Below are 72089 nucleotides of genomic sequence, written 5' to 3'. Positions count from 1 at the left end.
TTTCCTTTCCTTTAGTGTTTTTAGGTTAGCTCGGGGTTAGAGATTGTCAGAGGCAACATCATACTATCAAGTCGCTACCTTTGGAATAATGAAGTATATATTAGAAATTTCAAGTGAGTGGCATGTATAAGAAGCTAGTTGATTGACATGTATTATTTTTCTTTGGCCAAATATGTTGGCTTATATTGAGTTATATGTATATGACCATGAGATGTGGCTCATATTGTTTATGGCTCGTAAGCCTAGCTATTCATGTCATGTCTAATGTTTATAATGTGATTATGTTTGCTTGCCATGCATGGTTAGTAATATGACATGTGTGTTGGAGGTATGCTCTATGACCAGTTGAAGTGGTCATAGCCATGAAGTAATCGCACGTTATAAACACAACGTGATAATGATTGAACTTGAGTGCTTGATGGATAAGTTGGTAACCATAGTATAATGGTAAAAGTGGTCATCAAAATGACAAGTCTTATGAATGTGAAATAAGGATTCTAGACTTAGTATTGCATGAGTAGATGCATTACTTATAAGAGGACATGTTAATGTTAAGGATATGTCTTAATAAAGAGTGTTTAATCACTAAAATAATGCCATGATTTGTGATTTTGATGTGCATAAGGTTGTAAGAGATTATGGGTAACATGAAGGCTTGAAAAATAGCCTAAGTGTTGGCCATACAGGCTGAGACACGGCAGTGTGTCTCAACCGTGTGAGGAACACAGCCTAGAGACACGGGCGTGTGGCCCGACCGTGTGGTTTGATGTGCATGCTGACGTCATAAATAGAGAGTTACATAGCCTGAGGACACGAGGGTGTCTCTATGTCCACACGAGTGTGTGACCCTATTTCATAGGAAATTTTTTTAAGTTTTCCTGAAACTTCTCAAAGTTCTCGGTTTAGTCTCGAATCGATTTTAATGAATGTTTTGGGCTTCTAGACCCAAATAAGGGACGACATGCATGTGTTTGAAAGGTTTTGAATTAAAAGAGATTTTATTGCCTGGTTTTTGCATGAATGTGTATGTTTAAGTACGGTAATGCCTTGTACCCTATTCCGGCGTTGGACATGGGTAAGGGGTGTTACAGGGTATGTGAATATGTCCATGGTTGATGGGATTCTATCAATTGCCTTCTCGGATCGTATTAAGGACATCCTGTTCAAAGAGATTGAATTAACGATCATTCTCAAGTTGTTAGGACGTAACATTAGCTATAATGTGCTGCACAATCGTATCCTTAATCTCTGGAAACTTGCAAAATCTTTTCATCTAATGGATATTTTTTGGTTAAGTTTAAGGATATTGAGGATTATAACAAAGTCTTAACCCAGGGTCCATGGGTCATATTCGGGCAATACCTTACTGTGCAACCGTGGACGAAAACGTTTAATCCAGCATAATCTTACCCTAGTGTGGTGATAACTTGGATTCAATTGCTAGATCTTTCGGGCTACCTGTACAAACGAAAAATCATTGAGGCTATTGGATGAGTAATCAGGAAACTTGTCAAATTATATTTACAAACTGACAACAGAACTAGAGGACGATTTGCCCACTTGGCAGTGTTTATCACTCTGGATAAACCATTGGTCTCTCAGGTTTTGGTTGATGGTGTTGTTCAAAGGGTTGAGTATGAGGCACTCCCGACGGTATGCTTCTGTTGTGGAAAATATGGTCATGTTAAGGAGTTGTGCCTGTCAATGTTGGCGAATCCAGCTTTGGGATCTCTGTGGATGCGGCGGTGGCATCTTTCGGAGATGATTTCGGTGGAGGTGGTGAAGGAAAGAGAGTTAATTATGGGCCGTAGATGTTGGTTGAGGGGAGATCAAGGCATGGTCAACGAGATTCTCAGGTTAATGTGGTAGCAAAATTAGGGAAGAATACGTTGGGGTCTAGATTTTTGCCATTGATTATGGAAGATGTTTTAGGCAGTGATTTAGGAGGGTCTGTGGGGGTTTTTCGGGGGAGAAGGAAGCTGGTAGTGAGGCTATGGTAAGGGGTAATAAAGCTAGGGTTAGTTGTAAAAAGGATTTGGGCTATGCTGTTGGTGTGGATCGTGGAATTGAGGAGGGTTTTAGGTCTTCTGTTGGGCCTACTATGGGTCCAAGTACCAGCAGGCCAAGGGTTATTGAGATGGGCCAGGATAAGGATGCTGTTAGTCTTAAATCATTAGGAAAAAGGCCTGTGGGGTCAGATGGGTTTTTTCAAAATGATAAGGACTTGAGAAATAAATTAACCTTTTCTATTTTTATTTCTCTCATTCCGTCCGCAGGCTTGGCGCAATCAAAGGAAGATGATGCAAGGATGAACGGACCGTTGAATGAGAAGCTTGGTGGGCCAAAAGAGGATAAGCCTGGGTAGGCTGGTCCATTAGCATATGAAGGGTTAAGTTCTATTGGACTGGACAACATGGTTTTGAATGGAAAAAACATTTATTTGGATAAGCAACATTTTGTTGGGATTTCTCCTAATGATATATTGGGACAAGAATTAGTTGAAATGCAATCAGGTTCTTCAGAAAATGCAAGGACTAAGTGGTTCTTAATAATCCCATGTTCGAAGTCCCTAGTGAAACTGTGGTCAAATTAGATGCTAATCTTTTAGACCTAAATCATCATTCGGCTATTATTATTAATGAAAATAATGTATCAAAATCATTCAAAGGTAATAAGAAAAATATTTTGGTTAATACTAATAAATATTTTTCTATTTCCGAGGGCGTGGTACTGAGAATAAAGTTGGCAATAGTCGTGGTTGAGCTTCTTTTAATTGTACATTTAAGGAAAAGGAAGGTGGATTAAAAAATGCTGGAATTTCTCGAATTCCTTTGATAGAGGCTATAAGCTCTATGGCTAATCTCATCAATTCGCAAGTTGGGCTTGGTGCAGAAGAGATTGACGGCAGTCCTGATGGACAGATTGGTGGCCTTGGTTCCACACCAGCATAATATGGTGGTATTTTAATTTTGTTATTTTTAATTTATATTTGAAGTATGAATTTTACTATTTTCTGCTGGAATTTTCAAGTTTAGCTAGTTTGAAATTTCTTCGTGTTTTTTGGGAGTATAATAGAGAGCATAAGCCTGATTTGATTGGCCTTTTAGAAACAAGGGTAAGTGGTGTCAAAGCTGACCGATTTTGAATTTTCGCATCGTGTGGAGGTCGTGGGTTTCTCTGATGGAATTTGGATAGGGTGGAAAGATACAATTTCGATGGATATTTTGAGTAATCATTCCCAATTTATTTTACTTAGAATTTCTGGAAATTCTTATAGGCAATCAGTTTTGGTCATTTTTGTGTATGGTAGTCCTAATGGTCAAAAGCGGAAGCAGTTATGGGAAACTCTTAAGTGTATTGTGCCTGTGGATGGGACTCTATGGTTAGCAATTGGAGATTTCAACGCTATTCTTTCTTCTTGTGAAAAAAGAAGAGGTCGGGTCATTGGGAAAAGATGTGCTTTCTTTAGTGATTTCATAGATTCTAAAAGGCTTTACGATTTCGGGTTTAGTGGTCGAAACTTTACTTAGAATAGAGGGGGAGTTTTTGAGAGACTGGATAGAACAATTTATAATGATTTTTAGAGCCTTAAGTTTCCTTCATTAAGATTCGTGCAGTTACAAAAGCTTAAATCGGATTATAGACCTCTTAAATTAACTCTTATGCCCGCAGTCTAGCCTTCCACAAGGAGAGCTTTTCATTTTTTGGCTGGTTGGGTTGAGCATCCGAGGTTTTCGGATTTTGTTAAAAAGAATTGTGATTTTCTGGGGAATATGTCGATTACCAAAGCTACTTTCACTAATCAAGTGAAATTATGGAATAAAGAGGTATATGGTCACATTACACATCGGAAGAATCTTTTGAAGAAGAAGCTTGATAATGTTTAGAAGGTGATTGATTGAAGAAGCTTGACTTATTTGAATCAGGTTGAGCTAGAAATCCATGAAGAGTTGGAGTTAGTGTTGCATCATAAGGAACTTTTATGGTGGCAGAAGGCTAGATGTGATTGGTTAGTTTTTAGGGATCGTAATACAAGATTCTTCCATAGGTGAACTTTACAGAGAAGGAAGGATAGTCATATTGTTGCCCTAAAAAATCAAGCAGGGGAGTGGGTTATGGATGAGGATGATTTGAAGCAGGAAGCGGTTAATTTTTATAAGAACCTTTATGGTGAGCAACCAGGAAGAACGAGTAGTCTTGGGTGTGGTTCCTTTCCGTCTCTTGAACAGGAAGCGGTTCAATTCCTTAGTATGCCGGTATTTGATGAGGAGATTAAGAAGACCCTTTTTGATATGGAACCTTTAAAAGCACCTGACAGTGATGGCTTACACGGTATTTTCTATCAGAGTTAGTGAGAGCTTGTTGGTCGTTCAATTTGTGAGTGGGTTAAACGAATTTTCTCTTGGGAGAACATTGATCCAGACCTTAATAATTCACTTATTCTCCTTATATTAAAGTTCAACATCCGGAATGTTTCTCGCAGTTTCGCCCTTTTATTTTTTTTTCGATCTTATACAAGCTAATGATGAAGGTTTGATACGTGATATTAGCGACAGGTTTTAAATATTTATAATTAATCGTTCTTGAAACTAACTATTATCACGATGAAGGCAAGTGTACCTATCGAACAGTAGTATAGCTTTAGCAAGACCGGATAGTCGAACCCAAAGGAAACAAGAGTACTAGTAATTACTTTCTTTTTATTATCTAGCCTAAAAATTAAGGGATTTGTTTATCTAAACTAATTAACTAAACTAAGAATGCACAGAAAGAAAATTTGGGAAAATACTTTTTAGAAAATTCGATTGATTAAGACAATACTTAAGGAAAAATCCACCTAGACTTTACTTGTTATTTGACTCTGAATCAAACGATTTATTCATTTGACTTGATCCATAGAAATCCCTAAGTTATATTATTATCTCTCTCGAGACTAATAACGTCTAACCCTAGGTTGAATAATTGAAATCTCTTTCTAATTAACACCCTAGAATTGCATTAACTCGATCTATGGATTCCCCTATTAGGTTTCACCCTAATCCAGCAAAATCTTATCACCCTATCTTTAGGTGTGCAATCAACTCCGCTTAATTATGACAAATTTACTCTTAGATAGGGTCTATTCCTCCAATGAACAAGAGCTTAACTTGAATCAATATCCTGGAATATCAAAACAAGAATTAAGAATACATAATTAAGAACAAGTCAAATATTTATCATACAATTCAGATAATAATAAGAAGATCCGTCTTAGGTTTTATTCCTCTTAGGTATTTAGGGGGTTTAGTTCATATTTATGAAAGAAAACATCTCAAAAGTATAAAGATAACAAAACATAAGAAAACCCAAAACTCCTGAAGGAACTTGAAGGGAGATCTTAAGTTTTGATGATGAATCTAGCTTCTGAGATGGATCAATCGGCTTTCCTTGAGCAATTTCTTGCTTCCTACTCTCTGTCCCCCTTCTAAGTGCCTCCTCAGGTGTTTAAATAGGCTTTAGAATGCCTAAGAGCCCCCAAAATTGGCCTTTTTTTAATAGGGTTATACTTGGGCTCGGCAGGGACACGACAGTGTGACACGCCTGTGTGCGATTACTCCAGCCCATGGTCAAGGCTGTTGAACAGGCACAGGCGTGTAGTATACCCGTGTAAGTTGTGCTTTAATCCTGCTAAAGGGACACGACCGTGTGACACGCCCATGTGAAAGTCCAGGCCATGTTGATTTCCCATGTGGGTCCATTTTCTCCGTTTCCGGCCCGTTTCTCGCTCTTTTTACTCTCCTATGCTCACCTAAGTATAAAACATGAAATTAAAGGATTAGGAGCATCGAAATCACCAATTCTAAGGAGAAACCATCCATAAATGTGCTAAGCATGGGATAAAAATATGTAAAAATTATGGTTTATCAATTACCCCTAGATTTAAGCATTTGTTTGTCCTCAAGTAAAAATCCTCAACTCATAATCAAAATAAATTCTTCTCAATTTATAATCCCTATCAATAATATCTCAAAATAATCCATAAGTACTCATGCATTGAAAATTCAACTAAAAGTACATCAAAGTTTCAAACATTCCAAGTTGAGCATTTTATCACAAAAACATAGGAGTCTCCCCTCATCTAAGTGATTACCTTTGATCAAAATATCAAAGAGTTTAACATCCTCACTAAAGATTCACTCAAATCACTCAAGGTGTTTAAGGACATCAATAAAAGCACTCATTAGTCAATATGAAAAGTTATTACCATAGGCTTGCTTGAAAATCAAATCTCCACCACTATATATTGAGTTGATACATCAATCAAAAAGGTCTTTTTAGAGGGTTGTAATGTGGCTTTGGTTAGGGGGTGTGGTCACAAGCTGAAAGAAGATGTTATAATCGAGATTGAATTGAAAAATTACCTAGCTAGAAATATAACGAGTCATCAATTGAATACAAGTGAGCTTCTTCTCAGAATATGGAATTAACACTCAAGCTAAAAAATGACGAATTACTACTAATATGCATGTAAGTATTTTTTTTTAGAACAAGTCAAATATTTAGAAGCACAAAACATAACTAAGCAAATTATTCAAATCAAATCTTGACAAAAATATGGATTAAATTAGGGGATTTCAACAATAATGGGTTATGGGTTAATATTGAGGGTAAATCAATTAATGGCTTGTTAGGCTCAAAAGTGTTAATTATGGAGGTAGGCTTTTATGGAGTGAGTGGGTTAAACCTAAGTGCCTTTATCATCTTGACATATCAAATTAAATGGTGTGGTCTTGACATGCATAATTAAGTAAGTTCTAGAATAACAAATCAAAACTGACGCACTCATAATGAAAGTGAGCATAAAAGGAATAAAATATGCTCTAAAGGCTTAAGATCTCACAAAAATTATGGCTTTTTGATGTTCAAACTTGTTAATTTCAACTCAAGATAATACCTAAACTTAAGGAAACAACCTAAAAGTTTTTAATTCTTCAAAAATCAACTTATCATGCTTGATTCCCTAATGTCTTAAAGTTTAAACAATCAATGCATAAATACCTATGTTTTAATTCAAGACATATCAATAAAAATCATAAATTAATCAGAATTCATTCTAATAGTGATATGAGTGATTCACGTGAGAATAAAACAGAATTCAGGGATTTCTAATGATGATATAAAAGACCCCCCACACTTAAGGTGTACATTGCCCTCAATGTACAAAGAAAGATATATTGACAAAGATTGATTTATAATCATAAGATAGGGAGAGAAGTGAAACTTCCTAAATGATGAATGAACTCCTTGAATTGGAGTCATGGAGAATAAACGGCCACGACAATGATGAGAGTGGAGAAGGATACTCTGGTGGTGGTAGAGGTTCATTAGTCCATAAGTCCTGCGCCGTTGGAGTTTTTAGTTCCTGTTTAATGATGAGCTTTGGAGCTCTTTATGACTGTGATAAAATCAGGAACTCTTTAGGAAATATAATAAAGCATATTTACTCGTAATGAAATAGCCGAGAATAAAAATTGTAAAAACTCAAGATAAAATAGTATTAATAGGAAATAAAAAGTAATTTCAAAATATAACGATAAGGCTAAAATAGATAATAGGTGTTTATAGAGAAATTGGGGCACACGGCCATGGGGCAAGCCCGTGTGCCTTCGTTTCAGCCCGTGCATTTCGTGTTTTTCGAAATTGGATGCATTGTTGTATATGGCCATGTTGCACGGCCGTGTCAATCTTCGATCACTTCTCCTATGCCCGTGTATGCAGACACACGCCCGTGTTATTGTGACAGTGTCGACCACGGGGCTGGGAACAGACGTGTCGAACGCCCGTGCTAAATTGACCGGTTTGCCCACAGTTTCAAAACACGGGCGTGTCGCACGCTCTTGTTATTTTGGCGGTTTCACCCACGGCCATGTCGCACGGCCATGGCAACTTATCGCATCCTGTGTCGGGGAAAAAAGTTTTGCCCTGTTTTCACACGGCCGCAGCGCACGGCCGTGTTTCATCCTGTGGTATGTGCACGGTCTACGGCACGCCTGTGTGCCTGGCCGTGTGGTTTTGAAAATCCTGTGTTCAGTGACTCAGTTAGTGAATTTAATGTTAAAGACTAAAATTTAGAGAAGTTAGCACCGTTAGTGCTCGGGGTGCCTTCCGAGAAGCGCTTGTTTATAGTCTAAGGTTGACTTTACATTGTAGGTGTATTTAGGTAACTTCATGAAGCCGTAGCTCCTCTTTATCGTTTTTTGAAATTCTCACCGTTATACATTTTGAGACGATGTCTATTTACCTTAAAAGTGCCTTGTGATAGATGACTTACCTCTACTGTACCATATGGAAATACAGTTTGAACTACGAAAGGACCTGACCATCATGATTTAAGCTTTCCAGGAAACAATTTGAGCCTCGAGTTATATAACAGGACAAGATCTCCAACTTCAAATTGCCTTCGTTGCTTCAAACAGGCATCGTGGCGACACTTCATCGCTTCCTTATATAAGAGCGAATTTTCATATGCATTGGCTTGCCACTTATCTAACTCGTTCAACTGCATCAACCTGTTTTCACTTGCAAGTTTGGGGTCAAGGTTTAGAAATTTTATAGCCCAAAATGCCTTGTGTTCCAACTCAAACGATAGGTGACAACTTTTCCCATAAACAAGTCTTTAAGGTGATGTTCCTATGGGAGTCTTAAAAGCAGTACTATAAGCCCATAAAGCATCATCTACTTTCATCGCCCAATCCTTTCTGTTTAATTCTACTGTCTTTTCTAGGATACGTTTAAGCTCTCGGTTCACTACTTCGACTTGGCCACTAGTTTGAGGGTGATAAGAGGTAGCTGTTCTGTGATGAACTCCATATTTCTTGAGGGTCTTGTCAAATTGGGTGTTACAAAAATGAGTACCCCTATCATTGATAATTGCTCTAAGTGTACCAAATCGAGAGAAAAGTTTCTTGAGGAATCGTACTACTACTCTAGCATTATTAGTAGGTAAAGCTTGGGCTTCTACCCATTTGGACATATAATCAACAGCTACTAAGATGTATTTATTCCCGAATGAACTAGGGAATGGACCCATGAAGTCGATACCCCAAATTTTAAATATTTCACATGAGAGCATATATGTCTGAGGCATTTCATCACGTTTAGATATATTACCTGTCCTTTGACATTTGTCGCAAGAAGTAACATACCTGTTGGCGTCTTTGAATAGAGTGGGCCAATAAAAACCTGATTCGAGGACTTTATGTGCGGTCTTATTTCCACCGTAATGTCCTCCAGCCGGTCCTGAGTGGAAATGTTCCAAGATTTTCAATGCTTCTGTCCTTCTAACGCATCTCCTAATGATTTGATTTGCACATTTACGAAAAAGAAAAGGATCTTCCCAGAAGTAGTTTTTCACATCAGTGAAGAATCGCTTCTTTTGCTAATGTGTCAACCTTTTTAGGATAATGTTAGCGGTTAAAAAATTTGCAATATCTGCAAACCAAGGTACCTCAGAATCAGATATAGCAAAAAATTTGTTCTTTAGGGAATGAATCATTTATTTCAATGTCATTTGGTTCTTTGGTACTTGAGTTTTCAAGGCTGGAGAGATGGTCAACCGTAAGATTTTCAGCCCCTTTCTTATCCTTAATCTTCAAGTCAAATTCCTGTAATAATAAGATCCATCGAATAAGTCGAGGTTTTTGATAAACCGTAAATTATACAAATTTTTACCCCATATTTAATGCATTTTATGGATGATTCCTCATTAGAATTGGTGAATCCGATGCTCCTAATGCTTTAATTTCATGTTTTATACTTAGGAGAGTATAGGAGAGCGAAAGGAACGAGAAACGGGCCAAAAATAGAGAAAATGGGCCAAAGTACGAACTCAACACGGCCTGGACTTCCTCACACGGGTAGCCCACACAGCCGTGCCAACTTGGCAGAATCGAAGCACGATTCACATAGGCAGACCACACAGCCGTGTCAATTTGGCAGGCTCGAACACAGCCTAAAGTAATCGAACACAGGCGTGTGCTACGGGTGTGTCCCTACCGAGCCCAAGTTGAGTCCAATTCAGAAAAGGCTAATTTTGAGGGCCTCTAGGCATTCCAAAGCCTATAAATACACCCTAGAGGAGGAAGAAAAGGGAGACGGAGAATAGCGAGTAAGGAATTACTCCAAGGAAGCCGATTGATCCATCTCAGAAGCTGGATTCATCATCAAGACTGAAGATCTCTCCTCAATTTCCCTTTAGGAGTTCTGGGTTTTCTTTATATTTTGTATTCTATATTCTTCTGAGATATTTTCTTATTTAGTTATGAACTAAAACCCCTAAATACCTAAGGGAATGAAACCTATGACGAATCTTGTTATTATTTTCTGAATCGTATGATAAATATTTAACTTATTCTTAATTATGTGTTCTTAATTCTTGTTTTGATATCCCAGGATACTGATTCAAGATAAGCTCTTATTCAGAGGAGGAATAGACCCTGGCTAAGAGTACATTTATCATAATTAAGCGGAGTTGATTGCGCACCTAGAAATAGGGTGAAACCTAATAAGGGATCCATAGATCGAGTTAATGCAACCCTAGAGTGTTAATTAGAGAAAAGTCTCGGTTATTCAATCTAGGGATTAGATATTATTTGTCTTGAATAGGGATAATAACATAACTTAGGGATCTCTACGGAACAAGTTGAATGAATAAATCATCCGATTCGGAGTCAGAAGAACAAGTAAAGTCTAGGTGGATTTTTCATTAGGTATTGTCTTAAGTCAATCGATTTTCCCAAAAGCAATTCCCCAGTTCTTTTCTCTGTGCGTTCTTAGTTTAGATAATTAGTTAATTAAAAAAAACCTCATTATTCTTAGGCTAGATAATAAAAAAACAGTTATTACTAGTACTTTTAGTTCCTTTGGGTTCGACAATCCGGTCTAGCTAAACTATACTACTGTTCGATAGGCACACTTGCCTACATCACGATAATAGTTAGTTCAAGAATGAGTAATTATAAATATTTAAAACCTATAACAAAATCTCGCGATCAGTTTTGCATCAGTTTTAGTCAAAAGGTGGCGAAGAGCGGAATGGTCAGTGTAAACGACAACTTTAGACAATATTAAACATGAACTAAATTTATCGAATGCAAAAACCACAGCTAGCACCTCTTTCTTCGTGGTGGTGTAGTTTTCTTGTGCGGCTGTCAAAGTCCTGCTAGCATAATAGATAGGTTGAAAATGTTTATCTCTTCGCTGTCCCAAAACTGCACCTACTTCAAAATCACTCACATCACACATTAGTTCAAAAGGTGAATTCCAAGCAGGTGCAACTATAATTGGAGCTTTAGTCAGTTTATCCTTTAACGTATTAAATGCTTTTAAACACTCCTGATCGAAATTAAAAGGCACATCTTTTTCTAGTAATTTAGTCAAAGGCTTGGCTATTTTAGAAAAGTCTTTACTAAATCTTCTATAAAACCTAGCATGTCCTAAGAAGCTCCTAATAGCCTTAACCGAATTAGGGGGTAGTTTTTCAATAGTTTCAATTTTAGATTTATCAACCTCAATCCCTCTACTAGAAATTTTATGTCCTAACACAAAACCTTCTTGAACCATAAAGTGACATTTTTCCCAGTTAAGCACAAGGTTTGTTTCCTCACATCTTATTAACACTTGTTTTAAATTTTTTAGGCAAAGATGGAAAGAGTTACCGAAAACCGAAAAATCATCCATAAATACCTCCATGATATCTTCTACGAGTTCGTCAAAAATGGCTATCATGCAGTGCTGAAAAGTAGCAGGAGCATTACATAATCCAAAAGGCATTCTACGATAAGCAAACGTACTATATGAACATGTAAATGTCATCTTTTCTTGATCTTTAGGAGCTATTGGGATTTAGAAATAGCCAGAGAGTCCATCTAAAAAGCAGTAATACATGTGTCTTAACAATCTTTCAAACATTTGGTCAATGAATGGAAGGGGAAAGTGGTCTTTTCTCGTGGCATCATTTAGCATCTTATAATCAATGCACGCTCTCCAACTTGTGTCTGTCCTTGTTGGGATTAATTCATTCTTTTCATTGGCTATAACAGTCATGCCTCCTTTCTTAAGAACAACCTGCACTGGACTCACCCAAGAACTATCAAAAATAGGATAAATAATTCCAGCATCTAGGAGTTTAATTACCTTAGCTTTAACAACTTTCTTCATGTTGGGGTTCAGTCGTCTTTGGGCTTGCACGCATGGTTTATATTCATTTTCCATTAAAATTTTATGGGTGTAAAAAGAAGGGCTGGTCCCTTTAATGTCAGAAATTTTCCAAGCTATGGCCCTTTTATGCTCTTTCAAAACTTGGAGTATTTCCTCTTTCTCCTTGGGTTGTAAGTTGGATGCAATAATTACAGGTAATGTGGAATTATTTCCAGGGAATGCATATTCCAAGTGATTCGGCAATTGTTTAAGTTCCAGTTTGGGAGGTTCGTCAATAGAGGGTTTTTGCTTAAGTTCATCTTTTACCTTAATTCCCTCATATGCTGCTAGTTTTGGGGAGGTTTCATTGGAGTTTAGTTCAGTTCCTATTTCAGAACACAGTTCCATTGTGTCCTTGTGTGTGATTTCTTAAAAAGAATCTTGAGTAGCATGATCAATAGAGTTGATAAAATAATATGAGTTATCCTGTTCTCTAGAAAATCTGATGACATCATAAATTTTAAAAATAATCTCTTCGTCACCTGCTCTAAGTACCAATTTACCATCACCCACATCAATTACAGCTCTAGCAGTGGCTAAAATTGGCTGACTTAAAATTAAAGGCACCTAAACATCTTCATCCATGTCGAGCACAACGAAATCAACAGGGAATATAAATTTATCTACTTTTACAAGTACATCCTCTATAATTCCCCTAGGATATTTAACAAATTTATCAACTAATTGAATACTCATCCTAGTGGGTTTAGGTTCCCTAAGACCAAGTTGTTTAAACATTTTATATGGTATCAAATTAATGCTGGCACCTAAATCAGCTAGTGTTTTATCAACATTCAAACTACTAATTAAATAGGGAATAGTAAAACTTCCTGGGTCTTTCAGTTTGGTTGGCAGTTTGTTTTGGAGTATAACTGAGCACTCTTCATTAAGCTCCACTATAGATAAGTCTTCAAACTTTCTTTTGTTTGTTAGAAGCTCCTTTAAGAATTTTGCATATGTAGGCAGGCATCTGCGATATAGCTTCAACAAAAGGTAAGTTAATATGCAGTTGTTTAAAAAGTTTAAGAAATTTACCGAATTGTGCATTCATGCGGTCGTTCTTCAACTTTGCTGGGTATGGGATTGGTGGTTTATATTCTTTTGGCATCAAGTTGTCATTGTTTTCGGGTTCGGCCTCCTTTCTGTCAGCTTCTTGTGGTGGCTTCTTTTCAGATTCAGTTAACACTTTCCCACTCCTTAGTGTAACTGTTTCACGTGCTCTTTTGGGTTGGGTTCAGTGTTACTAGGTAGACTTCCTGATGGTATTTTAGATATCAATTTAGTGAGCTGTCCAATCTGAGTTTCAAACCCTTGGATTGATGCTTGTTTATTTTTGAGTGTCGTCTCGGTATTCTGAAAATGAGTTTCTAACACCGAGATGAATTTGTTAGCAGCTCCTCAAGGTTCAGCTTTTTCTCCTGCTAGTATGGTGGATGCTGAAAGCCTGGAGGGGGTGGTGGTCTCTGATTTCCTTGGCCTCCCCATGAAAAATTTGGGTGATTCATCCAACCTACATTGTAAGTATTGCTATAAGGATTGTTTTGAGATCGAGGATTGCTACCCATGTAATTTAACTGCTCGTTCTCCATGTTGTGGCCATAAGGTGGGTATTCTGAACTGCTTGATCCACCTCCACTTGCTTCGTACTGCATTACTGGGTGAACCTGTGAAGAGTTAAGAAAACCATCAATTTTCTTATTCAAGAGTTCTATCTGATTAGAGAGCATGGTGACCGAATCGACGTTATAAACACCGACTGTTTTCATTGTCTTTGTCCTCATGACTTGCCACTGATAGCTATTTAGTGATATCTCCTCTATAAATTCATAGGCATCTTTAGGTGTCTTATTATTGATGGTTCCGCCAGCAGCTGCGTCAACTATCTATCGAGTCGAAGGGTTCAGGCCATTGTGAAACGTTTGGACCTGTAGCCAGACTAGTAACCCATGGTGAAGGCATCTTCGCAAAAGGTCCTTGTATCTCTCTCATGCATCGTAGAGTGTTTCTAAATCCATCTGCACAAAAGAAGAGATATCATTACGTAATTTAGCCATTTTAGCCAACAGAAAATATTTTAATAAAAACTTTTCAGTCATTTGTTCCCAAGTAATATAAACCCTCGTGGTAATGAATTCAACCATTGTTCAGCTTTGTTTCTCAACGAACAGGGAAACAACCGAAGGTGAATGGCATCATCAGAAATGCCATTTATTTTAAAAGTTTTGCAAAATTCTAAGAAATTTGCCGAGTGAGCGTTGGGATATTCGTCCTACAAACCATCAAACTGAACAAATTGCTATATCATTTGAATTGTGTTAAGTTTCAGTTCAAAAGTATTTGCAGCTACAGCAGGTCTAACTATGCTCGATTCAATTCCTGTTAAAGAAGGTTTAGCATAATCATACATAGCGCGCGGAGTAGGATTCTGATTAACAGCAATCGCAGGAGGTAGTGGATTTTCTTGGTTTTCAGCCATCTCCTCGATTATGGTTGAAGTATCGTCCTCTTGCTCTTTTGTGTATTGTAAGCTTCGCCTTATTTCTCTTTGGTTTCTGCGAATTGTGCGATCGAGCTCACTATCAAACAGTAATGGTCCTGACGGGTTTCTTCTAGTCATAAACTAGAAAAACCTGTCAGAAGAGAATAAATGAAGAATTAGAAAAGAAAATAAAAATTTAAATTACAATAAAAGTACAATGACTAAAGTAATAAAAATCGAGTGTTCCTAATTCCTAGTTCCCCGGAAACGACACCAAAAACTTGATACGTGATATTCGCGATAGGTTTTAAATATTTATAGTTAATCGTTTTTGAAACTAACTATTATCACGATGAAGGCAAGTGTACCTATTGAACAGTAGTATAGCTTTAGCAAGACCGAATTGTCGAACCCAAAGCAACCAAGAGTACTAGTAATTACTTTCTTTTTATTATTTAGCCTAAAAATTAATAGATTTGTTTATCTAAACTAAAAATGAACAGAAAGAAAATTTAGGAAAATAATTTTTAGAAAATTCGATTGATGAAGACAACACCTAAGGAAAAATTCACCTAGACTTCACTTGTTATTTGACTTTGAATCAGACGATTTATTCATTTGACTTGATCCGTAGAAATCCCTAAGTTATATTATTACCTCTCTCGAGACTAGTAATGTCTAACCCTAGGTTGAATAATTGAAATCTCTTTCTAATTAACACCCTAAAATTGCATTAACTCAAACTATGGAATCCCTTATTAGGTTTCACCCTAATCTGGAAAAATCTTATCACCCTATCTCTAGGCGTGCAATCAACTCCACTTATTTATGACAAATTTACTCTTAGACAGGGTCTATTCCTCATCTGAATAAGAGCTTAACTTGAATCAATATCCTAGAATATCAAAACAAGAATTAAGAACACATAATTAAGAACAAGTCAAATATTTATCATACAATTCATAAATAATAACAAGATCTGTCTTAGGTTTTATTCCCCTTAGGTATTTAGGGGGTTTAGTTCATACTTATAAAAGAAAACATCTCAAAAGTATAAAGATAACAAAATATAAGAAAACCCAAAACTCCTGAAGGAACTTGAAGGGAGATCTTCAGTCTTGATGATGAATCTATCTTCTAAGATGGATTAATTGGCTTTCCTTGAGTAATTCCTTGCTTCCTACTCTCCGTCCCCCTTCTAAGTGCCTCATCAGGTGTTTAAATAGGCTTTAGAATGCCTAAGAGCCCCCAAAATTGGCCTTTTCTGAATAGGGTTATACTTGGGCTCGGTAGGGACACGGCCGTGTGACACGCTCGTGTGCGATTACTCTAGCCTGTGGTCAAGGCTGTTGAACAGGCACGGGCATGTAATATACCCGTGTAAATCGTACTTCAATCCTGCCGAAGGGACACGATAGTGTGACACGCCCGTGTGAAAGTCCAGGCCGTGTTGATTTCCCATGTGGGTCTATTTTTTCTGTTTTCAGCTTGTTTCTCGCTCTTTTTACTCTTCTATGCTCACCTAAGTATAAAACATGAAAATAAAGGATTAGGATCATCAAATTCACCAATTCTAAGGAGAAACCATCCATAAATGTGCTAAGCATGGGATAAAAATATGTATAAATTACGGTTGCTAAGCATGGGATAAAAATATGTATAAATTACGGTTTATCAAGGTTATTGCTAATAGATTTAAAGTGGTTTTTCTGAAGATCATTGGACCTGAACAAGTTGGATTTCTCACAAGAAGAAATATAAATGATAACATCATCAGTTTCCAGGAAGTTATACATTCTATAAAAAGTAAGCAAAAGAAAAAACGTTGGATGGCCATTAAAATTGATCTCGAGAAGGCTTATGGTCACATTCGTTGGGATTTCATAGATGCTTCTCTACAGGTAGCAGGCATTACTAACTTTCTTTGTAATGTCATTTTGTTGGCTATTTCTAGTTCAACTATGTAGGTGCTTTAGAGTGGAGTGCCATCCCAAAAATTCAAACCGGTAAAAGGAGTTCATCGAGGATGCTCGTTTTCACCTTACCTTTTCATTCTTTGTATGGAGTGGCTAGGGCATGTTATTCATAAGGCCATGGCAGATGGTAGATGGTCACCTATCCGATTGTCTAGATCAAGTCCGTCCCTTTCTCAACCTTTTTTTGCAAATGACTTGATTCTTTTTGGCCAGGCGGAAGAGAAGCAGGCACGAGTTATCAAGAAAATTTTAGACACAATTTGTATTTTTTCGGGGCATAATGTTAATCTGCAAAAGTTGAATATGTTTTTCTCTAAAGGGGTGGATGAAGACATTCAAAGGCATATTAGTGGATTTTTTGGGTTCCAAGTGGTGCAAAGTCTTGGTTCGTATTTAGGGGTCCCCTCTTTCAAGGTTACGAATAATACTTTGCGCTTTGTCATTGATAAGGTGCGTAGTAAACTTTGTAGTTGGGACTCTAGACAACTCTCTCTAGCAGGTAGAATTACCTTAGTTCAATTGGTCTTGTTATCAATTTCGAGTTACTTTATTCTATCAATGATGATCCCAAAAGGTTTATGTGATGAGATCGAAGTTATGGTTAGACAATTTATTTCGGGATCCACTAGTGGAAATAAAAAAATAACTTTGGTAAGTTGGGATTTGATATACCAACCTAAATTGCATGGTGGTCTTGGTATAAGGTTTTTACGTGATCATAATACTTCTTTCATGATGAAGTTCGGGTTTAATTTAGTTTCTGATTCTTCTTCTTTAAGGGTTAATGTGCTTCGGTCTAAATATGAGGTTTAAAGTGGATTGCTAAAATCAATATCGAAGGGACGGTGTTCTTTATTGTCGAGATCTTTATCAAGGATTGGCCTCTCATACGTGAGAATTTGCTTTGGTTAGTTAGAGATGGGCATAGTATTAACTGTTGGAGGGATTCTCGGATTCGTAATGTTGGGACTTTGTCCAAAAGGATAGCTTGCAATTCTAGCTTGGATATGGATTGTACCCTTAGTGATATGGTCACAGAAAATGGGGATTGGAACTTAGATTTCTTCCATATTTGGTTACCTGAAGATATCATTCAACAGATTGTAGGGATCCTGCCACCTCAACTAAATTCTGGCATGGATAGAATTATTTGGGGGGACCATCTCAATTAAAAGTGTGTATAAGAAACTTCAGGAAGATTCATGGAATGCAAAAGAAGATGTTTGGAAATTACCGTGGAAATATCAGGGACCACAAAGGGCTAGAGTGTTCATTTGACTTGTAATTAAACACTGTTTGCTCATTAATGTTGAAAGGATACGAAGAGGATTGGGAACAGATACTACTTGTGGTACATGTGGCTAGAATTATGAAAGTGTCCTTCATGTTCTATGGGATTGCACAACGGCAAGGGAAATATGGATGCAGTAAACAATCTATTTTTTTTGTAGGGTCTTTACATGAATAAATGGTGCTTAATCTACGGAATCAGCAAGCTGTAAACCTAGTGAGAGGCGTCAATTGGTCTTGTCTGTTTGGGATTATCATTTGGCGCATTTAGAAGAATCGGGACCTACGTATATTTTAAGGCCTTTCATGGACCATTGATGAGGTTACCAAAGCTTCTCTGTGTTGGGCAAAGCAGTATGTTTCGGTGTTAGGTTTGCATGTCACTAAATTTTCAAGATCAAATTTCGGTTCTGTTTCTTTGGGCGGTTGGGTCTATTTAAACACAGATGGTTCGGTAAATCTATGGATATGTTTGCAGTAGCTGGAGGGCTTTTGCGAGATCGTAATGGGAATTGGATTGTTGGATTCACAAGGTATTTGGAAATTGTGAAGTTATTGATTCAGAATTATGGGGCATCCTAGATGGGTTGCAAATTTCTCTTGATCGCGACTTTCGAAAAGTTATCATTCGGACGGACAATCTTGAAGCTGTTAACCTAATTCATGAAGGAGTTTGCGAATGTTCTAATTTTGCTCTAGTTAGGAGAGTACTTTCATTTTTAAAGCTTTTGAGCCACTGGAATCTTCAACATATTCCCAGAGAAGAGAATAGAATTGCAGATATGATAGTCAAGCTTAGGCAAGACAGAGAACCGGGTTGTTGTTGGTTGATAAGAATTATGTGATGAGTTTTATTAATATTTGATAATTGAGTTGTAATTTCTTTTTCACCAAAAAATAAAAATAATTTTGATTTGATATATATATTATCATTAAAATTGCTGTCACCTTAATTTATTTTAAATGAGTTAATGTATCTAAAAATAAAATCTTTTTTTTTGGTGAAAAAGAAATTACAATTCAAATAATAGACATTAAGAAAAATCCATTAGGCAGGACTCATCTAACAACTCTAAGCCCAATTCTCTAACTCGTACTGTTTTGACTATTTTGTCAGTAAGTTTATTATCTTCATGAGAAATGTGATGAAGATTCCAATGAGTTAGACACTTCAATTACATGCGAAATCTTCTTACTAAAGAAGAATTAGAATCTCTGCGAACATCTTCATATATGAGGTTAACAGTTTCAAGACTATCGGTCCGAATGGAGACTCTTTGAAAGCCTCGGTCAAGTGCAATTTTCAAACCATCTAAATTGTCCCAAAGTTCATAATCAAGCACTGCGCAATTTCCCAAATACATGTTAATCCGATAATCCACTTCCCATTTTGGTCATGTAGTCCTCCAGCTGTAGCGAACTTATCCACTGATTTAACCGAACCATCTGTGTTCAAATAACCCCAACTGTCTAAAGAGTAAGGGACAACAAATGATGGAGAAGATTTATTGACATGCAACTTCGACACAAAAAGATACTGCTTTGCCCAACTTAGTTAGGCCTTAATAACTTCTTTAGAACTCTAAGAAATACCTTGAAAGATGTATAAATTCCAATTCTTCCAAATGTGCCAATTTAAAATCCCAAATAGGCAAAACCAATTAACTTCTCCCACCAAGGTAGACAAATGTTGATAGTTGAGGCTGTGCTCTAGCTAATCTTGAAGAGACCTTGAAAAAAATAGAGTGTTTACTTGTTGAAATTAGCTTAATCCAAATATGCATTGCTACTTTTCAATCTCAAAGAACGTGAAGAACAATTTCATAACTATGACCACAAATTTTGCAAGCAATTCCAACACCAATCCCTCTTCTTGTTCTTTCTGCATTAGTAAGAAGACGTTGCTTAAGGACAAGTTATATGAAAACTCTAGCCCTTTGAGGTTCATAATATTTCCACGACAACTTCCAAGTAATATCCTTCGTACTCCATAACTCTTCCCGCAGCTTCCTATATGCATTTTTAATTGAAAAAGCACTAGACGTGGTACCCCTCAAATGATTCTATCCATACTGGAATTAGCTTGAGGAGGTGGATCACCCATAATCTACTGAACGATCTCCTTAAAAAGCCAAAGATGAAAGAAATCTAGATTCCAATCCCTATTTTCTGTAACCATGTCACTACGTGTACAATCCATATCTAGATTAGAATTGGGAACAATCTTTTTACACAAAAGCCCAATGTTCGGAACCCAAAGGTCTCTAATGACCTCTTTGAATGTCGTATTTAGAACGAAGCACATTAACCCACAGAGCAGAAGAATTAGACATTAAGTGAAACCCTAGCTTTATCATGAACGACATATTATGATCTCTTAATGAGCTTATACCAAGCCCATCGTGGGATTTAGGTTGGCAAATCGTATATCCCAACTTACCAAAGCAATATTTTTGCTACTATTGGAGGACCCCCAAATAAATTGCCTAACCATAACTTCAATTTCATCACACAAGCCATTAGGAATCATCATCAACTGTATGAAGTAACTTGGGATCGAAAGCAAAACTAATTGAGCCAATGTTATTCTTCCATGTAAAGAAAGTTGTTTAGCATCCCAACTACAAAGTTTATTTCACACTTTGTTAAACAGAAACCATAGAGTATTATTTGTAACCTTCAATATCTTTTGCACTCCCTTAGAGAAACACATTTTTGGTTTTTAAAAATTAATGTTATGTTTCAAATACGCACAAAACTTGTTCAAAACTTCTTTGATAACTTACACATGCTTTTCCTCCGCATGTCCAAAAAGGATCAAATCGTCTGCAAAAAAAAAAAGATGGGAAAGAGGCGTACCTGTTCTAGATAGCCGTATGGGAGACCATCTATCAGCTTCTATGGCTGTACGAATGCCATGTCCTAGCCACTCAATACATAAAATAGAAAGGTAAGGTGAGAGTGGGCATCCTTGACAAACCCCTTTTACTAATTTGAATTTCTGAGTAGGCACTCCATTCCAAAGCACTTGCATAGTGGAATTAGAGATAGTTGACATAATGACATTGTGAAGAAAGTTAGGAATACTTACAGCTTGAGGAGAAGTGTCAATGGAATCCCAACGGACACGATTATATGCTTTCTTGAGGTCAATTTTAATGGCCATCCACCATTTGTTCTTTTGCTTCTCATGGAAGGTATAACCTCTTGAGCTATAATGATATTGTCATTAATATTCCTCCTTGCTACAAAATTGGCTTGCTTCAGACCGATAACATTTGGGAACACCACTTTAAATCTAGTGGCAATGACCTTCATTATTAATTTGTATAAGAGAGAGTATAGATTGATGGGGCGAAATTGTGAGAAACTCTCTGGATTTTGAACCTTCGGCAAAAGAAAAATAAGGGAATTATTGAGATCCGGGTCAATGTTATCTTTAGCGAAAACTCGCTTAACCCACTCACAAACCGAAGGATCAAAATGCTTTTACTGACTTTGATGAAAAGGGCATGGAAACCATCACTACCTGGAGCTTTTAACTGTGTCATGTCAAAGAGGGTCTTTTTAATTTCTTCATCAGAAACCGACTCCTTGTTCAGGAGGAGGGAAAGAACTAGTATAAAGATGGCCCATTTGCCCTAGATGTTGACCATAAAGTTTTATTATAAAAATTAACTGCTTCTTGTTTCAATTCTTCCTCATCCGTAATCCAATCCCATGCTTGATTTTTTAAGATATCAATACAGTTGCATTTTCTTCTCTGTAAAGTCCTTTTGTGGAAGAATTTTGTATTCCACTCTCCAAAAATTAGCCAATCGTACCTTGCCTTTTGGTGCCATAACAATTCCTCATGATGTAACATTGATTCCAATTCTTCTCGGGTCTCCAACTCAACTTGATTCAAATAAATCAAACTTCCATGATCAATCGTCTTCTAGATATTTTCAAGTTTCTGAATCAACTTATTCTTATGATGAATGATTTGACCATATACTTCCTTTTTCCAAAGTTTGACTTGGCCAGTGAAAAAAGAATGTGTGCCTGACATTTCTCGAACAACCCTAATTTTCTATAAAAAGCTCGAGAAAGTCGGATGTTCAACCCAACCTGCTAAGAAATGAAAGGGTCTCCCAATATTAGCCTGAATTGAAGGCATGAGAGATAATTTAAGGGGCCTGTGATCCAATTTGAGCTTCGGTAGATGAAATACTCTAGAAAAAGGGAACTGGATACTCCAAGAATCATTACAAATTGCTTTATACAACCTTTCAAAGATCACTCCTCTATTTCAAGTGAAATTTAAACCACTAAAACCCAAATTCTGAATGGCCATTGAATCCATGAATTCACTCAAGAGAGTGCATCTTTTCCCAATGACCCAACCTCTTTTCTTTTCACAAGAAGAAAGGAAAAAGTTAAAATCCCCAATAGCCAATCATGGAGAGCCATCCATTGGCACAAAATTATTAAGATGCTTTCATAACTGTCTCCTTTTTTGACTATCCGGGCTCCCATACACAAAAGTAACCAAAACTAGTTGTCTAAAAGAATCCCCAAAAACTCTAAGACAAATAAATTGAGAATGATTGTCCAGAATATCAACTGAAACCTAATCCCTCCACCCTATCCAAATACCACTAGAGAATCTTATTGCCTCCACACGATGAGAATATTGAAAACCAATTTTAGCTATAATTGAGTTTGCTTTAAAACCACTAACCCTTGTTTCCAAAAGGTCGATAAATCTAGTTTATGCTCCCTATTATACTATTGAAAAATACGAGGGGAACTTCAAGCTAGCACAACCCTGACTGTTCTAGCAAAAAATAGTGAAATTCATAGATACAAAATTAAAAGAAAAAGAAACTAAAAGATACCACCATTTTTAAATAGATGTGGGCCCAACGCCACCATTCTGTCCATAGAGATTCAGACATCAATGTCAGCTCCATGAACAGCTTGCGAATTAATTAAATTTTTCATCGAGTTCATTGCTTCTAGTAAAGGAATACGAGAATTTCCAGCACTCTTAAAATGACCTCCACTTTCTCGAATCGTACAGTTAAGGGATGTTCCACCATGGTTACTCCAACTTGTTTTAGAACCACGCCCTCTGGAAACAAAAATAGATTTGTTAGAACTAATCAAACTATTTTTTTATTACTTTTAGGGTGATTCAATTCATTATTTCCTTTGATGAGTATAACTGAATGAAGATTTGGATCCAAAAAAATTCATAACCAAATTAACCACAGTTTCCTTGGGACTGTTAAAACTAGGATTATTATGCATAGAATATTCCCCCATATCCCTTGAAATGCATTCATAATTTGAAATAGAAATAGAAATAATCTGTAACACCCCTTATTCGTATTCGATGCTGGAATAGGATACGAGGCATTAACGGAGTCACATCGCAAGTAAACATACAATTTCGAGTCATAAATTTTCATCCAAATTAAAACCATTTTCATTCAAATATAAAGTCCCTAATATGAGCCTACGAGGCCCAAAACATTCTTTGGAAGTGGTTCGAGACTAAACTGATAACTCCGAGAATTTTTACAAAACTTAAAAACTTTTAACCATGTACAGGGATCACATGCCCATGTGGTTTGGGTAACGCCTGTGTGGGCATGCCGTGTGGCTACACACGCCCGTGTCCCTAACCCATGTATCTCTCTGACTTGCAATCATGAACAAATTGACATCACACGACCAAGTCACACGCTTGTGTACTAGGCCGTATGGATAATTAAAATTTCATAAAATAGGTGCAAACTTCACACGCCCCGGACACAAGCCCGTGCCTGAGGTCGTGTCCCTCAGACCGTTGAGGCAAACGCCCGTGTGCTCAATTTTGAGCATTCTATTTCTCAAAATTTAGGTTCAGGGAACATACGGCCAGAACACATGCCTATGGGGCAGACCGTGTGTGTCACACGGCCTAAACACATGCCTGTGTGTCTACCCGTGTGGACAAATAAAGGCTATTTACTAAGCCATTTGTCACCTTCATTTACACCTACATATGCACAAGTTCAAGACATAATTCATAGCACACTTGGACAAACAATACATTCACAAACAAAACCAATTCATGTCATTTCATTATCACACATCACATACTTACAACATCATATTCTACCAAACCAAATAAACCAAACTCACATCCACAATTACGAACACATATACTTTTATCATGCATAATTCTTCATAAATTTCATAGCCTACCAATGAGCCAACCTAAACTATTCAACAACAATCTATTAAGCCACATTCAACCATTTATCAAGCATTTATAAACCACATCACGCGAGAGACTGTTGCACATGCATGCATATATAGATATATATAAGCTTACAACCAATTCAACCAAAATAAGCCAAGTTACATGGCCAAACACCATATCAAGCCTTTGACAATTACAAGCCAATACATTTGGCCAAATCCTTAATAACACATATAAAAAAAATGACCAAGTCTCTATACATGCCATAATCTCAAAATGTTTAAAATCATCGGTACCCAAAATAACAAATTGATAGTGTGATGTGATCTCTGACAATCTCCAGTCCGAGCTAGCTTGGTGACACTATAAAACATGGAAAATAAAACGGAGTAAGCTATATAGCTTAGTAAGCACGTATGTAAGATAAGCAAACCATACTATACATTAATCATGCAAGTAATATAACATAAGATAATATAATTTACCATAACCTCATAATCATAATTCACTTCCATCACAACTTACCTTGAAATCGTCATTGCACGAAATAATAATCATAAGCTTTGAGTACATACCTGTACCATTGTGTAATAATTTCATACTTAGTCTCATCGTTGTCATACCCAATGAACCACTCGGAATAATAATATCTGATACATGGGAAACCTTGCACACTAGGTGCCACATATGTAGCTATTGCTACCTTTATCTCATAACACACATGTGCTAGCTCTCGAGCTATCAATCGGCCTGCTCACACAAGTTGTCAATCGAGACGTAGCTGCACGGTGCTACTCACACAAGCAGTCAAGTAACTATAACATATGTCGATATACTCAGCCATAAGTAGGACGTACAGGACCAGCACTCGAAATCACATAACATAAAACCCTAGTAACATGTCACTTGTATCCTAATCTATTCCTAAGGTTCGATTAAGGTTTCTCGCTTGCCAAATCGTAGTCAAATATGTTCATAAGGTTGATTTCACAATTCATGCATAAATTAAAGCAATTAAAATAAATTTAAAGTAAAGCTTATTTAACATACAAACTTACCTCGATTACAAAAATGACTATTAGTTTGATTTAGTCCACAACCTTGTTCTTTCCCCGGTCTAAACTCAAACTTTATTTTTCTTGATCTATAATATTAAATTTAACTTATTTAATCATCACATTATTCAATTCAGCTCAAAAACAGACTATGACAAAAATTACATTTTTACCCCTAAACTTTTGACATTTTACATTTTAGTCCCTAGGCTTGTAAAATGATTTTCATCCAATTTCTTCATTACGCAAGCCTAGCTGAACCTTTTTCATGCTCATGAAAGCCCACATTTTCCATTTATTCACATTTTATCACACATTTTACAACCTTTTACAATAAGGTCCCCTTTTTGACTTTTTCATAAAAAATTACTTTGTAAATGTTGTTTAACTAACAACAAACATGCATTTTCTGCCATTAAACATCAAAATACAAGCTTATTCAACATGGGTAAAATTTTATACTTTGATTTTCTTTCAAATTAGTCCTTAGAATAACTAGATCAAGCTACAACATTCACAAAAACGTAAAAATCATTAAAAACGGGACAAAGACGGACTTACAATCGAGCTTGGAATCTTGGCCAAAACCCTAGCTATGGTTTCCCCCAAAATTTCGGATATATGGACTAAATTGAAGAAGATGAAATCTTTTATTTAGTTTATTTTGGCTTTATTTACTATATTACCAAAATGCCCTTCACTTAAACTTTGAAAATTTTTCTAACCATGTCCATTTTTGTCCATACTAAAATATAATGGTCTAATTACCATTTAAGGAATTCCAATTTTAAATTTCATAACAATTTACTACCTTTAGCCTATAGAACTCAAATTTTGCACCTATTGCAATTTAGTCCTTCTAGTCAAATTTAGTACTCAATTGATAAAATTTCTTAACAAAATTTTCACACAATTATTCTATCATGCTGTAGACCTTAAAGAAATAATAAAATAAACATTTCTACTTCAAATTTGTGGTCTCAAAACCACTGTTCTGATTTGACCCAAAAACGGGCTATTACAACTCTCCCCCCTTTTGGGATTTTCATCCCCGAAAATCTTACTAGAAAAGAGGTTAGGGTACTATTTTCTCATAGCTTCCTTGAGTTTCCACGTAGCCTATTCGTCCCCGTGTCATTGCCACAAAACTTTCACTAGTGCTATTTCTCAACTGTTTAACCTATCGAGCTAACACTTTTATCGGTTCTTCACCATATGTCCTATCGGGTTGAATCTCAATCTCTGTTGGAGAAATCACATGCGAAGGATCTGATCGGTATTGTCGCAATATCAACACATGAAATACATTGTGGATCTTTTCTAATTCTGACGGCAAAGCTAGTCGATATGCCACTGGCCGTATTCTTTCAATAATATCATACGGCCCAATGAAATGCGAACTCAACTTGCCTTTGCGACCAAATCTAAGAATTTTCTTCCATTAAGACACTTTCAGAAACACTTTATCACCAACCTGAAATTCGATATCCTTCCATTTCAAATCCGCGTACAATTTCTGTCGATCCGAAATTTCTTTCAAACAATCACAAATTACTTTTACTTTCTCTTCAGTTTCTCTAACCAAATCAACCCCGTGAATTTGTTTCTCACTAAGCTCAGTCCAATACAATAGAGTTCGACAGTTGCGACAATACAATGCTTCATAGGTGCCATCTTAATACTCGATTGAAAACTGTTATTATAAGCAAATCGACTAAAGTTAGATATTTCTCCCAACTACCTTCGAATTCTAAAACATAACAACAAAACATATCTTCGTGAATTTGAATCACTCTCTTAGATTGACCGTCGGTTTGCAGATGGAACGCAGTACTAAAATTCAACTTTGTACCCAATACTTCTTGCAATTTCTTCCAAAATTGCAATGTAAACCTCGGATCTCTATCTGAAATAATAGAAGTAGGTACCCCGTGCAATCTAACAATCTCAGCAATGTACAACTTAGCCAATTTATCAAGTGAATAATCGGTACGTACCGAAATATAATGAGTCGATTTCATCAATCTATCAACAACGACCTAAACAATATCTTTCTTTTGCGGAGTGTAATCCAGTTACAAAATCTATCGTAATTCTGGCCCATTTCCACTCGGGAATCATCACAGGTTGAAGTAAACCCGAAGGTACTTGATTTTCAGCTTTTACTTGTTGACAAATTAAACATCTCGATACGAATTCAGAAATATCTCATTTCATACCCGACCACCAATACAATTTCTTCAAATCATTATACATCTTCGTACTTCCTAGATGAACAGTCAAACAACCATTATGTGCCTCATGAAGGATTTTCTAAATCAGGTCAGGATCTCTCGGTACACAAATCTTACCTCGGAACCTCAAACAATCATCAGGTCCAATATGATATTCTGAATCACTAATCGATTCACATTGAACTTTTTTAGTTTACAATTCGTTATCACCTTTCTGAGCTTCACAAATTTGCTGATGAAATACCGATCTAGCTTTCAACTCGGCAGAATCGATCCATCATCAGATAAAGTTAATCGTGTATTCATCGCTCTTAGAGTGAACTAAGACTTTCTACTTAAAGCATCTGCAACTACGTTTGCTTTCCCCGGGTGATAGTCAATCACTAACTCATAATCTTTCAATAGTTCGAGCCACCTCCGTTGTCACAAATTCAAATCTTTCTGAGTCATCAAATACTTTAAACTCTTGTGATTAGTAAAGATGCGACACTTCTCACCAAATAAATGATGTCTCCAAATTTTTAGAGCGAACACAATAGCAACCAACTCCAAGTCGTGTGTCAGATAATTCTTCTCGTGCGATTTCAACTGTCTCGAGGCATAAGCTATCACCTTACCCTCTTGCATCAAGAAGCAACCAAGGCCGTTCAATGACCCGTTACTAAAAATCATAAACTCTTTTCCTGACTCAAGTTGTACTAACACAGGTGCCTCAGTCAACAACACTTTCAACTGTTCAAAACTCTTTTGACATTTCTCAGACCACTCAAATTTCACATCTTTCCGTAACAATTTGGTCATAGGTGTAGCAATCATTGAAAATTCCTTAACAAAACATCCATAATAACCAGCCAAACCCAAAAAGCTTCTAACTTTGGATAAATTTCTCGGTGGTTTCCAATCAGCAATTGCTGAACTCTTACTCAGGTCAACCTGTATACGTTCTGCTAAAATAATGTGTCCCAAAAATTTGACTTCTCAAAGCCAAAACTCACTTTTGCTGAATTTTGGAAACAATTTCTTATCTCTCAAAGTCTGCAATACGATTCTTAAATGTTCAAAATGCTCAGACTCATCTTGGGAGTAAATTAGAATGTCATCAATAAATATGTCCACAAACTTATCTAAATATGGTTTAGAAAATTCAATTCATCAAGTCCATAAAAGCTGTAGGAGTATTAGTTAATCCAAAAGGCATAACAAGAAATTCATAATACCCGTACCTCGTTCTGAACACAGTCTTTGACATATCTGACTCATTAAATCTGAATTGATAATAGCCCGATCTCAAGTATATCTTCAAGAACACTGTTGCCCTTTTCAACTGATCGAACAAATCATCAATCCTCAGTAAAGAATACTTATTCTTTATCGTAACCTTGTTAAGTTGACGATAATCAATACAAAGTCTTATATATCTGTCTTTTTTCTTGATGAATAACACTTGTGCACCCTAGGGCGAAAAACTCGATCTCGTAAAACACTTTTCTGTCAATTCTTGCAACTGAGATTTCAATTCTTTCAATTCGGTTGGAGCCATTCTATACGGAGCTATCAATATCGGTGAAGTTCTCGGTACCAAATCAATAGTAAACTCAACCTCTCTGATCGGTGGTAATCCAGGCAACTCCTCTGGGAACACATCCGAGTATTCACAAACTATGGCACATATTCAATCTTCAATTCAGACACTTTTGTATTCAATACATACGCAAGTTGAAATCAACGAAATCACAATTGGCAACTCACACGACTTATCTGATTCAATCCAAAGAATTTCATTATTTTGACATTTCAATTCAATAATCTTTCGTCTACAATTCACTACGACATCAGTAGAGTCAACCAATCCATTCCAAGAATTACATCGAACTCATCAAACGATAAAAGCATTAAGTTAGCCAGAAAACAGTGACCCCGAATCATTAAAGGGAAACTCTTGCAAACTTTATCAATTAGAACATATTTGCCTAAGGGGTTCGACACTTTAATCACATACTCAATAGGCTTAACAGAAAAATTCTTACTAGATACTAGATTCATGCAAAAATAAGAATGAGTCGATCCAGGATCAATCAATGTAACTACATTAGTATCATAGAGAGAAAATGTACCAGTTATAACATTAGGGGATGACGCATCTTCGCGAGCGCGAATAGCGTAGGTTCTAGCAGGTGCTCTAACCTCTGATCTCGCGGTTAATTCTTTCGTCACACCTCTGCTTATGTTCCCACTTCTAGTATTTCTCGGTGGCCTCTCTCTAGTGGCAGTATTACTGGGCCTCGCATTCTGAAAACTACCTTTCTTAGTCAATTCAGGGCAATCTCGAATGAAGTGATCTTGGAAGCCACATTTAAAGCAAGCATGGTTATTCATCCTACATTCATCGAGATGTCATCTACAACAGTGTTGACATTCAGGTCTATTAGACCTAGCATTACCAATGCTCACTATTGATGTAGTTTGGGCCTTAGAACCCGAATATTGCTTCCCGCGATCTCTGTTAGGATACCCAACTGAAGTATTTGATCAAGTATACAAATCCCTTGATTTCTTTGATGAAGACTGAAATGACTTATTCGTCGGTCTTTTTCTTGAGTCTCTAGCCTCAAACTCAGCCTTTCTCTTTTCTTTGCTCAGCTCTTTGGCCTTAGAAGCTCGGTTGGCTAGCACAACAAATTCCTTCAACTCTAAAATCCCAACTAGCAGTTTGATATATTCATTCAACTCATTCTCGAATCTCTTGCACATGATAGCCTCGGTGGAAACATATTCCCGAGCATACTTACTGAGCCTAACAAATTCTCGCTCATATTCAGTCACAGACATATGACCCTGTTTCAGCTCTGAGAACTATTTGCATTTTTGGTCAATGAACTGTTGACTGATATACTTTTTTCTAAACTCGTCTTGGAAGAAATCCCAAGTAACTCTTTCCCTCGGTACCATAGATATAAGAGTATTTCACCACTGATATGTCGAGTCTCTCAAAAGTGATATAGCACATTTCAAGCACCCATCTTGTATGGAAGAAAGCTCATTAAATACCCTGATAGAGTTTTCAAGCCAAAATTCTGCCCTCTCGGGATCATCGTCAACAATAGCTTTAAATTCCTCAGCCCCTTGTTTTTGAATCTTATCAATTGGAGGCTTGTTCAGTATTAACAATTCTACACCTTGGGGAGCTAGGGGAACTGGTTGGGGGCTAGGTGGGGGTGGAGGATATTGGTAGCCGGATTTGTTCGAACAAACTCAGAAAACCACTAATTAATCTTTTGGAAGAAGGCTTCTCTAGCCTCTCCTTCCTAACTAACCGTTACTAGTCTACTTTCAGATGGCGCTATCCCTTCAGCGAGAGCCAGAGCATTACTTTCAACATCATCAGCTACTCTCGGTTGGGATCTATTTACTATGAAAACATAATTTAAATTGTCAGGAGTCGTCACGCAATCACAAATTAAATATGACATTTATAGCTAGACTCTCATACATGCTACGTTAGCCCAAGAATCAACTAAACCGTAGCTCTAATACCACTAAATGTAACACCATTTATCTATATTCAATACCGGAATAAGATATGAGGCATTACCGGAATCATATCGTAAGCAAACATACAATTCTAAGTCATAAATTTTCATCCAAATTAAAACCAATTGCATTCAAATATAAAGTCCCTAATGCGAGCTTACGAGGCCCAAAACATTCTTTTAAAGTGGTTTGGGACTAAACCGATAACTTGGGGAGTTTTTACAAAACTTAAAATTTTTTTTGCCATGTACAAGGATCACTCTCTCGTGTGGTTTAGGACACGCCCGTGTGGGCAGGCCGTTTGGCTACACACACCCGTCTCCCTAACCCGTGTAACTTTCTAACTTGCAATGCATGAACAAATTGATGTCACACGGCCAAGTCAGACGCCCATGTGCTAGGCCGTGTGGATAATTAATTTTTCATAAAATAGGTGCAAACTTCACACGCCCCAGACATACGCCCGTACTTAAGGCCGTGTCTCTCACACGGCTAAGACACATGTTCGTGTCTCTGCTTGTGTGCTCAATTCTGAGCATTCTATTTCTCAAAATTTAGGTGCAGGGGACACACAGTTGAAACACATGCCCATGGGGCAGACTGTGGTTTACACACGGCCTAGACACACGCCCGTGTGTCTACCCGTGTGGATAAATAAAAGTTATTTACCAAGCCATTTGTCACCTTCATTTACACCTACAAATGCACAGTTCAAGACATAATTCATAGCTCGCTTGGACAATCAATACATCCAAAAACAACGCCAATTCATGTCATTTCATTATCACACATCACATACTTACAACATCATATTCTACCAAACCAAATAAACCAAACTCACATCCATAATTACCAACACACATACTTTTATCATGCATAATTCTTTGTAAATTTCATAGCCTACCAATAAGCCAACCTAAACTATTCAACAACAATCCATTAAGCTATATTCAACCATTTATCAAGCATTTATAAACCATATCACGTAAGAGATTGTTGCACATGCATGCATATATAGATATATATAAGCTTACAACCAATTCAACCAAAATAAGCCAAGTTACATGGCCAAACACCACATCAAGCCTTTGATAATTACAAGGCAATACATTTGGCCAAAATTTTAATGACACATATAACAAAATGACCAAGTCCCTATACATGCCACAATCTCAAAATGTTTAAAATTATCGGTACCCAAAATAACAAATTGATAGTGTGATGTGATCTCCGACGATCTCTAATCCAAGCTAGCTTGGTGACACTATAAAACATAGAAAATAAAATGGAGTAAGCTATATAGCTTAGTAAGCATGTATGTAAGATAAACAAACCATACTATACATTAATCATGCAAGTAATATAACATAAGATAATATAATTTACCATAACCTCATGATCATAATTCACTTCCATCACAACTTACCTTGAAATCGTCATTGCACGAAATAATAATCATAAGCTTTGAGTACATACTTGTACCATATCGTAATAATTTTATACTTGGTCTCATCGTTGTCATACCCAATGAACCACTCGGAATAATAATATCTAATACACGGGAAACCTTGCACACTAGGTGCCACATATGTAGCTATTGCTACCTTTATCTCATAACACACATGAGCTCACTCTCGAGCTATCAACGGGCCTGCTCACACAAGCTATCAGTCGAGACATAGCTACACGGTGCTGTTCACACAAGCTGTCAAGTAACTGTAACATATGCCGGTATACTCAGCCACTAGTAGGACGTACAGGACCAGCACCTGAAATCATATAACATAAAACCCTAGTGACATGTCACTTGTATCCTAATCTATCCTAAGGTTCTCGCTTGCCAAATCATCGTCAAATATGTTTGTAAGGTCAATTTCACAATTCATGCATAAATTAAAGCAATTAAAATATATTAAAAGTAAAGCTTATTTAACATACAAACTTACCTCAGTGACAAAAACAACTATTAGTTCAATTTAGTCCACAACCTTGTTCTTTCCCCGGTCTAAACACGAACTTCATTTTTGTTGATCTATAATATCAAATTTAATTATTTAATCATCACATTATTCAATTAGTCCCAAAACACACTATGGAAAAAATTATATTTTTGCCCCTAAACTTTTGACATTTTACATTTTCGTCCTTAGGCTCGTAAATTATTTTCATCCAATTTCTTCATTACCCAAGCCCAGTCAAACCTTTTTCATGCTCATGACAGCCCACATTTTCCATTTCTTCACATTTTACCACACATTTTACAACCTTTGACAATTAGGTCCTTTTTTGACATTTTCATTAAAAATTACTTTGTAAATGTTGTTTAACTAACAATAAACATGCATTTTCTACCATTAAACATCAAAATACAAGCTTATTCAACATGGGTAAAATTTTAGACTTTGATTTTCTTTCAAATTAGTCCTTAGAATAGCTAGATCAAGTTACAACATTCACAAAAACGTAAAAATTATTAAAAACTGGACAAAAACGGACTTACAATCGAGTTTGGAAACTTGGCCAAAATCTTAGCTATGGTTTCACCCAAATTTTCGGCTATATGGACTAAATTGAAGAAGATGACATCTTTTATTTAGTTTACTTTGGCTTTATATACTAGATTACCAAAATGCCCTTCACGTAAACTTTGAAAATTTTCCTAACCATGTCCATTTTTGTCCATACTAAAATATATTGTCTAATTACCATTTAAGGACCTCCAATTTAAAATTTCATAACAAATTAATACCATTATCCTATAGAACTCAAATTTTGCACCTATTGCAATTTAGTCCTTCTAGTCAAATTTAACACTCAATCAATAAAGTTTCTTAACGAAATTTTCACAAAATTATTATATCATGCTGTAGACCTTAAAGAAATAATAAAATAAACATTTCTACTTCAGATTTTTGGTCCGAAAACTACTATTTCGATTTGCCCCAAAAACGGTCTGTTACATAATCTCTCCAAGCCTTAGCTTAGACAAATTCTTGTTGATTGGGCTTAGAGACATGCTCCAAATCATTAGAATTTTCTCCTTCAAAACCTCAAGAAGCAGCTGACCCATGACCTAAAGACATCTGTCCAGCAACTTGCTCATGCAATATGTAACACCCCGCACCCGAGACCGTTGCCGGAGTCGAACACGAGGTGCTAACAGACATAATTCATTTATTTTCACATCCATTTTAAAAATTTCCGGACAAGTGGCTAATCTGCGTCCTTTGTCACCTTAAAAATCATATCTCGAGTTCCGAAGCTCAAAACCTGATTCCGTAAATTTTCCCTGAAACTAGACTCATATATCCCTCTACAAATTTTTTTCTAGAATTTTTGATCGGGCCAATTAGTACAATTTATTAGTTAAAGTCTCCCCTGTTTCAGGGTTCGACTGCTCTGACCTTCATGCATTACGACTTATATATCTTCCTGTACAGGGCTTCATTACTTATGCCGTTTGTTTCTAAAGAAACTAGACTCGAAAAGAAATCTGTAAATATAGGGCATGACTTCTAATTATCTCTGGTTAATTTATAGTGAATTTCAAAAGTCGGAACAGGGGATCCAGAAATTGCTCTGGCCCTGTTCCACGAAAACTTAAATATTTCTTAAAATACGACTCATATGATCGTTTCATTTCTTCCGTATGAAAGTAGATTCATCAAGGTTCTATTAAATAATTTATTCACTATTTAATTCTATTCCTACTATTTTTAGTGATTTTTTCAAATCCACACCACTGCTGCTGTCAGCATCTATTTTTAAGGTAAACTTTACCTATTTCATGGTTTTCCATGAATCAACTAGAATTTGTCATACAAAGCACCAAAATGATCATGATTAACCATTCCAATGGCTAATCATTACCAAACATTTCCATACCTCTCAATGAACAACATACAAAACGATTATAATGCTATGCTCAAAGTGTATATAAGCCATTTTCGCATGGCTATCCAAATTTATACAAAACCAAAGGGTACATGACCAACAACAAAAAGGGTAGTCCTATACATGCCATTTTCAGAGTTCAACCAAAAGCGTACCAAAAGGGCTTTGATAGTGTGGACGACTTCGACTTCGACAATCCCGAGTCGATAGCTGACGAACCAAAATCTATAAAACAAAGAATCAAAGAAACGGAATAAGCATTTAATGCTTAGTAAGTTTTGAGCAATGAAATTAGGCACAATTGAAGTATAGCATTCATATGACATACGGATAATTTCATATACACACATTCTCAAAATCATACCTACTTCGCATTACCAACCCTTATACTCATACATAACAGATCAACTTAACCAAAAGTCGAAAGCTCATTAAACGACTGAGCGAATACTATTTAAAAGGGATCAACAATCCAATGCATATACGAAACGTACCTCATCGTTGGGATTTTACGAGCATATTAATTGAAATTATTACAGCAAGATCGTTCATTCCCAAACCAAGTACCTTCGAGATTTAACCGGATATAGCTACTCGCTCAAATGTTTTCGGGACTAGCCCGGTTATAGTAACTCGCACAAATGCCTTCGGGACTTAACCCAGTTATAGTAACTCGCACAAATGCCTTCGGGACTTAGCCCGGATATAGTAACTCGCACAAATGCCTTCGGGACTTAGCCCGGATATAGTAACTCGCACAAATGCCTTGGGACTTAGCAGGAATTAGTCACTAGCACAAATGCCTTCGTTATCATCCGAATATTCATGCACATGTCAGTAAATCATGACACATCTTTATTTCATTTTCATAACTAGAATTCAAACCCAAATCAATTATTAAGTATTCCCATTTTCGGCTCAATAGCCACATACAAACAGCATGATTTGGTTTGCTTTGTGACATGATCTCTATGCACATACGGCTACCCATCATGTGTATAGACTAATTAACTCAACATATAATTCAAGTAGAATCATTATATCACCGTATTTTTGTTATGATTATACGTCATGACTTAATCAAATCGTAAACTAAGTTTCATTACTCGAAAACTTACCTCGGATGTTGTCGAACGATTTTGACGGCTATTCGATCACTTTTTCCTTCCCTTTATCGGATTTAGTTCCCCTTTGCTCTTGAGCTTAATATTGACCTAGGATAACCGAATGCTTCACTCCCTTCTTCCTCTTTTCATTTCGGCCAAGAAGAACCGATTTCTTCTTTTCTTTCTTCCTCAAGTCACGGCAATGGGGGGGAACATGGATGAGACAACTTTGTTTTCATCACCCCTCTCTTTTCATTACTTTATTACTAACCTTTTATTTTATTCTTTCTCCCATAAAACACTAACACCAAATGTTTATAATAGGCTTTAACTTATAGCATGGCCGGCCACCATCTTGTTCTTTGGTTAATTTGACATGCAAGTACAATTATTTTGCAACATGCATAAATAGGCCACTTTACATTTGCCTAGCACATTTCTAAATTTTCCCACATAAGTCCTATTTAATAAAATTCACTTACAATTAACAAAATTCCAATATGAAATTTTTATACATGCATACATACATATAATAAGCATCAACTATGACGGTTAATTATTTTTTTATGACTCGATTTAGTGGTCTCGAAACCACTTTCCGACTAGGGTCACTTTAGGGCTGTCACAACTCTCCCCCACTTAAGAAATTTTCGTCCCCGAAAATCTTACCGGTAAATAGGTTTGGGTATCGTTCTTTCATAGAGTTCTCGGTCTCCCAAGTAGCTTCTTCCATCCCGTGTTTGAGCCATAACACTTTTACTAAAGGAACCTTTTTGTTTCGTAACTCTTTCACTTCACGAGCCAGGATATGAATCGGTTCTTCTTCATAACTCATATCGGGTTGAATTTCAACCTCTGATGAATTAATTATGTGCGACGGATCAGATCTATAACGTTGAAGCATCGAAACATGAAAGACGTCGTGAATCTTTTCAAGTTCAGGGGGCAAAATCAATCTATATACAACTGGACTGACACGTTCGGATATTTCATATGGCCCGATGAACCTCGGACTCAATTTGCCCTTACGCCCAAATCTGAGTATCTTTTTCCAAGGTGAAACTTTAAGAAACACTTTATCTCCCACCTGATACTCAATGTCCTTTCGTTTCAAATCCGCGTAAGACTTGACGATCGATCTTGCCTTGGACTTTCACGAATTATTTTACTTTCGCTCGGCATCTTTAATCAAATCAACTCAAAAATTTTACTTTTACCGAGCTCGGTCCAAAACAATGGTGTACGGCATTTACGACCGTACAAAGCCTCGTAAGGTGCTATCTTAATACTTGATTGAAAACTATTGTTGTAAGCGAATTCAATCAAAGGTAAATACCGTTCCCATGAACCACTAAACTCAAGGATGCAACATCTTAACATATCCTCGAGTATCTGAATTATCTGCTCGGATTGACCATCGGTTTGGGGATGAAAAGCGGTGCTAAAATGCAACTTGGTACCCAAAGCTTCTTGCAATTTCTTCCAAAATCGTGAGGTGAATCTCGGATCTCTATCCGACACAATAGAAATGGGTACCCCGTGTAATCTCACAATCTGAGAAACATACAATTCAGCTAGTTTATCCAGTGAATAATCCGTACGTACGGGAATAAAATGAGCCGACTTAGTCAGTCTATCAACAACAACCCAAATCGCATCTTTCTTACTTGTCGACAATGGCAACCCAGACACAAAATCCATCGTGACTCGATCCCATTTCCATTCAGGTATCATGATCGGCTAGAGTAAACCCGTAGGCACTTGATGTTCCGCTTTCACTTGTTGGCATATTAAACACTTCGAAACAAAATCGGAAATGTCTCGTCTCATACCATGCCACCAAAACTGACGTCTCAGATCATTGTACATTTTCGTGCTCCCCGGGTGGATTGACATTCGCCTACTATGAGCTTCGTTCAGAATCATCGAAATAAGTTCTGAATTTCTTGGAACACACAAACGACTTCTGAACCTCAAACAATCGTCGTCATCAATTTGAAACTTTAACTCCCTATCCGAAACACATTCAGCCCGTTTTGCAACCAATTCATCATCGACTTTCTGAGCTTCATGAATTTGATGAATCAACAATGGTCTAGCCTTTAGTTCTGCCACTAACACATTGTCGGATAGAACAGACAAATGTACATTCATCGCTCGTAAAGCAAATAGTGATTTACGACTCAAAGCATCCGCAACCACATTAGCCTTTCCCGGGTGATAGTAAATGACAAGCTCATAATCTTTTAACAACTCAAGCCAACGTCTTTGTCGCAGATTCAAGTCTCTTTGAGTCATCAAATATTTGAGACTTTTGTGATCCGAATATACATGGCACTTCTCACCAAATAAGTGATGTCGCCATATTTTCAAAGCGAACACGATGGCAGCCAGTTCGAGATCATGGGTTGGATAATTTTTCTCATGTGGCTTCAGTTGCCTCGACGCATAAGCTACAACTCGACCTTCTTGCATTAATACACAACCCAACCCCAGTAAGGATGCATTACTGTAAATGACGAACTCCTTGCCTGATTTGGGCTGCACTAATACTGGAGCTTCTGCCAAATGAGTTTTCAATTGATCGAAACTTTTCTAACACTTTTTTGTCCATTCAAACTTAACATCTTTCTGAAGTAGTTTCATCATTGGTGTGGCTATCATCGAGAAACCTTTTACAAACCGTCGGTAGTAACCGGCAAGTCCCAAAAAGCTCCGAACCTCAGTAATATTTCTCGGAGGCTTTCTTTAGTTGATCAAACAAATCGTCAGTGCGCGATATCGGATATTTATTCTTTATTGTCACCTTATTTAGGCGGCGATAGTCGATGCACAACCTCATGGTTCCGTCCTTCTTTTCACAAACAATCTTGGTACACCCCAAGGTGAGAAACTTGGTCGAGCGAAACCTCTATCCGTCAACTCTTGCAATGAGCTTTCAACTCTTTTAACTCGGTTGGTGCCATACGATCTGGAGCTATCAAAATCGGTGTAGTCCGGTACAAGCTCAATACCAAACTCTACCTCTGAGCAGTGGTAAACCCGTAATTCTTCGGAAAAACATCCGGGTATTCACAAACCATCGGCACAGATTCAAGTTTCCTTTCTGGCTCTTTATTATCAAGTACATATGCAAGATACGCTTCACACCCCTTTCTCACATATTTTTGAGCTAACATCGAGGATATTATTGTTGGCAATCCATACAAGGCAGTAGACTCAACTCGGATTATCTCATTATTTGCGCACCTCAAATCAATAGTCTTGCTTTTGCAATTCACAACCGCATCATGCACGGTCAACCAATCCAAACTGAGAATAACATCAAACTCATCAAACGGAAAAAGCATCAAGTCCGCCGGAAAACAGGAACCTCGAATTACTAGGGGACATTTGTTATACACTTTGTCGACAAGCACGTAACGACCCAAGGGATTTGACACCCGAAGTACGAACTTAGTAGACTTAATAGGTAAAGTCTTACTGGATGCTAAGGTTTCACATATATAAGAATGAGTAGAACCAGGGTCAATCAAAGCAATCACATTAGTATCAAAGAGAGTAAAAGTACCGGTAATAACATCTGGCGAGGAAGCATCCTCGCGTGCTTGGCGTATAAGCGTAAGCTCTAGCAGAGCACGAGCCTCGAGATCTGGTTGTAGCATCTCTAGATCCTCTCGACCACCACTAGCATTGCTCAGTATTCCTAGATGGTCTACCCCGAGCGGTAGTAGCACCGGGTTTCCCACTCGATTTACGTTACATTCGAGACAATCTCGGGCAATCTTTAATAAAGTGGTCGGTGATCCGACTTGTAACAGGGCGGTCATGGAATCTACAACTCCCGAATGCCATTTACCATAATATTGACACTCCGATTCGTCTCGACGATCATTTCCAACACGGTGACCGAAGTGACTCGTGCACTCACAAGGGTCGATCGCGATCTCGTCTAGAAAAACCGAAGTGTATCTAGACCGGCCTAAGTCATCTCTAAATTTCTTCGATGATCGTTGGAAGGGCTTCCCCGAAGACCTCTTACAAAACTCCTTTGCTCCCACCTCAACTTTTCTTTTCTCCATACTGAGCTCCTCGGCTTTGCAAGCTCGCTCGACAAGTACCACAAATTCTCGGATTTCCAAAATGCCAACATACAGACTTTATATCATCATTCACCCATCCTCGAAATGTTTACACATCACGGCTTCGAAGAAATACATTCTCAAGCGTCTGGCTAAGTCTTACAAACTTTCGTTCATAGTCGATGGCGACATGGAACCTTGTTTAAGTTCAAGAAATTCCTTCCGTTTTGATCCATGAATCTCTGGTGATATACTTTTTCCAAACTTCGGTTTGGAAAAACTCCCAAGTTACTTGCTCTCTGGGCTGTGAAGTCAACGTATTCCACCAATAGTAGGCGAGAATCACGTAGCAAGGAGATAGTACACTTTAGGCACTCATCGGTGTGCAAGATAGCTCATCGTGTACTCGAATAGTGTTGTCCAACCAAAATTCACTTGCTCGGCATCATCATTGTCCGTAGCTTTAAATTCATAGCCGTGTTTTGATTACATCAACTGGGGCTTATTTGACCTTATTTGGTCGATTCTTGGAGGTATCGTGAGGTCTTGAGGTGGTATTAGTCGGGAAGGGAGGTTGTGGAACAGTAGTATTAGTTCGAATGTATTGGTTGAACCAATCATTCATCACGCTATAAAAAGCTTGTCTAGCTTCATCGTTCGGATTACTAGCAATAGGTTGAGAGTCCGCGGTCTGTCCCTTGCGCGAGCAGCGCTACACTCTCAAGATCATCACTACCATTCGGTTGGGATCGGGATCCATTACTATAAATAAACACATTTTCAATTGTCGAAATCACCACACTATCAAATAATCACATAATGGCATGTATAGCTAGACCCAAACGTATTACGGTAGTCCTAGAATCGACTAAACCGTAGCTCGATACCAATAAAATTGTAACACCCTTTTGAGACCGTTGTTGGAGTCGAACACGAGGTGCTAATGACATAATTCATTTATTTTCACAGTCCATTTTAAAATTTCTAGACAAGTGGCTAACTGAGTCACTGTCACCTTAAAAATCATATCTCGAGTTCCGAAGCTCAAAAACTAATTCTGTAAATTTTCCCTGAAACTAGACTCATATATCCCTCTACAAATTTTTTTCTAGAATTTTTGATTAGGCCAATTAGTACAATTTATTAGTTAAAGTCTCCCCTATTTCAGGATTCGACTGCTTTGACCTTCATGCATTACGACTTATATATCTTCCTGTACAGGGCTTCATTACTTATGTCGTTTGTTTTTAAAGAAACTAGACTCGAAAAGGAATCTGTAAATATAGGGCATGACTTCTAATTATCTCTGGTTAATTTATAGTTAATTTCCAAAGTCGGAATAGGGGATCCAGAAATCGCTCTGGCCCTGTTCCACGAAAACTTAAATATCTCTTAAAATACGACTCATATGATCGTTTCGTTTCTTCCATATGAAAGTAGATTTATCAAGGTTCGATTAAATAATTTATTCACTATTTAATTCCATTCCTAATATTTTTAGTGATTTTTTCAAATCCACACCACTGCTGCTGTTAGCATCTTTTTTTAAGGTAAACTTTACCTATTTCATGGTTTTCCATGAATCAACTAGAAATTGTCATACAAAGCACCAAAATGATCATGATTAACCATTCCAATGGCTAATCGTTACCAAACATTTCCATACCTCTCAATGAACAACATACAAAACGATTATAATGCTATGCTCAAAGTGTATATAAGCCATTTTACATGGCTATCCAAATTTATACAAAACCAAAGGGTACATGACCAACAACAAAAGGGTAGTCCTATACATGCCATTTTCGAGTTCAACCAAAAGTGTACCAAAAGGGCTTTGATAGTGTGGACGACTTCGACTTGACAATCCCGAGTCGATGGTGATGAACCAAAATCTATAAAACAGAGAATCAAAGAAACGGAATAAGCATTTAATGCTTAGTAAGTTTTGAGCAATGAAATTAGGCACAATTGAAGTATAGCATTCATATGACATACAGATAATTTCATATACACACATTCTCAAAATCATACCTACTTCGCATTACCAACCCTTATACTCATACATAAAAGATCAATTTAACCAAAAGTCGGAAGCTCATTAAACGATTGAGCGAATACTATTTAAAAGGGATCAACAATCCAATGCATATACGAAACGTACCTCATCGTTGGGATTTTACGAGCATATTAATTGAAATTATTACAGCAAGATCGCTTATTCCCAAACCAAGTACCTTCGGGATTTAACCGGATATAGCTACTCGCTCAAATGTCTTCGGGACTAGCCCGGTTATAGTAACTCGCACAAATGCCTTCGGGACTTAACCCGGTTATAGTAACTCGCACAAATGCCTTTGGGACTTAGCTCGGATATAGTAACTCGCACAAATGCCTTCGGGACTTAGCCCGGATATAGTAACTCGCACAAATGCCTTCGGGACTTAGCCCGGAATTAGTCACTAGCACAAATGCCTTCGTTATCATCTGAATATTCATGCACATGTCAGTAAATCATGACACATCTTTATTTCATTTTCATAACTAGAATTCAAACACAAATCAATTATTAAGCATTCCCATTTTCTCAATAGCCACATACAAACAAAGATGATTTGGTTTGCTTTGTGACATGATCTCTATGCACATACGGCTACCCATCATACGTATAGACTAATTAACTCAACATATAATTCAAGTAGAATCATTATATCACCGTATTTTTGTTATGATTATACGTCATGACTTAATCAAATCGTAAACTAAGTTTCATTACTCGAAAACTTACCTCGGATGTTGTCGAATGATTTCGACGGCTATTCGATCACTTTTTCCTTCCCTTTATCGGATTTAGTTCCCCTTTGCTCTTGAGCTTAATATTGACCTAGGATAACCGAATGCTTCACTCCCTTCTTCCTCTTTTCATTTCGGCCAAGAAGAACCGATTTCTTCTTTTCTTTCTTCCTCAAGTCACGGCAATGGGGGGGAACATGGATGAGACAACTTTGTTTTCTTCACCCCTCCCTTTTCATTACTTTATTACTAACCTTTTATTTTATTCTTTCTCCCATAAAACACTAACACCAAATGTTTATAATAGGCTTTAACTTATAGCATGGCCGGCCACCATCTTGTTCTTTGGTTAATTTGACATGCAAGTACAATTATTTTGCAAGATGCATAAATAGGCCACTTTACATTTGCCTAGCACATTTCTAAATTTTCCCACATAAGTCCTATTTAATAAAATTCACTTACAATTAACAAAATTCTAATATGAAATTTTTATACGTGCATACATACATATAATAAGCATCAACTATGATGGTTAATTATTTTTTTATGACTCGGTTTAGTGGTCCCGAAACCACTTTCCGACTAGGTTCACTTTAGGGCTGTCACACAATAGCCCATTATGACCCATGTTAGCTCCTCGTTCTCCTAAGCCTATACCACCATTTAAATGTTATGGCCTAATTAAATGAACGAAATCCCCCATGTTAACGACAGCAGGCCTCTCACTATCAACCCCCTTCACTCACCCAATTCCTTTATTCTTTAATGATTTCAAGAATTCACTTTCTTTAAACCTAATGCCTAAAGAATCTTTTTTAGTCGCAACCTTTTACAAGTTGCCATTTTTCCTTTGTTCTTCCAAATTCATCTCATTATCTTCCTAAATTAGAGAATAAAATCTGGATCTGCCCTGATTTTTAGCCTTCATTTACAATTTCTTTCCATTAGTATCCCGTTGATTGCGCCTTGACTTCTGCTCAACAATCTTCAAAGGGCCATAGGCCTCCTCCATCATCACCTCATCGCCTTTCTTCATTTCGGTGTACAGTTTCATTAACCTTGTCACTGGATTCTTTCAAATCAACCCGTGTTGATGAATACAGACCCTTAACATGGCCATGTTGACCACAGATGAAACAAACAGCCGGTAAGGCTTCAAATTCCACCTTCTATAATTTCCCATTACTTATCTAGATCAACATAAATAACCATCGTTGTGAATCTCTCTCTTGTTCTGCTATCTGTTTTCAAATCTATTCTAGCCACTTTGCCCACAAAACTCTCTATTTCTTCCAGAACTCTCTGTTTGTATAAAAATCCTAGAACCTGGGAAATTGAATCCAAGTTAATACCACACTTAGGAAGGCTTTTGTTGGATTAATATAACACCTTAACCCTAAATACGGAGTACTCGAATACTAAGGCACTACATCATGTCACCAAAGCAACCCAATAAAATTTTCAAATAATTTAAAACATCAAAGTACATTTTATAAGAGAAAACACCATACATAGTTATACTGAAAATAGTAATAAAAGTAGTTATACAAAATATGTGGAGCTCCAATATCATCGTATATCAAAATAGTCAAAATAAAAAAAAATATAAATGAGTTATATACCTACAAAAAAATACAAGTAAGGCTTTAGGAATACAATGCCCACTAATAGATAAGGTACTGCACTCTGAATACGTGATGTTAGAAGTCTCTCGTAGTTGATGTTCCTCGAACACGAAAAAAGTCTACAAATTTGAACATGAAGACAATTCGAAGGCTAAGCTTTACAAGCTTAGTGGTACACAACAAATCTACCATACTTCAAGCAATTCATAAATATAAGCATGCAAATCAAATGTATGCAGAAGCATGACATGAGTATCAAATAATTAAATCATGAATCATTAAATCTACATAACCAAATCACTTGCATATCAAACTTGTCAAACTTGTTAGATTGCACATAGTACTGAAATAATCAGGTATCTGGATAGTCTTGCGCCACTCATGGCTATTAGTTAAATAATCTTGGTTGTCCGTAGGGTTATCCCGAGCGCCACTCATGGCCGCTAGTTAGGTTAGAGCCTGAAAGCTGAGGGCAAACAAATCATCAAACATATAATCATAAAATTACAACCATGAAATTCGAGTCTCATACTCATTTCAACTTTCTTATCATTCCAGCTAAAATATTAACAAATGAGATGTGACCATCTGCTACCTTGACATTCTGACCTTTTCTCATTCAAAAATTAGTAACTCTTAATATATAACTCTAAATCAAGCACCATTTGTTTTAAACAAAACTAGACTTCTGTACAATTATATAGATATAAGGCTCACTTCCTATTTTATTTTGTGAAATTTTTTGTGATTTTTCAAAGTCGCTGCTAAATCTATTTTATAAGAATTCTGCTGCCAGATTTTTATGACCTTTCAAAACTAAAAAAAATCATACATATTAAAATACAAATATAAATCGATCTCCATTATTCTAAACAAAACTAGAATGACTCATGATTACAAAGATGTATAGATCACTTCTTAATTTTTTTTACAAAATTTATGGTGAATTTTTAAACTTACTATTCATGTAATAATTTGTTTCTGGCAAATTTTACAACTAAGTTTTTAGTTTCATTTTTATCATCCAAACATGATTTCTACCCAAAGACGTACAACATGGATACATTATCACACAAGCATCATATTTATGACTTATCAAGAAGCATAGGAGAATTAGAGGGTACTACCTTGACGGAAAAACACCAACAAAGTTTTTTGCCTAGCTCTCCATGACTTTGCCTTTACCCTTAGCTTTAGAATATTCACCAACCTTTTTAACTAATAACCATGTAACACACAAGATTTCCCAAATAAAATAAGAGTCGATAGGATGCAAAAATACATACTTTAAATAAATAAATAAATAAAATATGAGAAGATGGGTAGAGACTTCCTCAAACTCAAACCTTCCCAAACACCCATTAACCTCCACCTTTATCCTTGAAGAACATAGAATTTTTTTTCCATGAAACTTAAAAAAAGCTAGATCAAAACCCTTAACTTCTTTGAGATTTGGAGGAGAAAAATGGTGAGAACTCACTCAAATCTCTCTCTCTCTCTACACGGTTTGCTAAGGAAAATAGATAGAGAAAAGAAGAGAAAAAAATGAAGAAATGTAGAAAGAAGAAAAAAAATAGGGTGATTATAATATAGTGAAAAGTGGGGACAAATCCACTTTATCCCACACCTCAATCTGCCAAACCATCTTTTCCCATCAATTGGGAGAAGACTTTTATTCAAAAATGGTAAAATCATCATATTAGCCATCTATCTTCCCCTTACTTCACACAAGCTTCTCAACATCCTTAATTTATTATATAAAGGTCCAAAATTCACCCAAATTAATTCCAAAAAAACCCAATACCAAAATAAATTTATCCATCACCAACCCAGGTCAACACTCGAATGTTGACTTGAGAATTTAGGGCCGTTACAACTCTCCCCTCCTTAAAAGAAATTTTGTCTTCAAAATTTACCTGAATAAAAAAGGTGCAGATATTGTAATTTCATGAACTCCTCTAGGTCCCATGTCGCATCCTCACCTCCGTGATTCCTTCATAGGACTTCCACTAAGGGGATCTTCTTATTCCTAAGTTCTTTAATATCTAGGGCCAAAATCTGAATCGACTCTTCTTCATATGACAAGTTTGAACCCACCTCAATCTGCTCAAGCGGTAAAATATGGGAAGGATCAGAACGATACCTCCTAAGCATGGACATGTAGAACACATTTTGAATATGCTCCAACTCTGGTGGTAAGGCTAACTGATATGCCACTGGTCCAATTCTCTCTAGAACTTCATAAGGTCCAATGAACCTGAGACTCAATTTCCCTTTGCGTCTAAAGTGTAAAACTTTCTTCCAAGGTGAAACCTTAAGGAAGACCTTGTCACCCGCTGCAAACTCTATCTCCTCATGCTTCAAATCTGCATATGACTTCTGACGATCGAAAGCATAACAGCCCATTTTCAATGAAATCAGAACAGTGGTTTTGGAACCACAAATTTGAAGTCAAAAAATTTAATTTAATATTATTTTATGGTTTACAGTACGATAGAAATATTGTATAAAAATTTTGTTAAGAAATTTTACCATTTACATGCCTAATTTGATAAAAAGGAGTAAATTGCATAAAGTGCAAATGTTGTGTTCTAATAGCTAAAGGTATTAAATAGCTATAGCATTTTAAATTAGAGGTCCTTATATAGTAATTAGCCATTAAGGTTGATTAGTGGTTAAGCATGAGTAGTCATAATTGGAAATTGAATAAATTAGTAAGGTTAATTTTGAAAATTAGTGATTAAAGTTATAATAAATAAAATAAAATAAACTATTATCATCATCTTCCACCAACAAAAAAGAAAAAAAGAAAACCTAGCCATGGAAGCTTGAATTTGGTCAAGCTTATTTTGCTCAATTGGGTATGTATTTTTGTCCTGTTTTTGATGATTTCTTTGTTTCTAGGATCGTAGTATCTTAATCTAGCAAACTCGAGGATTAATTTGCAAAACTATTAAAGTATTAGAGTTTTTCTATTGATGAACATGTTTGGGGTTTGATGTTTGATGATAGAAAATGAATTGTTGTTGTTAGATAAAAAACTTTTGTAAAGAGATTTTTAGTGAAATTATCAATGAGTGCCTAGATTGAAAAAGGTGATAAATTTATGGTAAAATTTGTAAATTTGTGAAATATATGGGCTGCTATTAATATATATAAAAATCGGCTAGGCTCAGGTAAGGATTAAATTGAATGAAATTCATTTTTCGAGCCTAGGGACTAAATTACAAAAAAATTAAAAGTATAGGGAAAAATGGTAAATTTTGCCAAAATTACATGTTGGATTAAATTGAATGAGAATTATATTGAAATGAGTTAAATTCATTCGTATAGATCCTGTCAGAAGTTGGATTGAGGCAAAGAGAAAAATATATGATTAGTCGCCTTCGTATCTATGTACATTTTTCAAGGTATGTTCGTGTAATTAAATTGTACATTTATATGTTTTAAATTGAATTATTTGTTTGTGAATTGTATAATTTCCATGAATAAATACCGGTTGTATATTCAACAATTACAGAGCCCAGTTTGAACCTTAAGAATCCGTAGGATACAAATGGCATGTCATTAGGGTCACTGATTTCAGCTCTTATGAGCTTCCCAATACTCAGCTTGCATAAGCTTCCCAATACTCAGCTTGCATGAGCTTCCCGTTATTTAGCTCACATGAGCTTCCCATTATTCAGCTCAGAGGAGCTTACCATTTACAGCTCGTATGGGCATACATGTACATGAATTGATGGATTATAGTTTAGTACACTTCGTGTATACTACTCGTGTATCCAGCGATATTCTAAATGGTTCAACAGGCACAATTATGTTACGAGATTATATTAGTTCGATATGAACTATTACTGGTATTTATATGAAATACTGGAAATGTGATTACTTGATGAATCCATCCATGTGTGATGGATCTTATATGTAATTTTCATGGCTAATATGTTAGTGATCATGTGTTTAGGCTTTTGGTCAAATTTTTTGAGATATGCTTTGTTTACTTACCTATTTTATGGATATATGGTAAGTTAAATTCTGTGTTATAAGAACTTACTAAGCTTAAATGCTTACTTTGTGTTTTTTTTTTTTTGTGTTTTATAGTAATTTGGAAGCTCATTTAGTTTGGAAGCTTGTTGGAGCTATATCACACTATCTATCGACTCTATTGGTACTTTCGAATATTTAAATTAGGTTATAATGGCATCTATAGGTTAATTTGGCCAATGTTGGCATATAATTGTTTTGTTGAGATTAGCCACTTATATGGCTTGTGTTTGGTATATTTTGATGTATAATATATATGCGGCCTTACCATATTTGATGTGTATTTAATATGGTAGAATGATGAAAAGTAAAATGTGGTTTGAATATGCATATTTGTATTTGGTCATTTAGGTAAGTTTGGATACTTGGTTGACATGTTTTTAAGTTTTCATTTGAGGTGCCTAAGGGCATATTGGTTGTATGTGGTGATATTTCTTATTTAAGACTTGATTTTGGCTTGTTTTGAATGCCTTGTTATGGCTTGTTGATGTGCAAAAATGTTGAGTTAGGTTGGTGTCAAATTGGGTGAGAATTGTACTTAGAAAATGACCTATTTTCATCCACACTGGCAAAGACACGAGCGTGTATCTCAGCCATGTGTGACACACAGCCAGGTGACATGGCCATGTGTCCTCTATATCTTTTAAATTGCACAAGTTAGTATGCTGAGACGGCCTAGCACACGGGTGTGTGGTTGGCCATGTGGCCCAAGTAAGGGAGTTACACGGGCACGGACAAGGGCTGGGACATGGTTATGTAACCCCTGCAGCTTTGAAAAATTTTAATGTTTTCTGAAAATATCTTTGAAGACCCGATTTAGTCCCGACTTGTTTTAAATGTGCATTTTGGTCCTCGAGGGCTCGCATAAGGGAAAATATGTTTGATTTCGATTGGTTTCTGACATGAATATTATATGCTATGAAATATCTATTTATTTTATTTGTAAACTCTAGTAATGCTCTGTAACCCTGTTCTGGCGATGGATACAGGTTAGGGGTGTTACAGAAAGCTACTCTCAGATTGTCCTAGATTATTCGAACCTTATCCTCAGTCTCCCTGATCAACTTCAGACCAACAATTTTCCTCTCATTAAGTTCTATCCAACACAATGGAATCCTGCACTTGCCACCATATAATGCCTCAAAAGGAGCCATCTAAATGCTCGATTGATAACTATTGTTTTATGTAAACTCATCCAAAGGAAGGTGCTCCTTCCAACTACCCTCAAACTCAATGATATAACAACGAAACATATCCTCGAGAATTTGAATGACTCCCTCTGACTGACCATCAGTCTATGGATGAAAAGTTGTACTGAAGTGTAGGTGAGTACCCAACGCCTTATGAAGGGCTCTCCAAAATCTCGAAGTGAAATGCAGATCTCTGTCTAAAATAATCAAAGTCAGCACCCTGTAAAGCCTCACTGTCTCACCAATATACAATTTGCCAACTTCTTGAGAGTGAAGTCCATGTGCACTGGTAGAAAATGTGCAATCTTCTTCAATTTGTCCACGATTACCCAAATTATGGCATGTTTGCATGAAGACATAGGTAACCCAATCGTAAAATCCATAGTGACTCTATCCAATTTCCATTGTGAAATCTAGATAGGTTGAAGAAGATCTGAAAGAACTTGATGCTCTGCCTTCACCTACTAACAAACTAAGCATTGAGTCAGTAAATTTGGCACATCTCTCTTCATCCTTAACCACCAATAAAATGGACGAAGCTCCTAATACATCTTGTTACTACCTAGGTGCATAGTAAATAGACTACTATGTGCCTTACGAATGATCTTATCCCTTAGTTCAGCTGCTGGAACACAAAGTTGCCCTTTGAAATACAATACATTGCCATCTTGTAATTCAAAGCTTGATGCTTCTCCTCCCCTTACCCTATCTGCTCTAACAACCAAAATATCATCAGACTTCTGTGCCTCCTTTACCTCTAGCACCAATATCGGTTCAACCTGAAGCTGAGCTAATAAACCACAGTGCTCTAACAAGCTCAAATTTGTAAACATAGCTCGTAATGCTGGCACTGATTTATGACTCAATACATCTGCTACCACATTAGCCTTACCCGTATGGTAGTCAATAACGCGGTCATAGTTCTTAAGAAGATTGATCCATCTATATTGCCTCAAATTTAGCACCTTATGGGTAAGAAAATACTTAAGTCTCTTGTGGTCGGTATAGATATAATACTTCTCCCCAAAGAGATAGTGCCTCCAAATCTTCAATGCAAAAACCACTACTGCTAACTCTAAATCATGGGTAGGGTTATTTCGCTCATGTGAATTAAGCTGCCTAGATGCATAAGCAACTACCTTGCCTTCTTACGTGAGAACGCAACCAAGTCCATTCAAGGACACATCACTGAACACTACATAGTCCTTACCTGACTCCGACTGAGTCAAAACTGGTGCCTCAGTCAAAATTGCCTTAAGTTGATCAAAACTCTATTGGCGCTTCTCATTCCACTCATATGGAACTCCCTTATGTAGCAACTTGGTGAACGGAGCACCAACCATCGAAAAACCCTTAACAAATAGTCTATAATACTCGACAAGGCCCAGAAAACTACAAACTTCAGAAATATTACGCAGTGGCTTCCAATCCACCACTGCCTGAATCTTCTGTAGATCCATTCGGATACCATCTGCCATGACAAGTGACCCAAAAAGGCCCCCTCAGAAAGCCAAAATTCACACTTACTAAATTTAGCAAAAAGTCGTCTCTCTTGAAGGGTCTGAAGCACAACTCAGAGATGGTGATCATACTCATCCTCAGATCGCAAATACACCAATATATCATCAATGAAAACCACCATAATTGGATCTAAGTAGGGCTAAAAAATATGATTCATCAAATCCATGAAGGCTATTGGAGCATTTGTGAGCCCAAACTGCATCACCAAGAACTCATAATGGCCATATCCAGTCCTAAAAGTTGTTTTCAGGATATCCCCCTCCTTAACTTTCAATTGATGGTACCTCGATCTAAAATCAATCTTAGAAAACACGCAAGCACCTCTCAACTAGTTAAACATGTCATCAATCTTTAGAAGTGGGTATTTGTTCTTTAATGTCACCTTATTAGCTAACGATAATCAATTCACAATTTCATTGACCCATCTTTCTTTCGGATGAATAACACTGGTGCTCTTCATGGCGACACACTAAGATGTATAAAGTCGTGCTCAAGTAACTCTAGTAACTGAGTCTTCAACTCTTTCAACTCAGCCAGTGCCAAGTGGTATGGGGTAATAGATATAGGAGCTGTACCAGGCAACATATTGATCCCGAATTCTAACTCTGTGTCTAGAGGTAATCCCGACAACTCTACAAGAAAAACATCTAGAAACTCCTTCAGAGTCTGCAGGTCCTCCAATGCCAGAATTTGGAGCCTTGTATCCACCACATAGCTAAGAAGGCTTCGCAACCTCTATTAATCAACCTTTGAGTTACAGTTGTAGAAATGACATAAGATGAGCATTCACTAATCTCATTAGTCACTAGGAGTCTGGTTCTGTCCAACCCACGAAGCTTAAACTGGTTTGCTATACATCTTAAACTTGCATCATGCTTGGTCAATCAATCTATGCCCAAAATTACATCAAACTCTCAAAAGGGAAATTCCATCAAGTCTGCCAGAAATAGATGACCCTGAATCTCAACTTATCTACCAACATATCAAGTTCTAATGGGCTGGATACTCGAACCCCAACATCCAACTCCTCAACAGGAATACCTTACTCTCGGATGATCTCACTGCAAATATATGAATGCGTGGACCCAGAGTCCACTAATGCAATAATGGGAATGGAGAACAATGTGCAAATACCAGTAATCACATCAGCGGCATTGTAATCTTCCTGAGCTTTCATAGTGTACTGCCTAGATGGAACTCAAATATCCGATACGGCTGTAGATTTGACCTTGCCTCTACTCTGCTGTCCTAAGGCAACATTATCACTACCATAAGTTGACCCTCTACCATATTGAGAAGAAGGTGCTGATCTCTAAGTCTGAGTAGGCAAAGCATCACTAGCTCTAGGGCGATCTCTGACAAAATGCTCGATGGACCCACACTGGAAACAGACTCTAGTCCTTTGGTAACACCCATCGGGATGTCTCTGGCCACAGAAATTACAAATTGGAAAAGTCGGGGTCCTGACTGACCCTCCTGAACTCGCTAGCGACGAGGAAGTCAATGGTCTCCTACGAGCCTCTAGTCCTGGCCCCTGACCTAATCTTTGAGACTTTGTTGATGGAGCTCTCCTAAATCCTCTAGAATTTCGTATCCTCTTGGCTACTATCTGAGATAGACTTGTACTATCAGAAGCATTCTTACTCTAGATACTAGACTTATCTAACGAGCTCAATCTCATACCTAGAACCCTCTCTACAGCTTTAGCTTGCCGTACCAACTCTGAAAATACCTCAGGTAAGTCTGTCGCCAAATAAGTGTGAATATCAATAAGCAGCCCTTCACAGAATCTCTTGCACGTAAACCTCTCAGAAGCCACTAACTCAAGGGCAAAGTGACTCAATCGCAAAATGTCCCTCTCGTATTCATACACTGAGCAATAGCCCTGGACTAGTCATGAAAACTACATCCTCAAGTCATCTATATGTGCCTAATTGATGTACTTCCCTCGAAACTCAGACAAGAATTGATCCCACATCGGCTGCTCTAGCTGTAAAGCCATCTCGACCATCTCTTACCAATCATATGCATCAGCCTTCAACATTGAGATGATGCACACTAAGTTACCCTCAGGGGTAAAATGGAGTGGCTTCAAAGTCCTTAGTGTGTCCTTCAACCACTGACCAACAGCTATAGGGTCATCCTCGTTGGTGCTGTAAAAGTCCTCCGCCTTACATCTGTGAAATCTCTCTATTGGAATCTCCTGCAGAACGACAGGTGGTGGTGGAGCAGGTGCGGTAGGCCGAACCCTCGAGATCGCTTGAATGATTTGATGTAGTGAAAAATTAAGATTCTGGAAGTAATCTACCTCATCCACGCCTAGACCCATTGAAATGTCAAAGTCGTCGGTGTTCGGGACAAACTCGTCTCCCGTATCATCCATCGGAGATGCATGACTCTCCTCCTTAGTCTCATGGTTATGATTTGAATCATCGGGCATGTCGAATTTGAAGACAAAACAGAAAAGAGAAAGCATCATTAGACTTCCAGTCTTAGAAGAGTACACTCTTAAACTTAGGGGCATGTATTTATTGACACCTTAATACGACTAACCAGCTGGTCTTAGAACCAACTAAACCTTGCTCTGATACAACTAAATGTAACACCCTAATCCTGAATACGGAGTACTCGAATACTAAAGCGTTATATCAGGTCACCAGAGCAACCTAACAAAATTTTTAAATAATTTAAAACATCAAAATACATTTTATATAAGAGAAAATACCATACATAGTTATATTGAAAATAGTAATAAAAGTAGTTATACAAAATATGTTAAATCATGAATCATTAAATATACATAACCAAATTACTTGCATGTCAGACTTGTCAAACTTGTTAGATTGCACATACTGCTCAAATAATCGGGTATTCGGATAGCCCTGCGTCACTCATGGCTGCTAGTTAGGTTAGAGCTTGAAGGTTGAGCGCAAAGAAAGCATCAAACATATAATCAAAAAAATAAAACCATGAAATTTGAGTCTCATACTCGTTTCAACTTGCTTATTATTCCAGGTAAAATATTAACTAATGAGATGTGATGGTCTGCTATCTTGACATTCTGACCTTTTCTCATTCAAAAATTAATAACTCTTAATATATAACTCTAAATCGAGCACCGTTTGTTTTAAACAGAACTAGTACGATTATATAGATATAAGGCTCACTTCCTATTTTATCTTGTGAAATTTTTGGTGATTTTTCAAAGGCACTGCTAAATCTGTTTTATAAGAACTTTGCTGCTAGATTTTTATGACCTTTCAACACTAAAAAAAAATCATATCTTTTAAAATAAAAATCGAAATTTATCTCCATTTGTTCTAAACGAAACTAAACTAACTCACGGTTACAATAATGTAGAGATCACTTATTAGTTATTTTTATAGAATTTATGATAAATTTTCAAACTTACTGTTCATGTAATGATTTGTTTCTTGTAGATTTCACAATTAAGTTTTTAGCTTCATTTTAAATCATCCAAATATGATTTCCACCCAAAGACATATAACATGCATGCATTATCACACAAGCATCATATTTATGACTTATCAAGAAGCATAGGGGAATTAGAGGATACCACATTGATGGAAGAACACCAACAAAGTTTCTTGCTTAGTTCTCCACCACTTTGCCCTTACCCTTAGCTTTAGAAGATTCACCACCCTCTTTAACTTATAACCATATAACACACAAGGTTTAGCACAAAAAAAATAAGAACTAATAGGATGCAAAAATACATGCTTTAAATAAATAAATAAATAAAATATGAGAAGATGGGTAGAGACTTCCTAAAACTTAAACCCTCCCTAACATCCAATAACCTCCATCTTCATCCTTGAAGAACTTAGTTTTTTTTTTCCATGGAACTTTTAAAAAAATCTAGATCAAGAACCTTAGCTTCTTGGAGGATGAAAAATGGTGAGAACTTACTCAAATATCTCTCCATCTACACGCCTTGCTAAGGAAAATAGATGGAGAAAAGAAGAGAAAAAAAAAGAAGAAGAAATGTAAAAAGAAGAAAAAAATAGGGTGATTATAATATAGGGAAAAGTGGGGACAAATCCACTTTATCCCACACCTCAATCTTCAAAACCATCTTTTCCCATTAATTTGGAGAAGAATTTTATTCAAAAATGGTAGAATTTCCATATTAGCCATCCATCTTTCCCTTACTTCACACAAGCTTCCCAACATATTTAATTTCTTATAAAAAGGTCCAAAATTCACTCAAATTAATTCCAACAAAACCTAATCCCAAAATAAATTTATCCATCGCTAACCCAAGTCAACGCTCGAACATTACTTGAGAATTTAGGGCTGTTACAATTAAAATCAACTGTCCATGGCTGGACAGTAAGATAATGCCCAAAAACCACCTAAGGACCCTTAGCCAACGCCGTTCCAAAATCGCCCTTATTCTGAAATTTGACTAAAAAGTACCCATTTACCACATCCATAAGATAGAACATGTGAGTCAGTTTCCAAAGAATAGATATCCGATTAAGGAGAGCCGTGTAGCCAATATTTCACCCAAGCAGTTTCACTACCACTGTAGTTTCCATATCCTTGACCAAGATGTGTCAGATTCACTTCAATAAATCAATGGTTGGGAACCCATTAATAGTGGATTTCACTACGTCACCGTCGAGTACTCAAAATCATCTCCATATAAAACATTAGAGTCCAACGAAGTCATCAACCCAGAGGATCCACCTTTAAACAACATATCCTTCCAGGATGAACTAGGCATCATGTCTAAATGAAATATCATATACCTATGAAAATCTTCACCCATCTTCTTGAATCTGACTTTGTATTACGGTCATCATTGGCATTATCTCACCACCTCCTTCATCAGACAAAACTAAATCAATCATCGGAAGAAAGAATAGACTCTCTATCAAATAGTTTTCTTTCTTTCGTGATTCTCAATGTCATCAAGGTATTCAAATAAACTTCATACCAATACCGAAAATAAAATCTTTAAACATAGATTACAATTTTTTCATGTGAAATTAACATGATTTCATATTTAAACTTCTTTTCTTTGTTTTTCATAAAAATATTCTTTAGTAAATGTAATATAATGTATTTTGACTAATGTATTATCTTTTTAAGGTTAATTTATGTATATATACTGAAATAAAATTAACTGAGAAACTATTCTAAAATTTTAAAAATTTACCGATCTATGCTATTTTTGGAGAGAGAAAGGAAAACGTATCTTATAGGGCGTCACTGTAAATCCAAACATTCCTAAAAACTATAACCATGTCTATTTCAAACACAGATAAAAATAAATCTACAAACTTTTAATTTTCAACTGCAAAAAAAAAAAAAAAATAATTTTTACCTAAGTGAAAATGCATCCTATAAGCGCGTTTTCACCGTAGTACGCTTTTTCACTACCACATCAGTGAAAACACGCCTTGTACGAAGCATTTTTCTTTCTCTTTTCAAAGACAATGTAAATCAATATTTTTTTGTTTAAACACCCGACTTTCATTAAACAAAGGTCTCTAGCCCAAGGTACACAACCGATTCATACCACCAATAAGAAAAATAGAAAAGAAAAGTAAACGGAAACAATAAATAAACCAAAACCAAAAAACCCCCCACGAGACCCTAGAAACCAAATCGACAGAGGAAAGCCAGATAAAATCTCCCCAAAACTAAATCAACACAGCTACATGAACTTAAAACAATATATTTCAGAGAGAAAGAGCTTCGATGATTTTCATGGACTACAAACTAAACTTTCTCCATTCCTCAAAGCTGTTAAAAACTACCCATTTCTCAGCATAGCTAGATACCCCAGCTCGTATCCACAGCTCGATTGACCATCTCTGGGGCTTCTTCCACCCAGTACTTAAGCTCTTGAAATCGACGATCTTCTCCCACTAGCACATGCGCCACTGCGTTGGCTTCTCTGCGGACAAATCGATAAGTAATCCTCTCAAAATATTTCTTAAAACCCTTAATGTTTTGGATGACTGACTTGAGTAGTGATTTATCTTCTTCCTTTTGAGTTAATCTTTTTAATAACTGTCAGCGAGTCTTATTCTAGATGGACATTTTGAAATCCCAGCTCCACTTCAAAAATAATCGCCCGTTCACACGCACTGGCCTCTGCTAAGAAGATGAGGGTAAGTACATGCTCTCATAATCTAGCCTGATTCATTTCTAGCAATAATCCCAGAAATAGATCTGTTGCTTGTTGTATGAAATGATGCATCAAAATTTATTTTTATGCTGCCCATTTTTGAAGGTCTCCAAAATTCCTTTATCGTAGTCTGGACTAGTAATGTTAATATTTAAATAGCCTCATTTTCTTGAACATATCCCTGGACAAAACCCATCAATTCCTGAACCGTCCATTTAGTCCCCTCATGAACTAGTCAATTGCGCATATGCCATATAGCCCAATAAGTTGTGACCATTAGTTTCCTGGTTTTATTATCTGCATTAATAAATATCTGGACTAACCATATTTTTTAATCTGAGGACACTATCATTGGACTCATCGTAATCTTCATATGCTTCCATAACTGCTGTAAAATACAAGAAGACTGCACCAAATGCTCAACATTCTTGTTCGCTTACTTACACAGTGGATAGGTTCCTTCAACTGGTAGCTTTCTTTTACCTAGGTTCCCAAAAATAGGCACATAGTTATTGAATAATTTCCACATGTAATTTTTTACCTTTGCTAGGAGTTTTAGTGCCCACATTTTGTAACATCCTGATTTAGGGCCTAGTCAGAATAATGGTTTTGAGACCACATATTCGAAATAGAGATAATTATTTCATAATTATTATGAGGTCTAGGATGAGAATGTATGCTTTTGTAAAAATTTCATGGAGAAATTCTATGCCTAAGATGCTCAATTTGACATTAGGGACCAAATTGCAAAATATGTAAAAAATTGAGTTCTAGAAGCTTTTAGCATGAAATTGAGTTGGATTATAAATTAGAGGTCCTCAAATAGTAATTTGACCAAGTTCTAAAAATTTGGACAAAAATGGGCATGCATTGGTAAAATTTTAAAGAAAGACCTTAAGGGCATTTATGTCTTTTGGTAAATAAGAAATAAAAGGGAAAAAGAAGTGAAAATTTTGTCCATCTTTTCAAGGTAGTGCCAAAAATTCTAAGGACCATAGCTAGGGTTTTTCTTCAACTTTCAAGCATGGTAACTCAGAAAGACTAATTCTGGAAGTAGACCGTGAAAAACAAAATGTTTTGGAATAGTCAGAATCCACACCCGACATATCATTCAGGTAAGTTTGTAATTACTCAAAATTCACGGGCATTAGAAAAGTGAGTTATAGGGCCTCCGTCTTAGTAAACCAAGTCATAAATAATTCTTAAAAGTAATTATGAGTTTAGTTGAGTGCTTAATTAGGATTTAGTCAGGTGAATTTAGTCTAATTAAGAATAATTAGGAAAAAATACTAAATAGAATAAGATGTAAAAGTTGGATTATAAATTAAAAGAAATCATAAAGGATCAAATAGGCAATTAAGCCATATTGGGTATATGAGGCGGCAAACATTAAAACAAAAAATCTAAGAACTTTTTAAGTTATAAATTATAAATATATTATTTTAGTTATAAATTGTATTAAATTAATTTAAAATAATTATATTATAAGATTTTATATGATCAATAAGTTATGATTTTGACAAATGGATGGTGATAAAATAATACATGTGTAATTAAAATATGTATACAATTGTAGTTTATAGATTTAATTTGCTTATTAATTAAGCATAAGATATTTATTATTTATTATCTATTATTATTAAATTAAAATATATTTAATAATTATGATTTTGCCAAGTGTATGGTAAAGATAAAATACAAGTGTATTAATTTAAGTATGTACATTTGTAACATTTTTATTTAATTAGTAAATAGATATTTATTATTTATTATTATTAAGTTAAAAGATAATTATTAATTAAATAATTATATTATAAGATTTTATTATTAACAAATTAAATGGTGAAAATTGTAATTTAAATTTTGTTATTAAATAGATATTTATTATAATTATTGATTAAATTAATAATAATATAAAGTACATGAAATAAAAGAAACAAAAAGCGTAAAACAAAAGAAACAAAGCTAAAAAGAAACAGAGAGCATTCGAACAGGGGAAGGAAAGAAAGAAGAAAAGAAAGAAAAAGGAAAAATTAGGGTTTGGAAGCTTTAAGCTTTAATTGGTAAGTCAATTAAGTCCTTTACTCTTAATTTTGATGTTTTAGAATTTTAGAATAAAGTTTTGTTGAAATTAAATTGAGGTTTTGGAAGTTTTAGGTTTTTAAACATAGTTCATGTTGAACAAAATAATGAATTAGGGATTTAATTAAATGAATTTTAAGTTAGAATTGATTAAAGGATTAAATTGTAAAGTAGACTATAAGTTTTTTGTTGTAGGGATTAAATTGAAAGAAGTTTTAAATTAGTGTTTTATTATGAACATTAGATAGTTAAGTAAAACATGGAAGGAAATTGAATAGAAATAAAATATGAATTGAGTTAGAAAAATAAATGAGTTAATTAGGATTAAGTTGGAATTAAGGTATAAATTGGATAGAAATTCAGTTATTATTATTAAGTAGTGCTGTAATTAATAGTGTAAATTATTATTATTTTTGTACCGAGCAAAGAACTCGAGGCATTGACACAAAAAGGAAAGGAGAAAGTTATCGAGGAGTAATCGCGAAATCCGGATTTGTATTACTATAATTCAAGTTATTCATTATTTAATATTTATTTTGATATTTATATTTAATAAGTGAATATGAGGTAAGTGTTAATATTGAGATGAATGAAAGTTGATATTGAATTGTATATTGATGAAAAGTGATACTGAATTGAGAAAGTGAATCGAATATTCTATTAACTAGTCGGGTTGAGTCGGATATAGTTGGCATGCCATAGGATTGGAAGAGTTTAGGGATTCTTCGACCTCGAGTCGATGAGACATTAGGTGTCACTATTTTACTTTAGATAGATTCGATGAGGTACTGGGTACCAACTTTACTTCGGTTGTAACATCATATACCTGTAACCCACGTCGGGTCGGAGTACGAGGCATTACCTAACTTTATCTCATGCATACAAACAGTCTCAAGTCATCGAGACTTGGTCCAAATTAAAACTTTTTTAATTTCTACTTTAAATTTCTTATTATGGGCTTAAAAGCCCCAAATCGACTGTTAAAAACTATTCAGAATCATTTTAGGTCCTTAAACCAACCTTAAGAAATTTGCCTTAAAATAGGGCACACACCTGTGTGGAAGGGTAACACGCCAGTGTGACCATTTCGACATGGTTGTGTTGGTGGTTCGTGTGGTTAAGCACCTTGGGACACGCCCGTGTCCTGTACCCGTGTGGAATTAAATTCTAATTCACACTTATAGGGGTTTTCACACGGTCAGACAGATGCCTGTGTCAATGTCTCGTGTCCCTTACACGACCACGACACGCCCGTGTCTTAACCCGTGTGGAAAAACCTGGGTATTCTATTTTTGACGTTAGCATTCCTAAATTGTCACACGGCCAAGGCACATGCACATGTACTAGGCCATGTCCTCCACACGGTAGAGACACGCGGTCGTCTCTTTGCCTGTATGTTTATTATCATGCATACTGACTTGAAATTTTTACGTGCAGGGGTCACACAGCTGGACCATACGCCCTAAGGCTGACCGTGTGTCAAACATGGCCTAGACACACGCTTGTGTGTCTACTGGTGTGGGCAATATAAGGCTATTTACCAAACCTCATTGCCACCATTGCATACCTATTTTCACGCAAATACCAGCCAATACCAAAACAAGCATAATTTCCAAAATCAAATCAGCCACAATAGACATTCATTCAACCATGTAAATGCAACTTTTATAAAAGCCATCATTCATGGCTTAATATTAAGTGTAGGATCTATCCCAAGCCAACACATTTGGCCAAATCTCCAAGACTCAAAATAATAAGTTCTAATCCTATACATGCCATATTCAAAAGTATAAATTCAACTATACCCAATGTTTCGGCTGATAGTGTGATCGATATCTTTGACTTCTGGTGATCCTTGAGCTAGTTAGGCGGCACTGAAAGAAATGAAAAGGAAAGGGAGTAAGCATAAAGCTTAGTAAGTTACATATAAATAAATATACAACAATAAGTCTACAATTTACCAACAACTTATGATACCAAAAAGGGCATAAGCATGACTTACTCTTTACTTCATACAAATCACATAGCGTATACAATGAGTTCACATCTTATACATATGTATCACTTAGGTACCTCTAATACTCACAATACAGTTATACTTTTTCTCATTAACTTAAATTTATAAATCTCGTCGTTCAACCATTTGGAATATTACCGGATATTCCATAGGCCTCAATCATGGGAAAAATGTCGATGCCATGTCCCAGATATGGTCTTACACTGGCTATCATCTTCGATGCCGATGCCATGTCCCAAACATGGTCTTACACAAGCTCTCACATAACCATGCTGATGTCATGTCCTAAACATGGTCTTACACTGACACATCTCGTAGCTGATGGATGTCCCAGACATGTCTTATATTGGCTTATGTCTCGAGGTTGATATATGTCCCAAGCATATCTTACACTAGCACTCGTCTCAATGTCGATGCCATGTCCCATACATGATCTTACACTGGCTCTCATAATGCGGCCGATGCGTTTTCCAGACATGTCTTACACTGGCTCACACAAATGACCCAAGTGATACGGCATGAATATTCGATTTACTTCCTAAGGTCCCAACGGGAATTCTACTATTTCAATGATCATTACACATTCTCAATCTCGAAATCAAGCAATTCATGCCATATCTATTCAATGAAAATTTAAATACGTATAGTAGCAATGTAGTTATATTATTTACATACAACTTACCTCAGATTTCAAAATGTAGCGACTATACGGTTTAGTCGATTTGCTTGGCTTTCCCTCGGTCTTGATTCGAATTTGTCAATTCTTGATCTATATTAGCAAAATAAATTCGTTTGATCACTAATTACAATTAGGCAATTGAAAATTCATATTTTCGGTAAAATGACCATTTTACCCCTAGACTTTGGCAAAATGACCATTTTACCTCTATGCTTGAAAATCAATTTTTATCGAAGTTTTTCACCTCTTGAGCTTAGCTAAACTCTTTTTAATCTTATAGCAACCAAAAATTCCCACTATTTCACGCACTTATCACTTATTTTGCAACTTATGAAAAATAGTCCCTTTAGGTGTTTTCATGCTAACACCTTTTACAAAAGTTGTTTATAAGACAACCAAGATTCATTTTCTTACATAAAAACTCAGCAAACAATACAAATTCTTTCATGAAAAAACCCTAAACTCTTGATCATTTTGTAAGATAGCATCCTCATTTAAAAACTCATGCTTCAAGGGTCTCAAAAGTACAAAAATATTTTAGAAAAGTCATCAGGATCACTTACTTGTGAGTGCTTCAAGTTGCTGAAAATTTTTGAAGCTTAAAACCCCAACAATGGATGATATTTTTAGCGAAGAAGAAATGGTAAATAGGGTGATATTATTTCCTTTTTCTATTTTCTATTTTAGTCAAAATTGGTCACTTAATCCTACCAAAAATTGAAAATTTTGACCACACGTCTCCTATGGTCGGTCACCCTATTTTTAAGGGTCTAATTGCCCTTTAAAGACCCCTAATTTAGGTTCTCTAGCTATTTAACACATTTAGCTATCAATTTAGGATTTTTACACTTTATGCGATTTAGTCCTTTTTCATAATCGGGCTCACAAACGTCAAAATTAACTCACCAAATTTTTCATGTACTAATATAAACATGTTATGACTCCAAAATAATAATAAAATAATTTCTCCAACTTCAGATTTGTGGTCCCGAGACCACTATTCTGACTAAGCCCTAAATCTGGCTGTTACATTTCTCCCCCTTAGGGATTTTCGTCCTCGAAAATCTTACCAACGAATAAGTTTGGGTACTGATCTCTTATAGTCTCCTCGAGTTCCCATGTGGTTTCCTCGACTCCATGTCTATGCCAAAAAACCTTCAAAAGTGCTATATTTTTATTTCTCAACTATTTGACTTCTCGAGCTAAAATCTTGACCGGCTCCTCGCCATAAGTCATGTCTGGAAGAATTTCAACCTCTGCCAGCTTAATCACATGAGAAGGGTCTGATCTATATCGATGTAGCATGGACACATGAAACACGTCATGAATCTTTTTCAATTCTGGTGGCAAATTCAATCGATAGGCAACTGGCCCTATTTTCTCGGTAACTACTTAAGGTCCTATGAAACGAGGACTCAACTTGCCTTTTCTACCAAATCTAAGGACTTTCCTCCACGAAGATACTTTTAAAAATACCTTATCACCAACTTGAAACTCAATTTCCTTTCGTTTCAAATTCACATAAAATTTTTTTCTATCTGAGGTAGCCCTCAAGCAATCACGAATCACTCTAACTTTCTTTTCAGTCTCCATAATTAATTCGAGCCCGTGAATTTGACCCACTTTAAGCTCGGTCCAACATAAGGGTGTTTTGCACTTTCGCCCATATAATGTCTCACAATGCGCCATTTTCAGACTTGTCTGATAATTGTTATTATAGGCGAATTCAACCAATAGTAGATACTTTTCCCAACTACCTTGAAACTCAAGGATGCAACACCCTAACATGTCCTTTAATATCTGAATTACTCTCTCTGACTGACCGTCGATTTGCGGATGGAAAGCTGTGCTAAAATTCAACTTTGTTCCCAGAGCCTTTTGTAATTTTTTCCAAAAACTCGAGGTAAATCTCAGGTCTTTGTCTGAAACAATCGATATTGGCACTCCGTGTAGTCTCACAATCTTGAAAACATACAAGTCGACTAATCTCTCAAGGGAGTAATCGGTACGCACTGGTATAAAATGTGCCAACTTTGTTAGCCTATCCACAATAACCCAAACAATATCCTTTTTCTTCAGGGTTACCGGCAAACCCGTCACAAAGTCCATAGTGATCCGATCCCACTTCCACTCGAGGACCATGGTAGACTGAAGTAGACCCGAAGGCACTTGATGTTCAGCCTTTACTTGTTGACATACCAGGCAGTTAGACGCAAACTCTGAAATATCTCTTTTCATACCCAACCACCAATACATTTTCTTAAGTTGTTGTACATTTTCACACTGCCCGGGTGGACGGACAAACAATCACTATATGCTTCTCTCAGATTCTTCTGAATAAGCTCATTGTCATTGGGTACACAAACTCTGTCTCTGAACATTAAACATCCATCGATACCAATACGAAAATCTGATTCAATTTCTGACTCACACTGAGTTCTCTTAGCTTACAATTTCTCATAACCTTTTTGAGCTTTTCGGATCTCTTGAAGAAACGTTGGTCTAGCTCTCATCTCTGTTAGAATTGTAGCATCATCAGACAATGTCATATTGACATTCATTGCTCTTAGCGCAAATAACGATTTTCTACTTAAAGCATCAGTGACTACATTCGCCTTTCTCGGATGGTAGTCGATAATCAATTCATAGTCCTTTATCAGCTCTAACCACCGTCATTTCCATAAATTCAATTCCTTTTGATTCATCAAATACTTTAAGCTCTTATGGTCGGTGAATACCCAACATTTCTCCCAATGCAAATGGTGTCTCTAAATTTTCAGTGTGAACACGATGGCGGCCAACTCTAAATCATGCGTCGAGTAATTTTCTCATGTAGCTTTAGTTGTCTTGAAGTGTAAGCTATGACCTTACCTTCTTGCATAAGAACGTACCGTAAACCATTTAAGGAGGCGTAACTATATACTACAAACTTCTTGTCCGACTCTGATTGCACTAACACTAGGGCTTCGATCAACAAAGCCTTTAATTTCTCGAAACTTTGCTGACACTTTTCTGTCCATTCAAATTTGACATCCTTTTGTAGTAGTCTCGTCATCAGCGTAGCTATCATAGAGAATCCGTTTACAAACTGTCTATAGAACCTGGCCAACTTCAAAAAGCTTCAAACCTCTGTCACATTCTTCAGATGTTTCCATTCAACAATAGCCGAGATCTTACTTGGGTCAACTCGGATCTCGTCTCCTAACACAAGATGTCCTAAAAAACTGAGCTCCTTAAGCTAAAATTCACTCTTACTGAACTTGGCATACAATCTCGTCCCTCAAGGTTTGCAACACAAATCTCAGATGCTCTGCTTGCTCGCTCTCATCACACGAATAAATCAATATGTCATCGATAAAGATGATGAAAAACTTATCCAAATATGGCCTAAAAATGTGGTTTATCAGATCCATAAATACCGTCGGGGCATTAGTCAAATCAAAAGGCATAACAAGGAATTCATAAAGGCCCATATCTCGTCCGAAAAGTAGTCTTTGGTACATCTTGTGTGACACCCCTAATGTGACCCTAGTCGGAGAGTGGTTTCGGGACCACGAAACCGAGTCACAAGAATAATTAAGTGTTATATTCCGTGCTTATTGTATGTGGAATTGGTATGCGTAAATATTTCGTGTCTCGATTTTTATTAATTAGGTGCTAATTTATAAGAAAGGACCCATGTGCTAGGACTTGAAAATGTGATAGGTGTATTTTTAAGTGGCCTAATAATGCATGAAGTGAAATAAATGGAGTTGCATGTCAATTATCCCATTCCCTAAGGTGGATGGCCGGCCATGACAAATTATTGGCAAGGGAAACATGTTCCCAACATGTCTTACTAATGGATGATGTTAGAAATGATAAAATAATAGTATGAAAAAAAAAAAGTGTTCATTCTTCTCCATAGGCTTGGCGAATGTCCTAAGGAAAGAAAAGAAAATTTGTTCATCCTTTCTCATCTTCTTGGCCGAAAATACTAAGGGAAAAGGGGGAGGATTTTTGCTTCATGCTTGGGTTGGAAGAGACCTAGAAGGAGATTTGGCTAAGTTTACTTCAAGATTAAGGTATGTATGAGGTTGTGTTGGGAGTTTCATGCATGGTTTGGTTGCTAATTTGATGTGCATGTTAGCCATGGCTCAAATCTTTGTTATGCCATGGAAATGGTATTTGGCCAAAGTTGTTATGGTGATAAAGCCATTGCATGCTAAGTGTGAAGCTTGATGATGATGCATGCAATGATGGATTGTCTACTCTTGAGTAAGATTTTGAGTTTTCTTTTGTGTTTAACCATGATTGAAGTTGAATGGAGCATGATTTTCCTATTCGCCATGATGCATTCATGAACATGGTTCATGCTTCTTGCATGTTAGTTAAAATTTGTATTTTGGATGGCTATGGACATCTTGAAATTCGCCATGCTCATATTGTATATATATGTTTGCACATGATGTTTTGGCTATGAAGTAAGTGATGAATATATTGGTTTAAAGAAGAAGATGTGGAAGAATGCTTGTGAAATTGCAAGCACAATTGCCTAGCACACATATAAGTGCTTGATGCTATATTATAAGTTTTAATACAATGTGCAAAGCATTAACTAGTAAAATGCATGCTGTTTTTGTGAGGTATTAAGTGCAAAATTGACCTCAACATGTACATGAATATTCGCCTTGGGTAGCCTATTGAAGGCCTTAGCTTTTCCTTGATGCTCAAATAAATTGTATTGAATTGCTTGATGTAGTATAAAATGTGCATGACCATTGTGTATTCAAGCTAAAGAGTGGCCATATGACCATTTAAAACTCCTTGTCATATTCGCCATAAGCAAGCACAATGAGGTTTTAATAAATTGAATTTGTTTGAATTAGCTCAAGAGCTAAGAGGGCCACAATTGGACAAAGGAAGGAAAAGGTGATCGAATAGCCGAAAAAGCCGCTCGACAACATCCGAGGTAAGTCCTCAAGAAGTGACCTTACTTGAATTATGTGAGATGAAGTATGGATGTGTATGATTATTGATTTATGTGTATGAGAAATTGAATGATACCCGCTAAGTCCCGAAGGCGAATATGCTTGTGAATATATGTGCGTTTGAGCCTTAGTAACTAAAATGAAATATGTATGTCCAATGATTATTGATGTATGTGTACATGAGAAATTGAATAATATCCTGCTAAGCCCCAAGACAATTATGTTGAAATTATATCCGGTTAAGACCAAGGCAATTGTGCTAGTGGCTATATCCTGCTAAGACCAAGGCATTCGTGCGAAGTTATTCTATCCTGCTAAGACCAAGGCATTTGTGCACGTGATTATATCCGGTTATATTCAAGAATCTTGGGCGGACGTGAGTGTTGGTTGTCAGTAATGAATTCAATTAGTACACTCGAAAGGCCCAAAGGATAAGGTACGTTATATGTGCATTGAAAGTCGACATGTTTGAGCAACATTCGCTCAATCGACTAATGAATTTCGATTATTGAATTGATTGATACTTTGTGAAATTATATAATGATGAAGTGTGAAGTAAGAATGTGTATTAATGAAATGATGCATTTGGCTATGTGAATGTATTGTTGTAATTAGAGTTGATTATATTCCTTGAGACTTACTAAGCATAAAATGCTTACCCCGCTGCTTTGGCTCTCGGTTTTCTAGATTTCGTCAAGCAATCGGATTTGGGATCGTTGAAGTCAAGTCATCCACACTATCAAGCCTCCATTTTGGTATAAATTTTGGTTGAACTTGAAGTGGCATGTATAGGACTACCCTTGTTGGTTAAATATGTTGTGATGTATATATGTACGGCCATGCGAAAATGGCTCAAAAAGGAAGCATGAACTTAGACTAATTGTGGTTTGTATGTATATATTTGGTGTCATGATGTGGCTATGGCTTGAAATGGGAATGTTGGTCATATGATCAGCCATTGGCATGGTTAAAATGATCATATATGAACCTATGTATGGCAAGACTAGTTGGTTCATGGTGACTACCAAATAGGTAAGACCTACCTTAAAGCAGATGCTGCCAACTGCAATGACGTGAATGTGAAAAATCACCAAAATTCGTAGGAATGGAATTAAATAGTGAATAAGCTATGTAAACGAACCTTGATGAGTCTATTTTCATATGGAAGAAACGAAATGGTCATAGGAGTTACATGTTAAGAGATATTAAAGCTATTGTGAGACAGGGCGAACGGTTTCGGGTTCCCTGTCGCAACTTTAAAAATTTACTATAAATTATCCAAAAGAATTAGGAGACATACCTTATATTTACAGATTCCATTTTGAGTCTAGTTTCATTAGAAACAAACGACACCAACATTAAAGCCCTGTACAGAGAGATATTCAAGTTATACCGCCGAAGGTCGAAGCAATCGATCCTCGTAACATGGGTGACTTTAACTAATAAACTGTACCAATTGGCCTAACCAAAATTCTAGAAATAAATCCATAGATGGATATATGAGTCTAAATTCAGGAAAATTTACGAAACCGGTTTCCGAGTTTTGAAACTCGAGATATGATTTTAAAGGCGACAGGACGCAGTTTTTCACCGACCGAAAATGTCAAATGGATGGGCAAAGCAAGGAACTTGGCTTGTTAACCCTCGTGTCCGATACACGGCGATGGTCTCGAGTTCGGGTGTTACAATTTTATTGGTATCGAGCCACGGTTTAGTCGATTCTAGGACTACCGTGATGTGTTTGGGGTCTAGCTATACATGCCATTAAATGATGAATCGATAGTGTGGTGATTTCGACAATTTGACTTTGTGTTTGTTTAGAGCAATGGATCTCGATCCCAACCGAAGCGATAGGCGATGATGTGGAGAGTGTGGCGCTCTCTCGCGCAAGGGACAAATACGGAGGACTCTCAACTTATAGCCAAGAATCCTAATGACGAGGCTAGGCAAGCCTTTTATAGTGTGATGAACGAATGGTTTAATCAATACATTCGAACCAACACTACTGTTCCACAACCTCCATTCCCGACAAATGCAACCTCAAGACCTACAATACCTCCGGTGGTCGACCAAATAAGGTCAAGTAAGCCCCAGTTGATAGGATTCAAAACATGGGGCCATTGAATTTAAGGCTACGGATGATGATGATGCCGAAGCGAGTGAATTTTGGTTAGATAACACTATCCGGTGCTTGATGAGCTATCCTGTACACCGATGAGTGCTTAAAGTGTACCATCTCCTTGCTTACGCGAGTCCGCCTACTATTGGTGGAGTACTCGACTTCGTGGTGCCTAGAGAGCAAGTGACTTGGGAATTCTTTCAAACCGAAGTTCAAAAAAGTATATTAGTCGAGATTCATCGACCAAAAGCGGAGGGAATTTCTTGATCTTAAGCAAGGTTCTATGTCCGCTATCGACTACGAACGAAAGTTTGTGAGGCTTAGCCAGACGCGAGAATGCATTTCGTCCGGCTATTATGTGTAAACGCTCGAGGATGGGTGAATGATGATATAAGGATGTTTGTTGGCATTCTCGAGATACGAGAGTTCGTAGTACTTGTTGAGCGAGCTTGTAAAGTCAAGAGCTTAGAAAGGAGAAACAAAAGTCGATGTGGAACCGGAGAATTCGAAAGAGGTCCTCGGAAAGTCTCTTCAACAAGCATCAAGAGATTTCGAGATGATGCGAGCCGATCTAGAGGCGTTTGGGCTTTTCTAGACGAGGACGCGATCGACCCCTGTGACCACACGAGTCACCTCGATCACGGTGGTGGAAATGATCGCCGAGAGAGGCGAGTGTCCACATTGTGGCAAATGGCATTCGGGAGCTGTTGGTTTCGTGATCGCCTCGCTATAAGTGTGGATCGGCCGACCACTTTATGAAGGATTGCCCGAGGATGCATGAACAGAATGTAAGTCGAGTGCAAACCCGGTGCTACCATCGCCGAGATAGGCCACCTAGAAATATGGGCAATGTCGTTGGCGGTCGAGAGGATCTAGAGATGCTACCATCGATCCGAGGCTCGTGCTCTGCTAGGACTTATGCCATACGCCGCACGCCGATCTTGCCTCTCCGGATGTTATTACGGTACTTTCACTCTTTTCAATACAAATGTAATTGCTTTGATTGACCCCGGTTCTACTCATTCATATATATGTGAAACCTTAGCATCCAAAGAAGACTTTGCCCATTGAGTCTCATCGAGTTTGTAATTCGTGTCAAACCCTTGGGTCATTACGTGCTTGTCAACAAAGTGTGCAAGAAAAGTCCCCTAGTGTTCCGAGGTTCTTGTTTTCCGGCGGACTTGATGCTTTTGCCGCTCGATGAGTTTGATGTTATTCTTGGTTTGGATTGGTTGACCATGCACGATGCGCTTGTAAATTGCAAGAGCAAGACCATCGATTTGAGGTGCGCGAATAATGAAATAATTCGGGTTGAGTCTACGGACTTAAAGGGTTGCCACCGTAATATCGCCGATGTTGGCCCGTAAATATGTAAGAAAAGGGTGCGGCGTACCTTGCGTCGTGCTCGATGACAAGGAATCGAGAAGAAACCCGAATCTGCGCCGTGGTTTGTGAATACCGGATGTTTTCCCAAGAATTGCCGGTTTACCACCGCTCGGAAATAGAATTTGGCATCGAATTGGTACCGTACCACTCCAATTTCGATAGCTCCGTATCGTATGGCACCAACGGAATTAAAGGAGTTGAAAGTTCGATTGCAAGAATTGGTGGATAGAGGTTTTGCTCGCCCGAGTTTTTCGCCTTGGGTGCGCCGGTGTTGTTCGTGAAGAAGAAGGATGGAACCATGCGATCGTGCATCGACTATCGTCGACTTAATAAAGCGACGATAAAAACAAATATCCGCTGCCACGTATTGATGACTTGTTCGATCAACTCAAGGGAGCCTCGGTGTTCTCGAAAATAGATTTGAGATCGGGCTATTATCAATTGCGAATCCGAGATTCGGACGTGCCCAAGACCGCCTTGAATCGAGATATGGTCACTATGAGTTCCTAGTGATGCCGTTTGGGCTCACTAATGCCCTCGCGGTATTTATGGATTTAATGAATCGGATCTTTAGACCATATTTGGATCGATTCGTAGTCGTGTTCATTGATGACATCTTGGTCTATTCAAGAAATGAGACCGAACATCTTGAACACCGCGGTTAGTCTTTGCCGCAAATTTTACGGATAAGCAATTATATGCTAAGTTCAAGAAGTGTGAGTTCGGTTAAGAGGTTAGCTTCTTGGGTCATGTGGTATCTGAATCGGGTATTCGAGTCGATCTTCAATAAAATTTCAGCCATACTTAATTGGAAGCCTCAGAAATATTACCGAGGTTCGAGAGCTTTTGGGGCTTGCTTGTTATTACCGACGATTTGTAAAGGCTTCTCAACGATAGCCACGCCGATGACGGCTTACTCCAAAAGGACGTTAAGTTCAATGGATTTGAGAAATGCCAAAAAGTTTTGATCAATCGAAAACTTATTTGATGAAGCCCCAATTCTAGTGCAACCCGAGTCCGCAGAGGAGTTTGTCATCTATAGCGACGCCTCTCTACTTGGGTTAGGTTGCGATTAATGCAAGAAGGTCGAGTTGTGGCCTATCGTCGAGGCAATTAAAGCCACATGAGAAAAATTATCCGACTCATGATCTCGAATTGGCGCCATCGTATTCGCTTTAAAGATTTGGCGACATTACTTATTTGGTGAAAGGTGCCATGTATACTCGGATCACAAAAGTCTCAAATATTTGATGACCCAAAGAGACTTAAATCTGCGACAAAGACGTTGGCTTGAGTCATTAAAGGATTATGAGTGATCATTGACTATCACCCGAAAGGCGAATGTGGTTGCGGATGCCTTGAGTCGTAAATCGTTATT

At 36.9% G+C, this 72089-nt stretch overlaps 1 long non-coding RNA gene and 1 other non-coding gene across 2 annotated transcripts; both read left to right on the top strand.

The window, feature by feature from the left end:
• Positions 1–14178: 14178 nt before the first annotated feature.
• LOC128290051 (small nucleolar RNA R71) lies at positions 14179–14285 on the top strand. The gene has a single exon (XR_008279692.1). It is a non-coding gene; the product is annotated as a small nucleolar RNA R71 (small nucleolar RNA).
• A 42513-nt stretch (positions 14286–56798) lies between these two features.
• Positions 56799–61363, top strand: LOC108460760 (uncharacterized). The gene is made up of 3 exons (XR_001867650.2): positions 56799–57242; positions 57348–57441; positions 60978–61363. It is a non-coding gene; the product is annotated as an uncharacterized LOC108460760 (long non-coding RNA).
• Positions 61364–72089: the final 10726 nt, after the last annotated feature.

This window comes from Gossypium arboreum, chromosome 2, assembly GCF_025698485.1.
Source record: "Gossypium arboreum isolate Shixiya-1 chromosome 2, ASM2569848v2, whole genome shotgun sequence".
Classification (NCBI taxonomy): domain Eukaryota; kingdom Viridiplantae; phylum Streptophyta; class Magnoliopsida; order Malvales; family Malvaceae; genus Gossypium; species Gossypium arboreum.
Note: the sequence above shows the minus strand (reverse complement) of the source record. Positions and strands in the feature narration are given on the sequence as shown.